This window comes from Mustela nivalis (assembly GCF_964662115.1).
Source record: "Mustela nivalis genome assembly, chromosome: X".
Taxonomy (NCBI): Eukaryota; Metazoa; Chordata; class Mammalia; order Carnivora; family Mustelidae; genus Mustela; species Mustela nivalis.
In genome coordinates, this window is record NC_139040.1 from 45,360,782 (window position 1) to 45,432,870 (window position 72,089).

At 41.7% G+C, this 72,089-nt stretch overlaps 1 protein-coding gene and 1 pseudogene across 17 annotated transcripts; both read right to left on the reverse strand.

The window, feature by feature from the left end:
• Positions 1 to 4,429: 4,429 nt before the first annotated feature.
• Positions 4,430 to 5,137, reverse strand: LOC309855886 (protein ARMCX6 pseudogene; annotated as a pseudogene). Its single transcript has one exon. The product of its transcript is annotated as a protein ARMCX6 pseudogene (transcript).
• An 18,256-nt stretch (positions 5,138 to 23,393) lies between these two features.
• LOC309856838 (armadillo repeat-containing X-linked protein 1) lies at positions 23,394 to 59,450 on the reverse strand. Of its 16 annotated transcripts, none has more exons than XM_082718488.1 (8): positions 59,342 to 59,450; positions 58,773 to 58,845; positions 58,258 to 58,318; positions 57,932 to 58,041; positions 45,986 to 46,166; positions 43,219 to 43,359; positions 25,531 to 25,643; positions 23,394 to 25,286 (listed from the first exon to the last, which is right to left on the reverse strand). In XM_082718488.1, the coding sequence occupies exon 8, from the start codon at positions 25,163 to 25,165 to the stop codon at positions 23,789 to 23,791; it is 1,377 nt and encodes a 458-aa protein (XP_082574614.1). In that variant the 5' UTR covers positions 25,166 to 25,286; positions 25,531 to 25,643; positions 43,219 to 43,359; positions 45,986 to 46,166; positions 57,932 to 58,041; positions 58,258 to 58,318; positions 58,773 to 58,845; positions 59,342 to 59,450; the 3' UTR covers positions 23,394 to 23,788. The 16 variants fall into 16 exon arrangements, with proteins under 16 accessions (XP_082574614.1, XP_082574612.1, XP_082574613.1 ...); XM_082718486.1 differs by lacking the exon at positions 58,258 to 58,318 and adding an exon at positions 57,537 to 57,620 and having other exon boundaries at positions 59,342 to 59,445; XM_082718487.1 differs by lacking the exon at positions 58,258 to 58,318 and having other exon boundaries at positions 59,342 to 59,436.
• Between the last annotated feature and the right edge of the window lie 12,639 nt (positions 59,451 to 72,089).

Below are 72,089 nucleotides of genomic sequence, written 5' to 3' on the forward strand. Positions count from 1 at the left end.
TATAAAATATTGAACAGGAAGAGATAAACCTGTCAAAATTTGTAAACTATGTATATCTACTTAAAAGTCAGAAAGAAAAAAGAAACAAAATAATAAAATTAATAAGCGTTCACAAAAATGACATTAGGATGATGATGCTCCACAGAAACTTTTATATAAATCAACAACAGTTGTTTCTTATTAAATATTTTAGAATGAAAAAATATATATGTAAAGAATTTGAAAGGCACAAAAAACAGAAAAAAAATGAATCTCTTACTTTTCCCCAGGCAAGCTCAATATATCTGTCAACAGGTAGAAACTACTATGCCATTCTTTGTGTAGCATTACAAAGATAATTTATATTTTCATAGAAAATATAAAATCACATATATGATGCAACAACATAATATTTATGAAGATAAACACAACACTCTATTCTACTTGCTTTTCTTTCACACAAATCAAGTAATTTGGGGAAGGGAAGAAACCAGTCTCCACTTTCCCATGTTGCTAAAGTCAGCCAGGCGACAGGGTTCCTACGTCTCCTGTGGGCCAGAATGTGTCCCAAGAAGAAACCTGGGGCAGAGGCCTGCTCACAAGCACCCACACTCACCTCCCTGCTAACACACACAGCACCTACCAACAGGCCCCCCGGTGAGCTGAGGGTCCCCCAGTCAGTTAAGAGGTTCCTGGGAGAAAGGTGTGCCTCGGGGGAGACTCACACCAGGGAGCCACAGAGGGGATGCTCAGCTGGGCTGGGTGCACGAGGGTCCCAGATGTGCCACACGCAGGCAGGCAGCGTGAGCCCGGAGTGATCAATGGTGCTGGGTTAACCTGTTGTTATCCACGGGGCGGGGCGGGGTGGGGCGGGGGGGGGGGGAGAATAAAGTTTGGGTCACCCCTCCCAGCCTGCACAGACGTAAATTCCAAGTTGATCTGTGAGACAGCCCTTTCAGTGGAAGAGTGTGAAGGAATTCGGAAACCACACAGGAGACTCTGTCTGTAATCAGGGCATGAGGGAGGACATCCCAGGCCACACACAAAAACAAGAGGCAGTAAGGGGAAAGGAGCCTGGCCTCAGGGTGCCCCAGAGGCCATGAGCAGAGAGGAGGAGGGAAGTGACAGGGTGTGAGGTGAGGCCCGCAGCATGTGTGGCACACGAGGGACTGGCTCATCCTCCGTGGGACTGCGCTGGACTGCAGTGAGGCACTCGTCTGCATCCTAGACCAGCTGCACTGGGGGCAGAAGGGAGCCTGGGGCCAGCCCTGGCCACAGTTGTCCAGCTGTCCGCTGAATGCTGCTGTGGCAGCTTAAAGATTGGCCTGGTGAGGGCCGTGCCACTCTGTGGGGTGGGCACATCAAAGTGAGGGGCTGGTGGGGGGGAACTGCAGTGAGACTGGAGCTAGCTAGGGTCCCAGTGAGGAGGCAGAGTCTGAGACTGGCTGTATGGGCTGGGAAGCAGGAAGTCTGCAACTTCCTGTGTGTGCTCTTCACAGGGGTAGGGGGGGCTGGGAGGTCAAATCCCAAGACCTCTAGGAGGGGTAGCAAGCCGGGGAGGGCACTGGGAGTCAGTGTGCAGCCAGTACGTGCAGGCACCTGATGTAGACGTCACCGGGAGATGCCTGAGAAGCAAGACCAGGCCTTTGGTGGAGCTGGAAGGCAGTCCGTGGGGATGGGCCCCCCAGATTTTCCCCAGAGGCAGGCCAGGCTGGGGTGGGCCCCATCACGGCAGGGTCCTTCCCCGACACAGTGTGCCAAGCTGTAGCTTTGATGCCCTTGACAACTGTTTACCATGGAGAAGCCCGGAAAGAATCTGTTCCTCGTAGCAGGCAGGTGGGCAAGTTGGCAGGCAGGGGCAGGCAGGCATGGGGCTTGGTGGTCCCATGCCATTCCATTCGGCATTACGTGTTGGGGGTGTACCATGGTCTTCCTGCTGCTGACAGCCTCCAAATGTCTTCATCGGGCCCTGACTGGCAGGCATGCCCCCGAACCCCCTCCACTGCCCCTGGGGCTCCTGCCTGGCACAGCAACCATCCAAGGGATAAAGGGCAGACCAGGGGCCCGAGCTCCCAGGTGCAGGGGGAAGGCTTTGGGAAGGGCAGGGCCAGCAGATGCACAGGAGGCTCTTGCCTTGAGCCAGGACCACAACCTGGAGACCCTTGGAGGCCAACAGTCTTCTCTGTGACAGATAGTCGCTCAGGAGATGAGCAGACAGTCTCCAAGGCCCTCCCTGAGGTAGAAGTCAGCGGTGGCCTGAAAGGGCCAAGGGCCTGCCTTGGAGATGGGGGACAATTGCCTGTGGCAGCACTGGAATGGGGATTTGGCAGAGCGCAGAGTGGGGAGGCGCCTGTTAATTTGGGAGCCCGAGCCGGGAGGAAGAAGACCTGCCTCTGTGTTGAGATTCAAGAGGCTGAGCCAAACAGGTGTGTTGCTGAAGACAGCATTGGCCCAGCAGGCTCCGCTTGGAGTGTCCAGGGCACTCCTACTTGGGAAACATTGCCCAGTCCACCCGAGGCTGGCTTGGGAGAAAGGGCTGGTCGCATTAGCAACTCTTAGGAAACAGGGCAGCCAGCAGAGGAAGCCTGGGGAGGGGTGGCAAGCTGTGTGTGTGTGTGTGTGTGTGTGTGTGAGAGAGAGAGAGAGAGAGAGAGAGAGAGAGCGCCCTGACCGGGGTGTGTTGTCACAGCAACCACAAGTCACGTTCTGGCCATCCAAGGTGCCTGGGGAAAGGTGGTCTCCCCGTTGTAGGTTGGAAGATTCCCCAGAGATGGTCCTGGGACCTGGCAGGTCCCCATACCTTCTAGTCAGCCCAGAGATGGTAGGGAGTTGGGCAGGTCGGTTAAAAGCTGAGGGGTTGTAATTCACCTGCCAGCCAAACTCCAGGAGAAGGGAGGAACTGATACAACCATATGGTCTTTGTGGAGGAGAGCATCAGAAGGCAGAGCAGGCACAGAGTGCTGATGCCCAGGGCACAGTGGCCCAGAGCTGCATCCCAGAGAGACCAGGAGAGGGCACCAGGCACAGAGGCAGCGCTGCCCAAGGGATGTTTCTTGTTGCCTGTGTTGTGGGCCAGGGCTCAGGGAAAGAGGACCACTGCTTGACACGTCAAAGACACTCAGGGAAGCTGGCTTTGGTGATGCAGGGGCCAGGGTTGCTGGGAGAGGTCTGGCAGTGTTGGGAGGGGTGGCAGCAGGAGGCGTCCAGATCCACAGAATGGGTCCATGCACAGGGCTAGGTTCCTCCTTTCCTGCAAGGGGTGCCAGGAGCTTGGGTGGGGGTGACGGAGATGTGTCTCCCAGTGGACCGGCCATAGCCCTGCCAGGCCCCCTCAGCGTCTGCCCCACCACCCTGATGGTGAGTTCATGGAGGGCTCCACTGGCTCCTTTTGGATGGAAGTCACCAAAGGGACAGAGGAGAGGGCAGAAAAGAGGTTCCCTCGAAGGAAGAGGGGGCCGACCCTTCTCCCTCTGCCAGGAACTTGGACTTGGGCTCCCAAGGAAGGGAGTGGGCCTGGAAGTAGGTTTAACAGCTGCTTTGCAGGGGAGGGAGAAGGATGCCAAGTGGGCACGCAGCGAGCGGCAACCATCGCTGCCAGTCTTGTGCGTTAAATGCAGGGGGGTGGGTTGCCAACTGGTCCCCAAGGGTGTGTAGACAGACCCCAAGGATACTGACCCTCTGCCCAGGCTGGCAGTCAAGGAGAGACACCTTCATGGAGGGATTTCTCTGCTCCAGGTGCCCGGCACAATGCCGCCGGCTTCACAAGTGTTGTACCCTGCAACCTCCACGAACCCCATCTCTGCTCCCTGGCTTCCGCCCCTGGCCCCCAGACCCTTCTCCTGAGCACTCCAGCCCACCTCTACCCCTGCCCCCTATGAGCACCTGGTAAGAGTGCCCCTGCCAGGGAGCGAAGGCCCAGGTGGTTCGCCTTGGTCACCTACTTTTGTCTTCCTCTGCGTGTAGACTGTCAACTCAAGGACAAGTTCCACGTCCCGTTTTTGCCAATCAAAGCACACACTTTATTGATGATGCGTACAGATGTAGGCTTGGGTGGAGGAAGTCAAGTCGGTAGAGCACAGAGGAGGGGAGTGTCCTTTGTGGATGACTAGGTTCACCATCCATCAGCTCGCAGCGAAGAAGGAGTCAGTGGGAAAGAAGTCAACCTAAGAGGCAACAGATGCGTTTGCAGCTCCAGCCCCGGCACGCGCCCGGTCTCCTCAAAACAGTCCGGCTGACACAGGGAGACCACTGGAGGCAAGACCTCCCCGGCCATGCTCTCATAGGTTGTTCTGTAGGCACAGCTGGCTGCTGAAAAGATCCCTTTACCGCAGGAGGAAGGCCGCAAGGGAGTATCTGACAATGCACTTTGCCTGCAGACTGCAAAACCAAGAAGTTACTCAGAGCTCCGGGGGGACCCCTGCCTGGCCCAGAAGAGCGTGGTCCTCAGTGGAGCAAGTGTAACTTTCACCCCGTGATGTGGTGGCTAAGGCCGGGTCTTCAACAGCACCCACTGTAGATTCTTTGAATGAGAACACAGGCGGGTGTTCTCCAGCAGGGTTTTGGGTGGATTCGGTTCCGTTCCGCTCCAGATGGCCCTCTACGAGGCCAGGGTGTCAGGGAGAACCTGTGTGTTTCCGTTCCTGATCAAGAGGGACATGGATGAGAGCAGCGTTTGGGCACCCAGCGAGTCCCCTGCCAAGACCGGCTTTCCAGACAAACCCATCGACAGTTTCAAAGCCTGAACCTCAGCACATCCCCTCCCCTCCCCTCTGAAATCAAAGGGAACTTCAAGTCTGAATCGGACTTGGCAAGCATGTTATTAATAACTGTCATGCTTATTAACAAATCTAATCCGGCCTGCTGCAGAAATGAGTTGCAGCAACATGACACAGTCTCCCGACACACTTCACTGATGGACATCTTAATCTGGCCCTGGTTTTCAACTCCTGCATTCAAGTTATCCAGAGTACAGAAAGCCTTCTCCCTAATAGGGTCGGGAGTGGGGATCGTGTTTCCAACAATGGAGAGGCTGGCCAAATGACTGACTATTGATATCATGGCTAAATGGAAAACCAGCATCCTTGGGCTGAGCAAACCACATTTTCCCCTGAATGAAAGGACACTTAGAGAGGTCAAGTACACACCTGGAAGTTGTCATACCCTAAGCATCACAAAAGATATGTTAATTTTCATTGGGGAAAGTGTGATTCTCTTTTATTATTAGGACACTGTTCTCTTTGGGAGTCCCTGTGTTCTTACTGTCCAGGGTTCATTGAGCCTCATACTCTGGACTTTGGTTTACCTAGATCTTTGTTTTTGTTTTTGTTTTTAGATCTCTGATTAAAGCTGAGAGCACTCAACTGTCCTCACCTTGTCTGAAGCTTAATGTGGTTGCAATCTCTTCTGATTAGTGTGGGTAAACACTGTAGTAAATTCTACCTCTGACCTCCTGACCTGTTTTCACTAAATCACCCATTTGAGTACATCCTACACTTACGCAACACACAGAAGGTTCACCCTCTTCTAAAAACTTTGTGGTGATTGCTGGACATTCTTTTCCTCAACACAATTGTACTAACTACCATCCAACATGGGACTAGGTGCAATGCAAATACATATATATTTTATCTGAGTATCCTCAATTAGACATGTCAACACTCAGAACACAAGGGAATCAAGATCTTTCTTTCTTCACTGAAGGTCTCAATTTTCAAATGTTTCTTTTCTGGCTTTAACCTCATTTACACTCATTCCTCTGTTTCCTCTGAGATACAAATTTGACTTTTCCAACACCAAAGAAAGAAGAAAGGAGACCAAAGGCTGGAAGAGGAAGAGTCCGAGTTGCCTTTGGACCCTGTTTTCTGACTCTCACCTCTCTATCCCTACCCTTACCTCCAGGGTATCATACTGCGTAGAGCAATTTTCTGCCTTCTTTGCCTAAATTTATGTCTACAGGTAGGCAAGAGAGAATGGTGATTGGTAGATGTACTGGCACGTAAATACACTCTCTCCAGAATGAGAAATCTAGCTTTCACCCCAAATGTCTCCCATACAGGTCTCAGACACACCCGCCAGCCTATGCTCCAAATACTTTCCTCACCACCCCCTACCACCATCAAATGCTTACTTTTTCCATTTCTTTGTCCTTTCACCACTCTCTTCACCTCACTTTCTTCCCTCAAATGCCCACCTACCCTTCATTTCTGCCCCACTAATTTTGTTGCTGCTTCCCCCAGAGCCAAAAGGGATTGGGGTTAAGTACTGTTTTCTTTCTTTTTTGAAGACGGACAGGATCTGAGCGGACAAATGGGCGCTGATTGCAAGTTTGCTTCTACCACCCCCCTGTGGCCAGTTTAGGCGCCACATTTCCTTGAAGAAACCAGTTTCGACTGAATATCCCATACTTTTTCTCTTCCTTTCCCTTGAGTTGTGCCGCCCCCTACAGACAAGCAAGGAAACCAAAAGATAGTGGTTGGTGGAGATTTAGGTCTGGGTGGTAAACCACAATTCTTGTCTTTCACTGATTCAGGACTCTGTCAAATGATTCTCACCTTTCACTCCTGTACCCTAGCATCAGTTCTTCCTCTGACCCCATTCATCATTTAGAGAACTAAAATGAGCTGGTGGGTGTAGCTGGAGGTGTAGGAAAATCTGACTCTACCCCTTCCGATCTCTGCCCCCAGCCCTACCCTGACCCCAAGTCTCCCCAGGTAATGCTCACTCTCACACCAATCTGTACCCAACCAGAGTTTTTTCCTTCTTCATTCAGCTACAAACACATCTTACTAAGTTCAACAGGAAGCTGATGGAAAACCAAAAAGATCATCTTTTCACAATTCTTAGTCACCTGAGATACACATGACCAATGAGCCATGGTCTCCAAATTCCCCTTCCACCACCAGTGATTTAGGAGTTTGCCCACTTCTCTCCCTTGCCCTAGTACACCAGACCTGTCACCCATTTTTTTTATTTGCCACTCTTAAATCCAAAAGAAAATTCATTTCCATTTTGTCTTTCTCTAATTTCCAGGAAAGGAATGCTTCTCATGCTTCTCATGGAGCAACTATTTCTTTTTATACGTTTTATTTTCTTCTAGAATACAGGGAGCAATAGCCCATATCTTCACTCCCCCTCTGCTCAGCCACTAATATCCATCATCTTTCTTGGACCCAGGAGAAAGCAGATTTCATGAAATAAGGCATGAAAGGGAAACTTTAAGTATTTATTTATTTTCTCTGCTCCTGTATCTTGGAAAACTAGATTTTAAAAAAATTTGTACATGATTTTATATGTTTAGGGAGTTTTCTGCAGTGTCTTTTGCTAAAATGTCACCACAGGTTATTTCTGAGCATAAGCTTTAATACAAAACACATTGTAGCTGCAGTGTTAACTGTTAAGGTCGATGGGACACTGAGATGAATATATCTGTCTCTTGGGCAAGATCAAATGGTTTTCCAGACAGGCCTACACAAGGCAGGATTTATCTTGCTTAGTTTGCTATACTCTAGGCTCCACATCTTAATTTTGTCTTCAGTCCAAAAATATGATAACTGATGACCTTACACACAATAGAAATGCATGCATATGTTCACCAATAGACATATATAAGGATGTCTATAGTAGCATTATTCATAATAGCCCCAAACTGGAAACATTCCAAATATCCATCAATAGCAGAATGGATAAACAAAATATAGTATATTCACAAATGGCAATGCATATCATACATGCAATAATATGGATTAACCTCACAGACTATGTTAGTAAAAAAATATACAAAAGAATATATACTATGTGATTGTATTTACATGAAGTTTAAACAAAATTAACACAAAATTAATTTATGGTGTTAGAAATCTGAATAGGGGTTATCCTTGGGATGTGTTATTGACTAGATAGGGGAATGGAGAAACCTTCCACTACACTGTTAATGTTTTGTTTCTTGCTCATTTTATGAAAATGTATTGAGATGAACACTTAGGATTTGTATACTTTGTTATATCTATGGTATACTTGAACAAAAGTTTACCAAAAGGCCTCAGTGGTGAATTACAAAAATGGGAGGGGAGTGAATGAAACCAATCTTTCTGCTACTCTGGGTAAACAGAACCAAACATACTTTTTCACTTCCCTGAGGGCACTAGAGCACTAACAAGATAGTTAAGACTAACTGGTTCAAAATAGGATTGGGGGGGGGGGACGCCTGGGTGGCTCAGTTGGTTGGGCAGCTGCCTTGGGCTCAGGTCATGATCCCAGCGTCCCACATCGAGTCCCACATCGGGCTCCTTGCTCCGCAGGGAGCCTGCTTCTCCCTCTGACTCTGCCTTCCACTCTGTCTGCCTGTGCTCGCTCTCGCTCGCGCTCTCTCTCTGACAAATAAATAAATAAAATCTTAAAAAAAATAGGATTGGGGGAAGTTGAGCTTAATGTTAGGGCCCCTCTTACCAACGGAGCATATATGGTTATTGAGGGGACTGTTGAGAGGCTATGCAGAATTTTGGACAGCCTCTGGAGGCTAGGGAGACTGATACTGTAATCAAAATATTGTCAAGTGGTATACCTGATGAAGCCCAATGTCTTTCAGATTGTGATGCTGAAAAAGATACATCTCAGAATTAGAATAATTAGGGGTAGACAGGCTGTCACAAAGATACCAGTTTAACTTTTAATAATCTCAGTCACTGAAAAGTAGAATAAGGTAATCCCAGAGTGCTAATCCTCCTAGATGCTTAGTAGCACAAATATAAATTTTCTTTGGAGGGAAATGATGTCATCCTCAAATAATTCCTGAAGTTTTATAAAATACAATATCTGACACACAATAGAAAACAATCAAGTACACAAGAAGACAAGACAAAATTAACAGAAATCACCAGAAATGATAGACAATAGAGAAAGAATCATTGGGGCCTTGGATATTAGAGTTATCAGACATAGATTTTAAGTAAATATGTTTACTATATTTGAGGAGATAGAGACAATATAGAGTATTTCTGCAGATAAATGGAAGCTATAAAAAAGTATAAAACAGAAACTCTAGAAATGAAAAATTTAAAAATCTTATTTAAGAACTGAATAGATGGGGGGCACCTGCGTGGCTCAGTCAGTTAAGCATCCTACTCTTAATCTCAGCTCAGGTCATAATCTCAGGGTCATGAGTTCAAGCACCACATTGGGCTCCATGTTCAACTGGGAAAAAATGAAATAGATGGATTGAACAGCAGAGTACATATAGATGAAGAGAAAATTATTGAACTGGAAAGTGGGTTGAAGGAAATGATCTAGAATAAATCCTAGAGTCAAAAGAAAAATTAGGAATGGATAAGAGAAAGAGAATACAGAGAGTAGGTTCAATATATGTGTATTTGAAATTTAGGAAGAGAGTAAAAAAGAAATTTAGGAAGAGAGGAGAGAACGAATGAGACATAAGTAATATCTGAAGAAATAATGGTTGAGAATTTTCTGGACTTTGCAAAACATGAAGCCACATATAAGAAGTTCTTCAAATCTGAAGCAAGATAAATTTTAGAAAATCACACCTATTCATATTATAGGAAAACTATTGAAGACCAAAAATAAGGAAAATATCAGCAATTGCACTACTAGGTATTTACCCCCAAAATACAGATGTAGCTAAAAGAAGAGGTACATGCATTCCAATGTTCATAGCAGCAATGTCCACAATAACCAAACTGTGGAAGGAACCAAGATGTCCTTCAATAGATGAATGGATAAAGAAGATGTGATTCATACATACAATGGACTATTACTCAGCCATTAGAAAGGATGAATACCCACGATTTGCACTGACATGGATGGAACTGGAGAGAATTACGCTAAGTGAAATAAGTCAGTCAGAGAAATACAATTATCATATGGTTTCACTCATATGTCAAACATAAGGAATAGCACAGAGGACCATAGGGGAAAGGAGGGAAATCTGAAGGGAGATTAATCGAAGAGGAAGACAAACATGAGAGACTCTGGACTCCAAGAACTGAGGGTTACAGAAGGGAGGGGGCCTGGGGATGGGGTAACCAGGTAATGGGTATTAAGGAGGGCACATGATGTGATGAACACTTGGTGTTATATGTAACTAATGAATTGTTGAACACTACATCAAAAACTTATGATGTATTACATGTTGGCTAACTGAACATAGTAAAAATAAAGTAGCTATAAATAAAAACCTTAGATTACCTTCAAAGCAGCAACAATTACACTGATAGCTAACTTCTCAACAGAAAAAATAAAGCCAGACAATGGAAGAATATTATTAAAGTGTTGAAAGGAAATTAATGCTAATTTAGATTTATATTCCCATAGACAATATCCTTTACCTGTATCAGTGAAATAAAGGCATATATATATGTGTATATATATATCTCAGATAATGCCTTTATTAGACATATATATGCCTTTATTAGACATATATATACACATATATATCAGATAATGCCTTTATTAGACATATATATATATCTTTATTAGATATATATATATATATATATGTATATATATATATATCCTAGGTGGCTCAGTTGATTAAGCGGCTTACTTTGGCATGATCCCCGGGTCCTGGGATTGAATCCCATATCAGACTCCTTGCTCAGCAGGGAGCCTGCTTCTCCCTCTGCCTGCCGATCCCCACGTATGTTTCCTCTTTCTCACAAATAAGTAAATAAAATCTTTGGGGAAAAATACCTTTAACATACAGAAAATTTGAAAGTGTAAAAATGGAAAATATATACTGTGAAAACACGAACTAAAAGTAGGCAACTAAAAATGGGCTTTACATCAAAAAGCATTACTACAGATAAAAGGGATACTTCATGAGGAAAAAATGTGTAATTCACCAGGAAGATGTAACAGTTCTAAAGGTACCTCAATAACATAGCTTCAAAATACACACAACAGAAATGGACAGAACTACAAAAAATAATAGAGTGGGAAGTTATAACATATCTCTTTCCATAGTTGACAGAATAAGCAAATAAAAACAGCAGAGATATAAAAAATGTGAGCATGATTAGCAAACCTGATCTAATTAGTTCAAACTTTGGTTGGTATAAAACTATATTCAACAACTATAAAAGATACATTATTTTTAAAAACATATGGAACATGTATAAAAATTGAACATATCTTGGGCCATACATCAAGTTTAAACATTTCAAAAAGATTAAAATCATATAGAGTATGTTCTCTAATCATGGTGCAGTTAACTAGAAATCAATAATAAAAATGCAACTAAAAATCCAAATATTTTGGAGATTAGGAAATACATTTCTAAATAACCCATGGGTCAAAGAAGAACTTAAAATTACAACTAGAAAACATTTTGCATGGGATGGTAATGAAAATATTGCGCTTGAAGCTGTGAAAGATACTCTGCTCCTGGCTATAGTAGCCCTACTAATGGAAGACTAATCTCCCACTTAGGACAAGAAAAGCTGAAAAATATTCATGGTATTTAAACAGATTAAATTATTGAAAGACATGGAAGAGCTTCCAAAGCATCCAGGATTGATACCTTTCCAGGTATCAAAAACCTGGAAAGAAGGGAAACTTAATGAGACAAAACTGACATTTTACACCTATTTTCCCTTTGAGGCATTGACCAGTTCATTATCGACATAGATGAAGAGGCTGAAAAGAAGCTGTGAAGAGGCAGAAACCTGAATAGAGCTTGCAGCAGTTACACAGAGCTAAATCTAGATTCAAAATCTGGAACTCAGAGCCAAGTAGACAGCCAGGGTTTAATAAACTAATCTCCTGGAGACAAGGAAATTACAAAGAAATGAAATGGGCAGTCTAAGTTAATTTTCTTCTTGATACATTCACCAGTTCTTAATAGATGTAAAGCTAGAAGCAAAGAAACAAAGCAGAAATAGGCAATTAAGAGGCTGGGAAGAGGCCTTCGCCAAAGTACAGTGAACATTTAAAAATTGGAGTTTGGGGATTTCCAAAGTTAGAGGAACTGATAAATACCCCAGGCAGTCAGTTAGTAATCCTGAAGGATTATACCCTAGAAGTAAGGGTGACCCGGAAATAGAATAGGTCTGACAAAAATTGAAATCCAAACTCAAAATAGTTCAATACTTGATTTGCCTAAGCTAATTTACTCCTCAACTGCTTTTATAAAATGAAAGAAAATCCTCTACAAATTAAGGAAATGACATCTCAATTTTCTAGAGTTTTTCTCCCATAATGTTCAACATTGGAATAAAAGCACACTGAGAGACATGACAGATGGAAATTATTTTTAAAAGGAGAAAAAGAAACCAAGAGAATAAAAAAAATAGACAAAAGATACAGACCTGTGTGAGATTAAGTTATTGGATGTACCAGGCATAGACTTTAAAATAATTATAATTAATATGTTCAAGAAAATAGATGACAAGATGGACAGTTTCATCCATGAACTGAAATGGAGGAGAGGGAAATCAAACAAATTCTAAAACTAGAAAATATAATAGTGACTTTTACTTTCATTTCCAACATATAAAGAGCTTAGAAGTCCTTCTAATAGATTTTCTTGATAGAAAATCAACAACTTTTCTAAGATTTGTTGGAGAACTAAGGTAACAGGGCAAACCAACACCCCCCAAATCTGGAGCTACAGACAGAATCACAGGTAAGATAAGCTTACTTGAAACAGAAGCCTCTGGAGCCAATAACTGGTTAGAACACTTAAGTGGTAACTTTGATGAATTGCTAGAGGCTGAGTGTATACTAACTTAAAAGTGAAAACCCATGGGGGAGAATTTTAAGGGGGGAGTATCACGCTTTCACTGATTTTAGCTCAAGAAACCCCAACAAGTTCTTGTGATGGAGATTAAAGAAAAATCCCCGTGTGTTTCTGGCAGAAGGAGAAAATAAACATTTTGAATTGTGGCCAGGGGAAAATTGATCATTCTGAAATATGTCCAGAGTGTTTTTCATAACAGGGCTGTCCTGAAAGAAAAGTTACTTTTTCTTATCTGACCCAGGGGACAAACAACTGGCCAGCTCCAGCCCCATTCTAGACTTCCTATTTCATGTAAAGAGGAGAAAAAGTACCATTAATCAAAGGGATCTAAATTAACATTTGTAGAATACTTCATCCAACACCACCAACACAATACACGTACTTCTTAAGCTCACATGAAATATTCACCAAGATAGATCACATTTTAGGCATTAAAACACATCTTAACAAATTTAAAAGAGTAGAAAACATACAAAGTATCCTCTCAGATCATATGGTATTAAACTGAAAATCAAACAGAACGATGCAAAATCTCAAAATATTTTGAGATAAAACAACACACTATCAAATAAAACCTGGGTCAAAGACGAAGTCCCAAGAGAAATTTTAAAATATTTTTTAAAGATTCTGTTTATCTGTTTGATAGAGAGTAAGAGAGAGAGCAGAAGGGGGAGAGGGAGAAGCAGACTTCCCCGCTGAGCAGGGAACCCAGTGTGGAACTGGATCCCAGGACTCTGGGATCATGACCTGAGCTAAAGGCAGATGCTTAACCGACTGAGCCACACAGGCACCCAATTTTAAAATATTTTTAACTAAATAAGAGTGAAAATGCAACTTATCAAAAATTGTGGTATGTAATGAAAACAGTGCTTAGAAGAAATTTATGGAATTTAATGCATGCATATATTTAGAAAACAAGAAAGAAGAAAAAGAAAATGAGAAAGATAAAATCTATAAACTACCACCTGCAGAAACTAAGAAAAAAAGAGCAATAAGAGCATAAAGCAAGCAGAAGAGAATAAATAATCAAAAATTTGAATATAAATTAATAAATTGAAAGTAAAAAACAATAGAGTAATTCATTGAAACCAAAATCTGTTTCTTTGAAAGGATCAATGAAATTGAGTAACCTCTAGCCAGGCTAACTAAGAAAATAAAGAAGATACAAATGATTAATATTGGAAATGAAAGACAGGTCATCACTATTGATCCTGTAGATATTAAATGGAAAATAAAGAAATATTATGAAAAATTCTATACCCACAAATTGGATAACATAAATAAAATGGACCAATTCTTTGAAGGACACAATTCACCAAAAATCAACACAAGGAAAAATAGATAACCTAAACAGGCTTATTTATATATTAAAGAAACAGAATCAGTAATTAATACCTTTCCAAAAAAGAAAGGACTAGGTACTTTCACTGGTGGTTTCACTGGTGAATTATACCAAACATTTAAAAAAGAAGTTATACCAATTCTTTATATTCTCTTCCAGAAAACAGATTCAGAAGAACACTTCCTTTTTTAAAAAATATTTTATTTTTTTTTTAAAGATTTTATTTATTTATTTGACAGAGAGGGAGAGAGCACAAGCAGGGGGCGTGGCAGAGGGAGAGGGAGAAACAGGCATCCCACGGAGCAGGGAGGCTAATGTGAGGCTCCATCCCAGGACCCCAGGATCATGACCTGAGCTGAGGGCAGATGCTTAACTGAATGAAACACCCAGGCATCCCATTATTTATTTATTTACTTACTTGCTTACTTACTTATTTCAGAGAAAGAAAGAGAAAGAGTACGCCATTGGAAGGAGGGGCAGAGGGAGAGGGCGAGAAAGAATCTCAAGCAGATTCTGCACTGAGCTCAGAGCCCAACAGATGGTTCAATCTCACAACTCTGATATCATGACCTGAGCCCAAATCAAGAGTCAACCAACTGAGCCACCCAGGTGCCTTCAGAGGGAACACTTCTTAACTCATTATATGCAGCCAGCATTACCCTAATGTAAAAGCTAAAGGCATTACAAGAAAGAAAAGATATAAACCAATATTTTCCACATTGATGCAGAAAGTTACAAAAAAATATTAGCAAATCAAATGCAGCAACATATAAAAAGAATAAACAAGTGTTATTTATTACAAGTATGAAGACTGATTCAACATTAGAAAATCAATTAATATTATCCATCACATCTATAAGCTAAACAATCATATGACCATATCAATAGATGTAGAAAGAGCATTTGACAAAATCCAACACCCATTAATGGTTTAAAAAATTTTCAGAAAACTAGGAATAGAGAGGATTTCAACTTTATAAAGAACATCTACAGAAAAACTACACCTTGAAATTTATCCTTAATGGTAAGAAACGACATGCTTCCATCCTAAGACTGGGAGCAAAACAAGGATGGCTCTTCCCACGACTCTTATTCAACATTGTGTTTGAAATATAATAATACAAGAAAAAGAAATAAAATACACACAGATTGGAGAAGAACAAACCCCCTGTCTTCGTTTTGCAGATAATATGACTGTCTATATTAAAAAATTCCTAGGAATCAAACCAAACACTGAAACTAACAGGTAATTATTGCAAGGTTGAAGGATACAGAGTTTATATACATAACTCCACTGTTTTCCTATATACTGGCAATAAACAGTAAAAAAGTAATTAAAAATGCAACACTGTTCACATTAACATCAAAAATAAGAAAAATTTAGGCATAAATCTAATGAAATGTGTGCAGGATCTATATGAGGCAAAGTACAAAACTCTGTTGAAGGAAATCAAACAGGATGTAAGTAACTGAAGAGATATTCCATGATCATGAATAGAATGACTCAGAATTGTTAAGGTGTTGATTCTTCCCAATTTGATCTATACATTCAATTTAATCCAAATCAGAATCCTAGCAAGTTATTTTGTGGTTATCAAGAAACTGATTTTAAAGTTTATATGGAAATTCAAAAGAGTAACCAACATAATCCTGAGGAAGAGGAACAAAGTCAGAGGTTGACACTACCTTACCTCAATACTTGCTATGAAGGTACAGTAATCAACATAGCCTGGTATTGTGACAGAATATTCAAATAGATCAATGACAAAAAGAAGAAAGGAATCTAGACACAAAATTAACCCCAAATGGACCTTACACAGAAATGCAAAATGAAAAACTATAAAACTTGTAGAAGATAACGTAGGAGAAAATTCAGGTAACCTTGGGTTCAGTGATGAATTTTTGAGACAACATCAAAAGCATGACTCACAAAAGAAAAATTGGTAAGTTGGACTTATTTACTAAAATAAAAACTTCTGCTCTGCAAAAGAAAGAGAATGAAAGACAGACCACAGACCGACTAGGAGAAAATATTTGTCAAACACATATTGTATAAGGAACTTCTATTCAAAATTTTCTAAGTCATTAGACTTAAACACAAACTTTTCAGTAACTAAACTGGACATCAATGGAGTAAATAAAGTGAGGAATATATATACATATATATATATACACACATATATTTATATAAATATATGTGTGTATATATATATATCTCAATAGTATTTGAGATATCTCTCTCTCTCTCTCTCTATATATATATATATATATATAGATGTATATATGTATATAGAGAGAGATATCTCAAATACTCCAATTGGAAAAATAAGAGTGCCACACTGGATAAAAATTGAAATCTAATTTTATTCTGCTTATAAGAGATGAAACTTAAGTGTAGGAAAACACAAATATCTAAAGTAAACAAATGGAAAGAAATACACTCTACAAATTCTAACCAAAAGAAGACAAGAAGAGTTACTTGGGATGGAGGAGAGAATTTTATAGTGATAAAAGTGTCAATCAACCAAGGAGATACAAGAATTCTAAATTTCGATGTAACTATAACATAGATTCAAATATATAAAGCAAAATGGATAGTGTTAAAGGTGAAATAGACCAATTCACCATCAAAAAGGTTTTAATATACCTAGCTCAGTAACTGATGGAGCAAGCAGATAAATTTATCCAAATGCTTAAAGAAAAAATCTTATTTTATAGAAACTCTTCCAAAGAAAAGAGAAAGAAATAATCAGGATTCTCCACAGAACAAAATCAATAGGAAGTATATATAGATATATAGATATGGATATGGATATAGACATAGATGAAATAGAGGAAGATACACAGAGAAAGAGAGAGAGAGTTTAAGGAATTGGCTCACACAATTGGGGAAGGTGCCAAATCTAAAATCTATAGTGTGGGCCAGAAGGCTAGAGACTCAGGAAAGAGTTGATGTTCCCTGCTTGAGTCTGAAGACAATCTGGAAGCTGAATTCCCTCTTCGAAAGAACCTCAGTCATTTTCTCTCAAGGCCTGCAACTCATTGGATTAGACCTACTTACATGATGGAGAATAATCTGCTTCATTCAAAGTCTACTGATTTAAACAATAATCTTTTTTTTAAAGATTTTATTTATTTGACAAAGAGAGATCACAAGTAGATAGAGAGGCAGGCAGAGGGGCAGAGAGAGGAAGCAGGCCCCCTGCTGAGCAGAGAGTCTGATGCAGGGCTCCATCCCAAGACTCTGAAATCATGACCTGAGCCAAGGGTGGAGGCTTAACCCACTGAGCCACCCACTTGTCCCTCATTTAAAGAATAATCATATCTAAAAAATAACTTCACAGCAACATCTAGACTGGTATTTGGCCAAATATGTAGATACTGTGGCTGAGCCAAGTTGACACATAAAATTATCTTACTACCCACCTTGTTTTATGACATGAACACAAATATATGATACCAAACCTGAAAAGAATATTAAAAAACATATGGACACCTGGGTGACTCAGTGGGTTAAGCATCTGCTTCTGGCTCAGGTCATGATCCCAGGGTCTTGGGATTGAGCCCCATATCCAGCTCCCTGCCCAGCAGGAAGTCTGCTTCTCCCTCTCTCTCTGCCCCTTTCCTCGACCCCCAACTCCTGCTTTCTCTCTCTCTCTCTCTCAAATAAATAAAATCTTTTAAAAAGAAGAATATTACAAAAAATAAAATTACAGGCTAATTCCTCTTAAGAATTTAGATGCAAAAAATTCAAGCCAGAATAAAAGCAAACCAAATTGAGTGATATACAAAACAGAAAATACATAATAAACAAGTTGAGTTTCTTCTAAAAATGCAAACTTAAGTTAATATTAAAAATCAATCAATATAGGGGTGTCCAGGTGGCTCAGTCAGTTTTGCATCCAACTTTTGATTTTGGCTCAGGTCATGATCTTAGGATCTTGAGATGCAGCCCCACATGGGGCTCTGCATGGAGCTTGCTTAAGAGTCTCTTTCCCTCTGTCCCTTCCCTCCCCCTGCTCGCACAATCTCTCTCTTAAAAAGTAATAAATAGGGTTACCTGGGTGGCTCAGTGGGTTAAGCTTCTGCCTTTGGCTCAGGTCATGATCTCAGGGTCCTGGGATTGAGCCCAGCATCGGCCTCTCTGCTCCACAGGGAGCCTGCTTCCTCCTCTCTCTCTGCCTGTTGCTCTGCCTACTTGCGATCTCTCTCTCTCTCTCTGTGTCAAATAAATATAATATTTAAAAAAAAATAAAATAAAAATCCATTTAAAAATGAATCAGTATAATTTGCCACATTATTATAATTAGAGGGAAAAACTTACATAACCATCTCCATTGATGCAGAAGAGGCATTTGATAAAATTCAACCCCCATTCATGATTTAAAACAACATAGTATAAGAGGAAAAACACTTTACTTTGACAGCACCAACATCTAGCTAAGTCAGTTTGCCCTGATTCCCTAAGCACTAAATAAATAATCTTCTGACAATAATTTGGTTTCTGAGATAGAGTGATGTTAGGGAAAGAACATTCTGAGAAGCAAACACTAAGAATTTGATCTACTTGGCAACGATTTTTCTCACAGTAACAGAAATGATCACTTTTTTTATTTTCAAAAAGAAATTCTGCCCCACTTGATATGTCCCTTACTCTGCAAACTTAGAAACGCTCAATAAACGGGGAACTCTGTGCCCAGACAAAGATCCTGCATTATTACTTACCCTTTCAGAGGTCAACAGGGCCAGAGAGTTACACTAAAGCCCAATCTCAATGGTGGACTGAATTATATGTGCATGAACCTGTAAGGATAAAGATACCCCTCCAATAGGGCTTCCTGCACTCCCCACCTCCCTTCTCCCTCCCCGCAGGCCTATCCCCAAACGTGCATTGCCCAAACCCTTTAACACAAGGCCTGAGGGGGACCCAATGGACAGGGTCAAGTGTGGAAGTACAACATTCTGAAAAACAAATATCTGTTATCCTGCTTAGTACCACACCTCAGGGCAAGGCAGACCAGGGGCCATTATCTTGGTTTTCTGCACCCCAAGATGGCAGCAAGATAGTTCTTGTTTAAAGGCACGGAAGAGCTGCCGTTCAAATAGAGAAACCAGAAAAAACCGTCAGCCTGGGATATGATGTAAAATAAATGTACAAAGTTAACATTGAAAATAGTCATAATCATGCTTAGAAAAGCCATTATCAAGGGAAAGTAGCTAATCTCCATTTGTCAAAGTTCAACCATTAGAGCATTAACTACACTGTGTTTCTATGTATGTAGTTTAGCTAGTTTGCAGCAGCAGTTGTCTCTTCTTGTTAGGTGGCACTATGTTAGATCATTCCTCAAGCAGTAGCTTGAACAACAGCGACAATGGCAGTGGCAGAAACAGCATAAAGGTCATTGCTGTATTTCCTCTGGATTTCAAGCAAGGCAGTTGGCAGAGTCATGGAATGTTGAGGGGAAGTGGTTGGAACAAGTGGAACTTTGATGATATGTGTACTGAATGGAGAAATGTGACACTAATAATTGTGTTGAATCCTTTATGAAGGATGCTAAAGCACGATGGGGACAGGATACAATATACTTTGGGCTATGCAAATTCTACAATTTGAAAAGGTGGTCTGGACTAAAAATTCTAAGTCAGTAGGTAAAGTACTCATAATGTCTTCTGTCTCAGGATGTATGACAATGAGTGAGTTAATCAGTGCATTTAAATATTTTCAAATCTGCTGCCTAATTCTGTTGTTATTACATATTGTCATCTTGCCTTGCAACCAAGGACAAAACATACTATTAGATCTTGAACACATGAGCAGTGCTAATCAAGGTATCTTTGCCAACACATGCAAGGGGGAGCGACATCCTGTTTGACAAAGTGGGTAAAGTGCAGATAAAACTTTAAACAAGTTTTCAGTACTAATAGAGATAATATAATATAAGAATAAAATATAATATAAGAATATAATATAATATAATATAATATAAGAATAAAATAAAGTAAGTTTAAGAGGGACACTGGGAATGAGACAATTGTTTGAGTTCTTACTGTAGCAATTGATTGATTTGTCGTGGTGTGGCATTTCTTCTTTTTAAAAGATTTTATTTATTTATTTATTTATTTATTTATTTATTTATTTATTTTGTCAGAGAGAGAGAGAGAGCACAAGCAGTAAGAGTGGCAGGCAGAGAGAAGCAGGCTCCCTGTTGAGCAAGAAGCCTGATGCGATGTGGGACTGGGACTTGATCCCAGGACCCTGGGATCATGACCTGAGCAGAAGGCAGATGCCTAACTGACTGAGCCACCCAGGCACCCCATGAATATTTTTTCAGACGTTCAAGCTATGCATCTGAGTTAGAAATGAGTTTTATTGTCTCTATGTTCTCGAGTTATCTCCAATGAATATTTTTTAGGAGAAAATTCAAAAAATTTTAAATCAGCTCCCCAAAATTTACTTACAGTATTGTCTAATTTTATAAAAGTAACTCAGCACCCCAACTTGAACATATCAATACAATGGTCATTATTATTTGCTCCATATCCAAACTGCTCATCCTACCTGGCATATAGGAGCACCAAGATAAATACTATTTTCTCTGTTTCTCAACTGAACCTCACCTATTGGCAACTCCTAAGATTTCACTCTTTCTTCTACACCTTACTATGTGGGTATCTATAAAGTTATGGACTCAACATAAAGATTAACATCTTCATCTGTGTCTTCATCAGGAAGAGTTTTGTGTCAAGTATCTAATAGAGGCATTATCCAGTCATTTGGTTCCATACAGGATGATTTTAAGCAACCAGTTGCTCAAGTTTGGAAGGCTGCTGGCTCTACCTCTTACTAATGAAGTGATATTGGGAAACTCACCTGGCTTCTCCAAGTCTCATTTCTTCTGCAGTAAAAATATATTTACTTGACAGGATCATTGAGGATATTAAGTGGAGGGGGTAGGAACTATAAAAGATGCCAATCAGTGTCTGACAAATATTAGGTATCACCCATGTTTTTCTTCTATAATACACATTATATATATATATATATATATATATATATATATATATATATAATATACTTGAATGTGTTACTTATCAAATTTGATTAAAAATTTTGATCTTTTATCTTTAACAAGATCTGTTTGTACAGAATTCTCTCAGCCTCAGCTCCCCATCTCTGGTGGTAAGAATGTGTCTTTCCTTCTGGTGTAGGGAAGACAGTTTTCACATGGGATTTTTATCTCCTGCCTTTAGGAAGAAAAGGGCAGGTCAGAGTACCTTTCTTGTACCTATTTTCCAAATGCTATTACTTCTTTTAAGATTTTATTTATCTATTTGTGTGTGTGGAGGGGGGGACAGCAAGTGGGAGCAGGGGGGAGGGGTAAAGGGAGAAGCAGATTCCCCGTTAAGCAGAGAGCCCAAAGGGGGAAAGGAATTGATCCCAGGACCCTGGGATCATGACCTGAACTGAAGGCAGATGCCTAACCTATTGAGCCACCTAGGCACCCTTCCAAACGCTTTTAACTCAAAATAATCCTTATGCCAAAGGGGCATATTTTGGGGCAGCATATTCTATCAACTTTCACTCTCATATAAAGTTTAAAATAAAAAAGACACGAATTAAAAATAGACCCAGCCATAAAACTAAAAAAAATTAAATTAACATTAATGAGATTGATTAAATGTTGTTTTGTTGTCTCGGAATCACCATCTGCAATATGAATGGAGTAGGGATGCTTCAGCACAGATTCCTTTGATTTAAACGTTCCTTCAGTAGAGGGAGCTTGATGACTCCTCCTCCACCCTCTGCCAGTTTCCTTAAACTACTGCAGAACCTCTATCAGAACAAAATGATATACTTATTATGAAGCAAACACACTCTTTAGGTATTAAATACAGTTTTACATTCTTCTCATTGACTAGAAACATAATTTCACTGATTTAAGATGACTTTGATTATTAGATGCATCATTATTTTACACACTACAAAAGGAAAACAATATTTCCAATTAAAGTGTGGGACAATGTTAAAGTGCCAACAACTGTTAAGATGCATCATAACTTCAGAGATACCAAACTACAGGGAAAAGAAGTCTATCACTACTAGTGAATACAGTAGTGCTACTTTGTGCCATGACACTATTTTTTAGAAGTCTTTTTCTAAATTAACATATAATGTATTATTTGTTTCTGGGGTACAGGTCTGTGATCCATCAGTCTTACACAATTCACAGCACTCACCATAGCACATACCCTCCCCAATGTCCATCACCCAGCGACTCCATCCTTACCACCTACATCCCCTCCAGCAACCCTCACTTCATTTCTTGAGATTAAGAGTTTCTTCTGGTTTGTCTCCCTCTCTGCTTTCATCTTGCTTAATTTTTCCCTCCCTTCCTCTATGATCCTCTCTCATTTCTCAAATTCCTTGTATCAGTCAGATCATATGATTGTCTTTCTCTAGCTGACTTATTTCATTTCCCATAATACCCTCTAGTTCCAAGCATGTTGCTGCAAATGGAAAGATTTTTTTAATGGCTGCATAATATTCCATATTATTATTATTTTTTAAGATTTTATTTATTTGACAGACAGAGGTCACAAGTAGGTAGAGAGGCAGGAAGGGAGAGAGAGAGAGGAGGAATCAGGCTCCCCGCTGAGCAGAGAGAGCCCAATGCGGAGCTCAATCCCAGGACCCTGGGATCATGACCTGAGCTGAAAGCAGAGGCTTTAACCCACTGAGCCACCCAGGCACCCCAATATTCCATATTATATACATACCACTTCTTCTTTATCCATTCATCTGTTGATGGACATCTAGGCTCTTTCCATAGTTTGGCTATTGTGGACATTGCTGCTATCGGGTGCACATGCCCCTTCGGATCACTACATTTGTATCTCTGGGGTAAGTGCCCAGTAGTACAATTGCTGGGTCAGACGGTAGCCCTATTTTTAACTTTTTGAGGAACCTCCATACTCTTTTCCAGAGTGGCTGCACCAGCTTGCATTCCCACCAACAGTGTAGGAGGGTTCCCCTTTCTCTGCATCCTTGTCAAGACATAAAAATATTTAACATAACACAAAATTTGTCCCCTCAGTCACCAGTTGGTATCCAAACATCCCCATTTTTACCCTATCCTCCAAGTCCAACTTACTTAAGTGTCCTCCTCTGTACAACTTTTGCCTGAGCGCTGTTGCCTGCAGAAGTTTCTGCACAGATGAGAAGGGTTTGGCCATGATCAGAGGCTTGTGGTTTTGTTAGTGTATTTTTGTTTCCATACATCTTGCCTTTCCAAATAGATCATAAACTCAAGGACAGAATAATTTTTTTTGCTGGTTAAAACACACAACTTTATTGATGAAACACAAGTCGGAGATTAACAAATGTAAACCAATACAAAAGTGTAGCTTATTTATGATTAGTCTGCTGTCAGTTTAGGTAAAGAGTAAAAAATATCTCAATCTCGGTAGCAAGATGGAATCAATAAATGCTTTCTTTACACAAGCTCTAGTATTCAATAAATCATTAAAATGCTCCATACTGAAACCAGCCACCACAAGTAACATCACTGATGACTCTTGATATTCATTTTTCCAGAGTAGGAGCCAAAAGGATCTCATTGCATGTAAGCACAGTGGAAAACAAAGAATTTACAAAATGCATTGTTCCCAGTGCACACTGAAAAATTATCTCAATATTGTTTGGACCATACTCCAAATTAGAGTTTGGTCAGTACTTTTAGGACTTTTACTTTCACCACCAGGTCATTGTGATTTGCTAATGCCTTGATTTTCTTAACACACACTCCAGATTCTTTGAATAAGAAAAAAAGTGAACTTCTGCTGAATTCCTTCTTAGATGATGCAAGCCCTTCATTTTTTATGTTGTCATTTATATTCTCAAATAGAGTAAGGATATTAAGAAGAATCTCTCTGTCCCATTCTTTATTAAAGAGGGAAATCAATTCTGAGGGAACTTTACAACTGACCAGCTCTCTCGTCATAGCTGGATTTTCAGTAAAGTTTATAATTAGTTTCATAATCTGAATCTTGGTGAAGTAATTTCCCAGGAATAACAAAGCAAAAAAGTCTGGAAAAGAATAGGAAAGCAAATGTTGGTAATGATTAGTCACAGTCATGTTGGTTAACAGTCTTAGTCCAGCCATCTGCACAGCTGAGTCCAAGCGACAGATCATGGTATCATCACACACTTGACTGATATATGTCTTAATCTTTCCCTGATTTTCAGCATTCACACTCAAGTTATTAAGGGCATTGTAAGCTTTTTCCCTAATAATAGGATCTTTTGTTTTTATCAGTTTTGCAATAATTGGAAGACCACCCAATTCACGAATGGCGTTCTGGTTAAAAGAATATGCTGCATTGTTACCCAGAGTGACCAAGGCTATTTCTTGAATAAAAGGATCATTTGATCGTTCCAGGATGTTAAGAACCTTTTGAAGGTCAGAAGCACCCAGAATATCATCAATTTTATAGGGAAAGTTAAACTTGCCCCTGCGAACAGGCCATGATGTAGCTGGAGTCCTGGTGCTCTTACCTCGGGTCCTTCCCTTGGTTTTTCCGCTTGCCCTACTTCCAGACCTAGCCCCACTCCTGGTGGGGTGGCAGCCTCCACCCCGGCCTCCTGGGCAGGGTAAACTGGGTGCAAGGGTCCTGTTCCCAGAGATAGTGCCCAACCTGGCTCCTCTGCTGGCCTTTGCACTTGCCTGTTCCTTCAGAGTGCTGAAAAGGGCTTTGGCCTTGGCCTCTAGGCCACCTCCACTCTGCGCCCCCAAGTGGGCCTCTGCCTTTACATCTGAACCATTCTGGAGTTCCATGCCCACCTCAGCCTTGACCTTTGATTCATCCTGAAGTCTAGCCCCAGCCCCCACCCCAGCATTAGCCTTAGCTCCTTTTCCAGTCTGGACACCAGTCTCTACAATATCACTAGATTCTTCTTCATCATCTTCCTCATTGTCGTCCCAGATTTTCTCATTCTCATCTCTTCCCCAGGTCAGCCTGTACACGCAGTAGCAGGCGCCAGCCCCGATCACCACACCAGCGGCCACGCAGCCAGCTTCCCGAGTACGGCCCATGCTGGGGTGAACGTCTGAACCAAATTTTCAACCAGGGTAGAGTGGGGTTTCTTCTATGTTGGGAGCGGAGTCTTCAGCTACAGCTGGCAGGCCCGGTTGCAGCTTGCATATACAGTGGAACCTAGGAATGAAGGAAAGATTTAAGGCATTAGTCTCTTCATTTTGTGCCTTTGCCTGCAGACAGACTGAACTACAGACCAGCAAACGGACAGGGACGTGACAGGGACTCAGGGCTGGATCACTGATTCCTTTCCTCCATGGGGAAGATAATTTTGAAAATTTTCCCCACCTCCAGATCCTCCAACCTCATGTTCAACCATCCCACCCCAGTATGTTACATTTAAGGTATCTAATCAATTCCCTACCTCCCCTACCCCTCCAGATGTCTTGGGGTAGTGGCACCCCCACATATACCAGCACAGGTCCAGGCAGTTTCTTCCTTCTTTTCCTTGCCTGGAAGTCCACTGTGTCCTGCAACCTGCATACAAAGGGGTGGGGATGAGGATCCTGAAGGCTCAAGGGACAGGACTTCACCCTGGATGGGATACACTTCCCTCTCCGGAATCTCTGACCCCAGTTCTGAGTAGCCCAACCCTCAACTCCTCAGCGCAGACTCCTCAGTTGGGGAGCTATGGCTTCGAAATTCAGTATCTCCCTTCCCCACCTCCTTTATCCCTTTCAATCCTTGTTTCTGATTGAAACAAGAATTCAATCAGAATCCCCCCTGGTCAAGTCATTTCCTTCAAAAGTGACTCCGCAACCCTTTCCCTGTAATAAAATGGAATGTGGTGGAGAGAGTGCTGAAGACAGACTGTAGAATGCACAAAACTCGCCCTTGCCCTTGCCTCTCCCACCTTCACCACCAGAGATACCGGGACACTCCTTCCTCCAGCCATTATACCAACTTCCACCGATCCGGAGCAATTTCCTTCCCCCCTCATCTCAGTTTCTGCCTTCTCCACGAAACCCAAGGACTGCTAACTCTGGGACTGAGTGCTTGACCAACAGAGCAAACCTTAGACACTGTACTCCACGGAGTAATTTGGAGCAAGATCCTCCCCACCCCCACTTCAGGGGACACTCCGCCCCCCAGCCACTTCCTTCCTTTCAGTGTCGTCTAACTGCAAAGCACTTTGTTCCGAAAGCTCCAAAACGGAATCAAGTGGAGGAAAGGAGGGGGATGCGGAGGCGGTGCCCGGGTCCACTCGGGTTTGCAGTCTTCACAATTCTCCACCCCAGGGGTCCCCAAATAGTGCCACCACCCTAATTCTGACCTGCTTTTTCTGGACAATCTTCCTGCTTTCTAGGGTTGAACTGGCCCTAAAGTGCAAGATGCACAGACAGCAAGCGACAGGGCAGACAGCTGGGCGGACAGAAAAGCACTTCACAGAGTCCCAAAAGCAGCTTTTCCGAATTCAGGATCCTGGTTGTCCAATATTGGCCTCTCACCCCTACCCCTATTCTCAGGACTCCGCTGACATCAGCCCTCTTCTTGCCCGCGCGCGTTCACCCACTCCGCAGCCCCCACCTTCAGTGGTCCGCCATTTTCCCAGCAAAAACCACACCCCTTTCGAACAACTGGACAGGGAGGAGGCGGGGCGACGGAGTAGGGAAAACCAGAGGAGCAAAAGAGCCCCCTCCCCGATGCATTTCCACCCCCAACGACAGCCATTTTCCCTGCAGGCACTGTCACATCCTTTTTCCTACATAAAATAACAGGAAGGCAGCTGGAGTCAGAAATGGGCCCAAGTTAAATCAAGGACCTCAGCCACTCCCACCCCCTGCGGGGACTGCGGGGCAATCCCACCTTTGCACAGACCTGCGGGATTCCGGGCAGATACGTTATTCTTTTGCTCTGAGTGGTACAGCGCCCTACTGAAAGACACGGGGAATGACAGACGCACAGCCTCACGATTCTGGCTTGGTAAATAGACCAGCACACAGGGCAAGAATCTTTATAGCTGTCCTTCCCAATTCAAGGCCCTGAATGCCAAAGTTTTCAGATCCCCTCCCTCCTGGTCTGGGGTGTCCCCTGGAATCCGGACCCAAGCGTCCACCATTTTTGTTCTTGTAAAGGCCAGGGATAGTGCAAGCCTGTGGAGAAAGCAGGCCTTGTCCCTCTTTGGTCTCCACCCTCGGCTCCCCATACCGCACGGATCCCCCAGGCAGCGCCCACCCACACACAGACCTGCTGGGATGCGGGCAGTTACCTCCTCCTCCTTCCCTGGCCACAGGCCCGCCCGCCCTCTGGGTAATATGGAGCTGGTAACCGGACCAAACCAGGACCAGAATTAGAAGGACGCCTGCAAACGTCAGCTCCTGCTCACGTAAGGGCCACGTCACCCGTGAGTTCAAGACCCCAATTACCACTCCCACCAGCAGTGCGGCAAGAGTCGGCCCACCCCTTTCCTTCCTGGCTACATCAGGTTCTGCCACTCATTTTCTTTTGCCAATCCCAGAGGCTGAGGAGAGCTTCTCCTTGTGGCTGGAATTTGCCTTTCTCTGGTTAACAGGGAGAAAGTGCATCTGTTCCCTTGTCCATTGGTCTTTTCTTCCTCTTTGAGGAATAGTTTTTTTTTTTTTTCCCTTCTCTGTTCCCTGTCCAATTGCTTCTCCCCTTCTCTCACTTTCCCCCAGCCCCAGCCTTGAAGAGCCAGCATTTTCCCTGCACTCCTATGTGCAATGGGTGGAAAGATCTCAGAAAAGAATATACGTAGTGGGAGTGTCTTACTTTCTTAAACTTCCCTGTTCATTTTTTAAAAACAGGAATATGTTACCTTTATATTGAGAAAATTAAATGATGCTATTTTCATTTGAGTGGAGAATTTAAGTGGGAGCGAAAACCCAAAAGACCTCATTAATTACATTATATTTATTTATAATACAAGAAAAAGGTTTTACTGGTTATAACCAAATGGCAGCTTTCAAAACATACTAATCCATTTTAAAATTGAAAACAGGGGTGCCTGTGTAGCTCAGTGGGTTAGGCCAATGCCTTCGGCTCAGGTCATGATCTCAGGGTCCTGGGGTCGAGTCCCACATCGGGCTCTCTGCTCAGGAAGGCGCCTGCTTCCTCCTCTCTCTCTCTGTCTGCCTCTCTGCCTACTTGTGATCGCTCTCTGTCAAATAAATAAATAAAATCTTTTAAAAAAAATTGAAAACAATTTTTTTCATACAATCTATGAATTAGTCCACAAAGAGATCTAATCTTTAGTCATCTAATTTTGGCCAGTTAATGTAAATGATCCACTACTTTTTCTACTTTAGGATCAACTTAGACTTTGATAAAAAAAAGCAATACAATTCTGTCTTGTTTGATTAAAGAAAGACATGTATTTAATGCCCCAAAGTCTTGGCAGAATGCTACAGGAACCTGTTGTGATTTGATGGCTGTATTGAACACCTGCTCCTGGATTAGATTCCAGTCCACTAAGGAGGAGGCAGCCGAGGGTGTGGGGAATGTATAAATGGTCTGATCTCTCAGCTCTGTCAAAAAGGGAGGAAGGAGGTTGCTGACCCTCTACCTCCTTTCATATTCCTGAGCCTTCATTCCCTGCATTCAGCCACTTGACTCTATCTCTGGCTCTAAAAGTACACAGGGACTGGTGACCAAGGTGGTAAATACCACCTTTACTCAGGGGACCAACTTGAGTAACTGTCTTTGGCTTCTTCCCTTTCTCCCTCCCTCCCCCAAATTACCACAGTGTAACTCAGGGATGCCTAGGAGGGACTGCTGCTCCCACAGAGCCCTGCAGCTGTGGGTTCCCATGAAGAAGAAGTGATTGCTGGCTGGCAGACACACCCAGATCGGCCTACTCTGCCCTCTCTCCTGGTGCCTTAGTTAACAGGGCTCCTTAATACTGCTGCTACCACCTGGCTGGAAGGGTGCAGCCAGCTGGGCCTCTTAACCTCTGGCCTCCTTGCCACAGGACACCCAGGGAGAACCTGGTCTTGCTGCAGGGTCACTGTCTGCAGCTCACACCCACTTTGCTGCCCCCTCAGCCAAATGTGTGCCGGGACCGCAGGGAGTCTCCCCACTGACCATACCGATTAACCTAGAGTGGGGTTTCTCAACTGACCACTTCTGTGCTGTACCTGAAATTGAACACAAGGTTATGCACATACACATGTTCATTTCATGGAAAGAGGGCTCAAAGCTTTAATCAGATTCTTGTGGGCATCTATGACTTTAAAAATATAATAAACTACTTGCCTAGGAAAAAAGATATATCCCCTGTGTAGAAATCAATCTCTTCCTTTCTTTCTCTCTCTCTCTCTCATTATGCACATTTCTTATTTTTTTTTAATGTGCAAACAATGCAGAAATGTATAAGGTAGAATGTGAACGTGCCCTACAATTCCTATTCCACCAACAACTTTTAACAATTTCCACCTTTCCTCATGCAAATATAATAAGTATATGGATGCACGTGTCAAGTTCCAAGTTGAACAACAGTACACAGAATGAAATGGTTGACATTCAGTGACATTAAGTGCAATGAATCTGCACTTTGAGAACTGACATCTTTAAAAATTGTGTCTATGTTGACTTTTATGATCTTCAACAAATTTTATGTTTTTTCAAGTAGGTTATACTCATTACTTGCTAAGTTTATTCCCAAGTTTTTTTATTGTTTTGTTGTTTTGAAGGATGAAATTTCCTTTATGATTATATTTTCTACCAGGTTATTGCCTATCTAAGGAAAAATAATCATGATATATTTATTTTTAGTGCCCTTTCTTAGTATTTCTGATAGTTTTTCAGTTGAAACATTTGGTTTTTCTAGGTATGCATACATAATCCCCTTCAAATGATTTTTTAAAAATTTCCTCTTTTCCAATATTTATATCTCTTGTTCTTTCATTTTCTGGATGTACTGCATTGACTAGAACTTCCAGAAAGATGTTGAATAATGGGAACTGAAGGTCTCCCAAACTTGTTCCTGAAGTAAATGGGAATAACCCCTACTATTTCACCATTTAGTGTGAGTTTGCTGTTTGTTTCTGATGTGTTCTCCTTCTGTTTTTGTGTGAATGGGGTGATGTCTAAAGACTGCACTTTTAGGGTACTTGGTTGGCTCAGTCAGTTAAGCATCTGACCTCAGCTGAGGTCATGATCTCAGGGCCCTGGAATCCAGACCTCCCACATTGGGCTCCCTGCTCAGTGGGAAGTCTTCTTATCCCTCTGCCTCTCCCCCTGCTCATGCCCTCTTCCTCCCCCCTCAAATAAATAAAATCTTTAAAAATAAATAAAAGCTGCATTTTCATAACCCCTTATATAAGACAGAAAAATTCAGTTGTCCACATCATAATACTGGGAGGGAGAGGAGACTAGGGAGAATTGCCATAAATCCTGTGCTCATTGTGAATATGTTGGTGAACAAAAACAGACACTGATTCTGGAAAAAAGACCTTAAGGAAATAATCACACATGCATATAAGCCGAAAAATATTGTGAATGAATGGAACATACTAATATAATAAAAGAAGTGGCAGAGTCTGGGAATCAAAAAAGACTTCCTTATGGGGGGAAAGGGAGTGAAAGTTTGAACCAAACTGAAGGAAAGCAAGTATTAACTAGGAAAGGAGGGGAGCTGGAGATAAGAATGTTCAAATTTTCCACCTTTCTGATAACCACTGTGATAACCCATATACCTCAATCCTAGGATAAATCCTGTGAAAATCACTGTTAACTTTTCAATTGACTCTTCAGGTTTTGTTGGTTTTTTTAATATATATCATCATCAACTATATATATATATACATACACACACATATATAAATGTAGGTAGGTACATTGTATGGGTGTATATACACATATAGCTTTTAAAAATAATCTGGGGTCATAGAATGCGAACTATTTGTTCACCTAATATATTGTGTACATTATTTTATCAGATACAATTATAGTCTGCAGTGTGGATTTACCAAAATTTTACCAGTCTATTAATGATTGATATTAAGCCTCTTCCCAACCTTGGTCTATTACAAAAATGCTAAAATGGGAACCTTCATACATATATATTTTGACAATTGTGGCATTATTTTCTTATGATAAATTCCTAGAAGTGGATTGACCAGGTCAAAGTAGATGTTCATTTTTAATTATACCCATGTTGCCAACTTTAAACTCTTAAATTTTGATGTGTATATATTCCATGTTCTGCTCTAAAATTTTTCAATTTCTTCAATTATATGTGAGATTAAGCATCTTCTCATAGGTTTGTTAACCATTTATCTTTCTTTCTATGAATTGCCTTTTTTCCATTAAGATTTTCATCTTTTTCTTATTAATATATAAGAACTTTCTGTAAATCAAGGAAATGAGCTCTTTGACTATTATAAGTGTTACAAATATATTCACAGCTTATAATTTATGGACTTCTGCAATATGGAATTTTTAAATCTTTATGATACAAAACTTATCAATTATGTCTTTACATTTTGGGGGTTGTCTGTTCTGCTTAGGAAGGCTTAGATTTTCTTCATATGTGATAATCATTTTGCAATATATATGTGTATCAAATCATCACACTGTACACCTTAAACTTACACAACATTATATTCATTTATATCTCAGTAAAACTGAGGAAAAAATGATATCTTTCTATATAAGAACGAATTTTTTCTAGTTGTCTTCATTCTTTTTCCTCAGTACCATTTCTTTTTTTTTCAAAGTTTTCTTTTTTTTTTTTAATTTATTTGACAGACAGAGATCACAAGTAGGCAGAGAGGCAGGCAGAGAGAGAGGAAGGAAAGCAGGCTCCCTGCTGAGCAGAGAGCCCGATGTGGGGCTTGATCCCACATGGGATCATGACCTGAGCCGAAAGCACAGGCTTTAACCCACTGAGCCACCCAGGTGCCCCCCCAGCACCGTTTCTAAATTTAAAAAAAAGAATGACTCCTAGAGCATTGCCTGGCACACTATAAGTTATCAATAAATACTTGTGGAATTAATGAGTATATCCTGCAGATTTTTTTGTTAAGAGCATTCTTAAGTAGCTTACTTTTCTCCATGGCTATTGTAAGTTGAATCTTTTCTTTATCTTACTTTTTCTGTTTATTGGTTTTTTATATGAAAGTGGTTGGTTTTTACAGTTGATTTTATAGCCTGCCTCTTTATGGAATTCCTAAAGCTTCAAATAGTTTTTAGTTGATTCTCTTAGATTTGATTCATTTGCATTAATGATCCTCTTATCTCCTTCTTTCCAATACTAATATCCATTCCCTTCTCAGATAATTACATTAAGTAGTACCTCCAGAACAGTGTTAAATAATGCGAAAAAACTGGCATCCTTGTCTTTTTCATGATATATATAAGAATGTTTCTGGTGTTTGTCCCTCAAGCCCGAGGGACTTCTTGGTGAAAACCAGGGCCAAGGAAGAGAGACCTTCTGCAGGAGCTGAAGTTTTGGCCTGTCATTGCCAGTATTCTTATTGGCAGTCACTGCCAATAAAATACAGCCCAAACCAGTGAAGGAACAGGGAAGAAAAAAATTGTCTTCTCTTTTCCTCCAAAGTCCTGTAAGTATATTCCATTGGCCAAATCCAAATCCAACTAGGAAAGGTGCCTAGGGAATACTATTCATAAGAGTAAGACTCCCAGGGCATAGAACAGAACCAAGAGGAGGAAATTGATCAGGAGGTGAAGTAAAATAAAGGATAACCAACACAGTCTACCCCTTTAGCTACTCAGCATCCATTCTTGCCCTTTACTCCAATTAAAAAAAAAAAAACTCATCTCCAACAGGGAGGAAGGGACAAAAAGACCCATCAGCCTCTGTACTGTCACTGAGTAATGTTAATTCATACTCTCCACATGAAACCCGATTTATAACAACCATCTCCAGTATTTTTCATATATAAGAGAAAGGAAGGAAAAAAATATATCAACAAATATACATCTAGCTGCCACAGCTCCCCTCTGTAGCTGGTCATGAGGCCAAAGTCAATAATCCACTTCATATTCCCCTTAGCTTTTCATAGTTCTTTTCTTGGTGTAGTGACCCTAACCTTCAATCCCATCTTTATGGGATTTCAGCATTTTCCCCTTGACCAGGACTATTGGGCAAATGAGTACTAAGAGGTACTCTAATGGGTTCCAAGCAAACTTCTTTTGTTCTCATTGTGTAGTAGCAACTGTACTCCCCCTTGGTAATGGGATTCAAACACTCCAGCCAGTAGAGCAACCCCTTTCTCTGTCAGTTCAATTGCATAAGGAGACCAAAATTCCCAGGTTGCAGTTTCAGTTTTTAGTTTAGTGGAACCATGGCCTTATTCCCTGTGGGGAACACTCATCCCTTGGAAAAATAGAACCTCCAAACCTGCTAGGCCCAAGGTTGTGGAGACAAATATATATATATATATATATATATATATATATATATATATATATTTTTTTTTTTTTTTTCCTACTGGGTTAATTGGTGTGATAGTGAGAGGGGCCACTCCCCCCCCTCCACCCCTTCATTCCAGACTTGTGTATCCTCACTATGAGGGAAATACTACCATATATTTGTCACTGGTTTTATTATTTTTTTAAAGATTTTATCTATTTACTTGACAGACAGTTCACAAACAGGCAGAGAGGCAGGCAGAGAGAGAGAGAGAGAAGGAAGCAGGCTCCCTGCTGAGGCTTCAGGACCTGAGCTGAAGGCAGAGGCTTTAACCCACTGAGCCACCCAGGCACCCCTTGTCACTGGTTTTAAAGCAGCCATTGTATTCTTGTAGTATAGCACTCTCAACGTGGAACATCTGATCCTATAACTAAGCTTTCAGTAATTCATTTATTTTTCTGTCAGGCAAGTTGCCTCTGCATGATGGAGTAAATAATACAGACTAGTGAATCTTTGGATGACTCCATTACTGTACTTCTACCATTAAATGAGTTCCTTGGTCAGAGACAATAGGATAACCCGATGATGATTAAGGCATTCTGCAAGTCAATGAATGCTGGCACTGAAGAATCATTATGAGCAAAGAAGATAAATGTGTGTCTAGAATATTTATTTCTATAAGGAAAAATTTCTGTTCTAGCCATGATGAACTGTGTCCATAAAACAATCCTACCACCATGGGGCTGACTAGTACCCCCAGGAAATGCAGTCTTATTGTATTGAATGGTTCTTCATAATCTTATTTTGTTGTCAGTTTGGGCACTTAGCAGTGTTAGTACAAGATCAACCTTGGTGAGTGGAAGTCATGTTATTCAGCCCATGCATAGCCTCCATAGCAAATCTAATAGAACAAACATAAAAAAATAGGGATCATTATTGCTATTCTATTTTCTATAATGCTACATTAATTTGATAATATTTGGTTTTAGACTTTTGCATTTGTGCTTATAATTTAGATTGACCTCTGGTTTACTTTTTTAGTTCTAGTCCTCTTTGATTTGATAGAAGTCTTATGAAGTCTTATAGAATTAATTGGGTAGATTTCCACATTTTCCTGTGCTCTAGAGCACATTAAATTATTTTAAAAATTAGTGGATCCTTGATGATGTTGTGGTAGGAAAAAGAATGTCTCTTCAAAGATATCTACATATTGGAACCTATGACTGAGTTACCTTATTTGGCAAAAGGGACTTTGCAGATATGACTCAATTAAGGATATTGAGTTAGGAGATTATACAACATTGACAGGGTGGGTCTAATGTAATCACAAGGATTCTTTTTAAAAAAGTTTTACAAGAGTCCATAAAGGGGGGCAGAAGTGTCATATACGATGTGATGACAGAATTACACATCAGAGTGACATGGGGTGATGGGCAAAGGAATGCAAGCAACCAACAGACAGTGGGAAAAGCAAGGAAATAAATTCTCCACTAGAGCATCCAGAAGGAACATAGGTCTGTTATTTTAGACTTCTGACCTCCAGAACTGTAAGATAATGTGTCCTGTTTTAAGCCATTGAACTTTCAATAATTTGTTACAACAGCAGTCGGAAACTAATACAATGTCATTACTGTTTTCAAAAAACAGCAGTTTTTTAATATTTACCCTGATGTTAACCATTTCTATTGGTTCTCCTTCATTCCTGAATTCCACATTTCCCCCTGGTATCATTTCCCTTTCGGCTAGGGACCTTCCATTAGCATTTTTTTACATGTCTGTTGGCAACAAATTCTCTTGGTTTTCCTTAATCTGAGAATATCTTTATTACATCTCTGTTCTTGAAGCATTACTATGGTTTGGCAATTCTTTCCTTTAAACACTCCAAAAATGTTGTTATTCCCGTATTTTCTGACCTTCATTGTTTGCAATAAGAAAACCACAGTCTTTCAAATTGCTGTTCCTCTACAAGTAATGTGTTATTTTCCTCTAGCTTCCTTCACATTTTTTTTTTCTTTACATTTGGTTTTTAGTGGTTTGATAAGATGTGTCTAGTCATGGTTTTTTGTTTTTTGGGTTTTTTTTTTTTTTGTTCATCCTGCTTGGGATTTATTGACCTTCTTGAATCTAAATTTATGACATTCAAAACATCCGGGAAATGTTTAACAATTATATCCTCAAATAATTTTCCTATTCTAGGAAGGGCAAGCCAAAAAGATCAGGAACTTCTATCCCTTTCCAGGACCATCTCACAGAGCAGGAGTGTCACTCAGGTAAAAGCAGGTGCCTGCTTTCAGCTCTCATGCAGTGGTACAAGAGTTCTTCCCAAGAAGAAAGGCAAGACACAAGGATGAGGAATGCTGCAGCTCTTAATCTGAGAATATCTAAATATTCTAAAGGACTGAAATCATTTGGAAAAGGTAGTAGAAAATTCCATGCATTTTAACAGTTATTGTTAAAAAAAAAAAAACAGTGGAGATTTTGGTGGGGAGGCTAGTACCTCTAGTATAAGAAAAAGGTCAGAATAGTCACAAATTTCCTAGAGAGAACCAGGGAAAGAGGCAACCAATAAAAGCCCTCTTAAGATCACATAAAAATTGTGGGGATCAGGAAGACTGTGTGTATATGTTAGGCTTCGTCCTCATAGGATAATTAGAGAAAGATATGAAACAGGCTTGAAGGGATTCCCCACACCACACAGAGACCCATAAACACAGGGGAAAAGTCTCACTGGCACAAAGAGCTTAAACATAACCTCTGACCAAGAACCGACTAAATCATAAGCTACTCTGACCCAGGGACAAATCCTAGAAAGCCAAGATTAAAAATAAAGCCACAGTCATCCTTTCCAGTCTGAAAGAATGTATGAATGTCCAAGGCTATATCCTTTCAGGAACAATCAGAGAAGAGGCTTCCAAGCTCCTAGTCCCTGGCTAAAGGGGAGAGGAGCAAAATATGTAAAGTCACTGAAATGTGAGCAGCTACACACATATCTAAACTCACTGAAATGTGAGCAGCTACACACATATCTAATGATAAAGGGTAAATATCTAATTGAAGGAACTTAAGCACAACCTTTGACCAGTAAGTGACATGCTAACCCACAGGCAAAACCTAAGTAGCCAGGCTAAAACATAAAAACAAGGGGAAAAGATCTGGGCTGGAACATCAGAGATGCACACAGTGAGTGTGTGTTGGGGGAACAAACTTCACAGAATTAGTCCCACCAAGTAAACAAACAAAAAAACAAATGACCACTGAGAGGAGCATCAGTTTACAGGGTTGCTATGTTACCTAATAACCAGCTCTCAACAAAGGATTAAAATACATACAACAACTATATAGAAAACATAAAAGACAGTATAAGTGTATTTTGTTGTAACTCTATTTTTTTCTATTTGATTTAAAAGACAACTTCATAAAGCAATATGAATAAATCTATGTTGATATACATACATTGTATAAAGATGTGATATGTATGATAATAATGCAAGGGAGTGGGTAGGAATGAAGCCATTAAGAGCAAAGATTTGAAATTAAATTGGTATTGATCTGAAACCGATTTTTTAAGTTAAGTTGTTCATTGTAATTCCCAGAACAACTACTAAGAGAATATATTTTAAAATATAGTAAAAGAAATGACAAGGAATGAAAATGGTACACTATAAAATGTCTACTTGACATAAAAGAAAACAACAGTGGAGGAATAGAGGAACAAAAGAACATAAGTCATATAGAAAACAAATAGCAAAGCGAAATAAGTCAGAGAAAGAAAGTTATCATCTGATCTCACTCATATGTGGAATTTAAGAAACAAAACAGATGATCATGGGAGAAGAGAGGGAAAAATAAAACAATACAAAATCAGAGAGGGAGACAAACTGTAAGAGACTCTTACTTATAGGAAGCAAACAGGGTTGCTGGAGGGGAGGAGGGTGGGAAGATGGGATACCTAGGTGATGGACATTAAGGAGGGCATGTGATGTAATGACCACTGGGTATTATATAAGACTGATGATTCACCGAACTCTACCTCTGGAACTAATAATACACTATATGTTAATTCATTTGATTTAAATTAATTAATTAAATTTTAAAAATAAAATGTTAATGTAAAAGAAAAGAAAACAAAGAGCAAAATAGCAGATATAAATTATCCTTATCAGTGATTGCATTAAATATAAATGTATTAAACACTCCATTTATTTATTTAGATTATATTTTTGTGTACACTCTACACTTACTGTGGGGCTCCAACTTATAACCCCACAATGAAGAGTCACATGCTCCACTGACTGAGCCAGCCAAGCACCCCCTAAACACTCCAATTTAAAAGCAGAAATTGCAGAATGGATTTTTAAAATATGATCTATGCTACCTACAAAAGACATACAGAATCAAAGACACAAACAGGTTGACAAAGGATTAAAAAAGTTATACCCTGCAACAGTAAGCAAAAGGGACTTGGAGTGGTTATATTAATACCAGAAAAATTAGGCCCTAAGACACACATTGTTATTAAAGACTAAGAAGGGTCATTTATAATGATGAAAATGTCAAACTACAAAGAAGATATGAAAATTATAAATGTATACAGACCTAATGACAAAGCCCCAAAATACATGAAGCAAAGAAGGGAAATAAAAATATATACAAGGAATAACAATAATATATAATATATGCCAATTTCTAAGTTCTGCTGAGTGCTTAATCACTTAATTATCACAGCAATCCTATAAAATAGATATTGTTGGGGCGCCTGGGTGGCTCAGTCTGCTGGGTGTCTGCCTTTGGCTCAGGTCATGAACCCAGGGTCCTGGAATCGAGTTCACATTGGGTTCCCTGCTCAGTGGGGAATCTGCTTCTCCCTCTGCCTGCCACTCCCCCTGCTTGTCCTCTCTCTCACTCTCTGGCAAAAAGAAATAAATAAAAAAATCTTTAAAAAAATAGATATTTTTATTTTCATTCTAAATATAGGGAAAGTGAGGCAGAGAGAGATTAAGAGATTTGCTTAAGACCACACAGCTATTAAAGTGACAAAACCAGGATTTGAAGCAAAACTGTCTGGTGGCTTCTATGTTCTCAATTACTCCTTCTTATAATTCAGCTTTGAATAATATTTACCTAGACATAATATAAACACTTAATATTGATTTAATAAAATACCACAATATAACAACAATATATTGGGAGAATGTTAGACAAGTGTGGTTATATATGGAGTGGGATGAATAAGATAACTGAATACTTAACTGAAGTCATAACTGATGTATAAAAATTAAAAATCAAGAAAAAAAGTGTAAATAGGTTATTTAGCAATATGAAGGTGATGCTAGAGCAAGAGTTAAAAGATTTCAGTGATTGTCTCTGAGTAACAGAAATCTGGCCTGGGAAAGGATGAAGCAAACTTCCAGTGGATTTTTCTTGTTGCTGCTCTAAGCTTTACAGTATGCAATAACTATGAAAATTACCTTTAAAAAAAAACAGGTTCTGGAACTAAACATAGAATAGGACTCCAATTCTGTGTAAATAATGTAACACAGAAAACTTGAGGACTATTATGCACAGAATGTGTGTGTCTTGCCAAAATTCATCCGCTGAATTTTGTATAGTCTGTGTATGGAGGTGGGGCCTCTAAGGAAGTAACTAAGGTTAAATGAGGTCATAAGAGTGGGTCCCTGTGGGACGTCTGGGTTGCTCAATCAGTTAGGAATCTGTCTTTGGCTCAGGTCATGATCCCAGGGTCCTGGGCTCCTTGCTCAGCAGGGAGTCTGCTTCTCCCTCTCCCTCTGCTGCTCTCCCTTCTTGTGCTTTCTCTCTCTGTCAGATAAATAAGTAAAATCTTTAAAAAAAAAAAAGAGTGGGTCCCAGATCTGATAGGATTAGTGTCCTTATAAGAAGAAGTACCAGAGTGTTCACTCACTCTCTCTAGGTGCACACACCAAGGAAAGGCCATGTGAGGTCATAGCAAGAAGGTGGCTATCTACAAGCCAGGAAGAGAACTGTCACAGAAACCAAATTTCAGCACCTAATCTTGGACTTCTCAGCCTTCAGGACTGTTAGAAAGGAAGTTTCTGTTGTTTAAACCACCCAGTCTGTGGTATTTTGCTCTAGCAGCTTAAGCAGACTAATACAAGGACATTACACTACATAAAATAAGCCTGTCACAAAAGGATAAGCATTGTGTGATTCCACTTATATGAGGTAGTCAAATGCATGAGTAGTCAAATTCATAGAGACAGAAGATAGAATGGCGGTTGCCCAGGGCTGAAGGAGGGGATCATTAGGGAGTTAGTATTTAATGGGTACAGAATTTCAGTTTGAAAAGATGGAAAGAGTTCTGGAAATGGATCGTGGTTGACGGTTACACAACACTGTGAATGTGCTTAATGTCAATGGACTGTACACTTAAAAATGGTGAAGATGGTAAAACTTTTGTGTACTTTGCCACAATTTTTTTAAAGGGAAGAAAAAGAATATATAGAGATATGTAAAATATTGATGAGAGACCACATCTTCCACTGCAGCCCTGCACTCCTTTCTGCCAAAGTCCCACAGGTATTGAGCTTTCTCAGCTGTCTGTCCTCAGTTTTTCAATCTGTACCCTTTGCTGGGGCCACCTGACTCACTTCCTGGCTTCAGTTATCATCTAAAATACATATTTTTAGTCAGACCTTGATTCTGAGCTCTAGATCCACACTTTATTTTTTTTTATTCATTTGACAGAGAGAGATCACAAGTAGGCAGAGAGGCAGGCAGAGAGAGAGAGGAGGAAGCAGGCTCCCTGCTGAGCAGAGAGCCCGATGCGGGACTCGATCCCAGAACCCTGAGATCATGACCTGAGCCAAAGGCAGTGGCTTAACCCACTGAGCCACCCAGGCGCCCCATAGATCCACACTTTTCAAATAAACACTGAACATCCCACTTGAAAGTCCCATAGGCACCTCAAAATCAAATAGTTTAAACCAGATTCATTACCTTTCCCTCTCAAATCTGCTCCTTCATGTTTGAAAAATAAAATGGAAAGAGAAATGGGAATACCCTTGCTGCCTCATCCTCTACTCCAGATTGCACTCTCTCCCCTATACTACACTGCCTTAAGGTTCAATCGGTTTATGTGTTTCCCAGAAATGGGCCTTTGGCCTGAGAAGAAGAACTGCATTTTCATTTTCAAAAAGTGGTATTAAACTCCTGCATGACCCAGCAAGGCCACTATACCCAAAACCTTAATCCAACCCCTGACTCTGAGTCAGCTACAGCACTAGATTAAGAATTGGGACCTGGAGCCACAGTGGAACCCAGAACTAGCTTATAAGGCCGCTTAACTCTCCAAATTATCTAGAAATGTCATCCACTGCTATCCTAGCCTCAGTCCTACCCTTAGAATTGGGCATGTGGGGTCCTCTTTAAATCCCATGTTTTAAAGGGTCCTGCATATCACACACATACACACACACATTAAATAACATGTGGGTGCCTGTGTCACACAGGATCTGGTGCTCATTGTTGGCACAGTACAACTTATAAACCCAAACATCTGCACTTTGACTAGTACTGTTCAAGCTCCAGGAAGGTGCTTCTCCACATCTGTTTCCATCTGTCTTCTAAATAAAAGGCAACTGTGTCCAGATGCCATGACCATTTGTGGATTATGCCACTGCTCACCAAAGAGACAGACATTATTTCAGAAGGCAGGGAAGATTCAAGCAGTAGAAGCACTTATGGAAGAGAAAAAACAAGCTTGCCAAAGCCTTCTCAGATACATGAATGCAATAGGTTTTTGTTTAACAAACTATCATTTCCCAGTAGTGCCCATTTTCTTGCCTGTCCTTATTTCCCATTCTGCGGCTCCAGAGGTAAAAAAAAAAAAAAAAAAAAAAAAAAAAAAAAATTAGTGCAGTATTTGCAACAGTTGCACAGAGAGACTAAAGAACATTTCATAATATTAAACAACTATATTACTCTTAATTTTAGGGTGGATAGATTAGATAGATAGACAGACAGACATATGATAGTCAGACAGATAGATATAGCATGTCTAAGGCATGGATGTCACAGATTTGGATGTTCCAGGAAGCAGATTCTGAGACAAATATTAAAGTATAGAACATTTATTGAGAAGTGCTCCTGGGATCGACACTTGTGGATGGAAAGGGAGGAAAGCAGCAGAAATGAAAAACAGGAGAAATCAAATTTTAGCGCACTATCGACAGAATGCCTAAGCATACTTTAGAGTGAATTATGAAGACAGAATTAAACTCCAAAACTATCTCAGTTAGAGGCAAGATGGCCAGGCCTTTGTACACAGCATAAATGAGTCACTGGATGTGGGTCATCCTGAGAATGGGATGTGATCTGAAACAAGATAAGTCTCAGCTAATGCAATCCTGTAAGAAAGCTGGCAGCCAAGGACCCTCTAATGGCAGTATTCCTAACAACTGAAGTAATAAGGCCTTAATTGTTAAAGGAAGCTCTGGGAAAGGTATTGCAGTATCCACCACAGTCCACCCCTTGAGCCTCCTACATCCATTTCACTATGTTCTGGGATCAGCTCTTCCAGGAGTCTGATGGGTCCCTCTCTTCCTAAGAGAAACTTAGGACAAACTACAACCCTTAGTACTGCAGCTGGTCTCAAAGCTACAGATAATCATTTTCCCCTTCCACTGACAATTACAGATCTCTATCAGTCTTAAGGTCTTGGTCGTTTCCTTGGTGGTATGACCCAGACCCTCATTCCCGGTCACCATGTCTTTCTCATGCTGGTGTTGCTATACTTGCTGGGTGGCTCAGTTGGTTAAGCATCTGCCTTCAACTCAGATCATGATCCTGGAGCCCAACATCAGGCTCTCCGCTCAGCGGGGAGTCTGCTTCTCCCTCTGCCCCTCACCCCGCTTGTGTGCTTGCTCTCTCTCTCTCTCAAATGAGTAAATAAAATCTTAAAAAAAAAATAGAGATCTCCCAAGGGGCCACAGGTGTATAGTGAATGAATGATGCTAGTGCATTAGTGGAGGATCTGCTATCATGGAGGATCTGCTCTTGTTGATTGTGTAGGTGCTTGTATTCTCCAGTCCTGCTTGTGCTTGATCCTGTGTGTAAAACTTCCATCTTGTTGCTGGGCCTGCCCACCCTTACACCTTGGCGGATCTGACAGCATTCAGTTCATGATGGACAAGTTTTAGCTTGATGTCCTATGGCCAGGCATTCCTTCTCTATCAGGATGTAGTAGCATGTGAGGAGCTGTTTTTAAGATATATGATTTTCCACTATACATGGCGTGGTTTGCTCCAGAACCTAAATTCTGGACTAAGTTCTGACCTCCCCACTGGGGCTTATCAAAAACTTCCTGTGGCATCTTTTGCCCACACAGATAACTCTAATGCCATAGGGCCTCTCCATTGTACAAAGCAAGTGACAGGACTACTTGAAACCACAGGCTGGACCTGCTATGGGACCTCCTCTTGCTCTAGGCTCCACTCAAAGCTGGAAGCTTTTTGTGTCACCCAGTATACGGGTAGAAACAGTAATTCCAGGTGTGAAATGTGCTTTTTCCAGAATATGAAGAAGCTTAACAGATGTTGAGTTTCCTACTTTGTGGGAAATAATGTGTGCAATAATTTGTCCTTTAACTTAGGAGGTGATCTCCTGGCATGACCCTTGGGTTATTCAACCTCAAAAACCTGCACTTAATGTAGCCAGCCCATGCATCTTTGTAGGGCTTACCTCCTATAATGGGGTGTACATATGGTTCACCAAGGCCTCCAACATGCTAACCACTTCTTATTCATTTTGGTCCGATTAGCATGATGTCATCAACATAGTGGACTATTCGTATTGTATTCAAATGGTCCAGATATCTCCAGACTATAATAGGACAGAGGACAAGAGAATTAGTACACCTTTGAGGAAAAAATATAAATGTATACTGTTATCTATTCTATCTGAATATGAACTTCTGATGTTTTATTCTGACAGGGATAAACTACATTTTCCAAATCAATAGTTAATTACTAGGTATCTAAGGTCATGTTATTCTGCTTTAGCAAAGATATTATATCTGACACAGTGGCTGCACTTGTATCACTACTTGGTTGAGTTTGCAGTGTCTGTCATCTACCAGGCTCTGCCTACATTTTATGGGCCCAAACTGGTGCATTAAATGTAGATATGATGGGGACCACTTCCCAGCATCCCTTAGGTCTTCAAAGGTGGCACTCACTTCTGCCCTCCTCCTCAAGATGCTATATGTTTTCATTTATTATCCTGGCCAGGGAGGGTGAGGGCAGTTTCAGAAACTTCTGCTTTCATCTACAAAGGGCTCTGACTCCACAGGTCAGGAAACCAATGTAGGAAATACCAAAATATCTATTCAATTAGACATTCAGAGATCAGGAATATAGCCACCAGGTAGATTTGTGGACCCAGTGGATCCACTGTGAACCCAACACAGGCCAGGAGTCCATTAAATACCAGGCTCCTGTCTGCCCTTAATCTAAGAAGGGGGACAAAATGACATTTTAGATCTCTGGGTACACTCGGTATATCAACTCATAACCAGTGTCCATTGGTCCTCAAAATGTTTGGGTATTCTTCTTTCCCCTGCATACAGTTACATGCATAAATAGAAGGACCAGAGGAATCATGACTATATGTATGTTATAGGGTTCTTCTTCCAAGTCACCCCAGCCTCTCCTTCAAGCAGTGCACCCTGGTTCAAAAACCAACTTAGGATCAGAAGCTGAGCAAGGAATTGTGACTTTTTACTGAGACACCATCCTTCAGGTTCCTGACCATCTTTTATTTCTTTTGGTGGTTCATGTTGAGTACAGACCCTTGGCTTATTTTCCCCAAGGCACTGTGTTATATTGACCATGTAGTCTACTAACTACCTCTTAACCATCTATTCACCAGGAGCACTGTATTCTATTAACCATCCCCACAGCTCCCTGAGGATCTGCCCCCTTGCCCCCACCTATAGTGCATTATGGTATTTGCATCCACCAGACTTGTGATGGTTATGTGCAATCATCCTGCCTCTATTGTTTCAGGCCATCACCATTTCTATCAGTGATCCCCATTCTCTAACATCCTCTCCTACTGGGAACTTCTTAGCAATTCTGCCATTCCTCTCACCAGTGCCTTCCTTTTTTTTTTTTTTTTAAGATTTTATTTATTTATTTGACAGAGAGAGATCACAAGTAGGCAGAGAGGCAGGCAGAGAGAGAGGGGGAAGCAGGCTCCCTGCTGAGCAGAGAGCCCGATGCGGGGCTCGATCCCAGGACCCTGAGATCATGACCTGAGCTGAAGGCAGCGGCTTAATCCACTGAGCCACCCAGGCGCTCCTCACCAGTGCCTTCCTTATAGCCTTAGTAAATAGTGTGCCTTTGGGGTCCTCCTGCAGAATACAGTCTTCCAGAGGGTTTTCTGGAAATACATAATATATTTATTCTATCACTCCCACTTTCCTGAGCCTTTAATCCTCTCTCTTCCCTCTGTTATGACAACTTGGGCATTTATACTTCTCTTAATTCTTTTTTTTTTTTTTTCCTGTACTCTGAGAAGCTGTTCTAGTGTTGAGTTCACGTAATCTCCTGGTGTCCTTCCCAGGGTGTTAAATACTGTATTTTGGGAGAGAACTCACAAAAGAATTAATTTTCCCTTATTCAGTTTTATATTCCAGCTCCCCTGATCAAGGCCCTCAGAGTTCAGTCCCATCCTTCCCCCTCAGAACCTGCTAGTACACGCTGGCTAGGTCCTATAGCTTCTTCCTGGGGTAGCCCCTTTCCTTCCTTCTTAGGCCCAGGACAACCCCAGAGAAGTTACGCTGTGACTTAACTTTATATATAGGCTCAGGGGCCAAGATGAGAAGTGGGGCAGATTCTGAGGGAAACGCATATTATCTTACAGGAGAAAGGGCTCTGCAGGATCAAACAAAGTGAAGCACTAGCCCTTAATAGGAAGGAGTGGGACACTTCTGAACACTCAAGGTCTCCAGGAAAATCTGAGGATATAAGATTTTTAGGGATGTCAATCCAGAAGTCCCCATCCCATGTATCGTGGTCCCATTCCTTCCTAACCAGGGCCCTGATCTTGGCATAGCACTTTTCTTATTTGGGATTTTAACTTTCTTCAAAGCTTGCTTTGAGTAAGTACTGGGCCTGGTCCTCAGTTTTCTCTACCCTTTACCTGGGAAAGATGAGGCCCTCTTTATATGCTATGAATGAAATCCTCTGGCTTTCACATATAGCATTTAATTGTTGACTAATTTAATTTGGCTTTTCATTATTTTTTTCTAGAAGTCAGGCATAGAAATAGCTATCCAGTTTTCTGGACTTCCTTATAGTTAATATTTCCCACATATTTCTCAAAATTCTGGTATATAGAACCAGCTAATACATCCCCTTCCACCAGTGCCATCCCAGTTTGCCGTCAGTGAAAGCTCTAATAATTCCTCTGTCACTTGTTCCAGATGCTTCTCTATTCCACCTACCATCAGCAATGGGGTCCTCATTGCCAGCTGGGTAGCAGGTGATTCATCTTCAAAATTTCACCACAGTGTATGCTTTCCTGAACTACTCCTCATACCAACTGTTGTAGGTTGGCTTCCTGGAGAGCAGACTCAGAATTCAGCATGAAGGGCTTTTATTAGGGAGTGCTCTTGAGATCAGAATCTGTGGAAGGGAAGAGAAGGAAGCAGGATTGGACAGAGGGAGAAGTTAAGCTGTCCCTTTTGTGGCAAGAAGGCCATGGTAATCAGCCATTGGATGGAAGTACCCCAGGAAGGAGTCATGACCTTTGGGGAGGTGACTTTCCAGTTGAGGCAATTCCTGAAAAGGGATGACAGCTGAGGGCTGTCTGTTGGCAGCACTCCTAGCAACTAAATAATAACCTTTTTGTTCCTGAAGGAGGATTAGGGCAGCAGATTGCAGAATCTGCCACAAGCATGACATCATTTTTTCCACTAGAAATTTAGTGGCCATTGAATAATAGAATTGACACCAGTTTTACTTTTAAAATGGTGAATAGGATTTAAATTGTCAAACATTTACATGCATATTTAGAATTTTATTTAAATATTTATTTATTTACTAAAATTTTAATTCATGCCTTCCAAATAGCTAGACACCAGTATGTGAGCCTCTATTTATTTATACTTCTGCTCTGGTTCCCTGAAGTGCTACTGACAGGTCTGCTTAGCCCAAATCCATCCACTTCCTCTTGGTAAATTATGCAAAAACTCCTGTTGTGTACTGTATGAAAATCAGAAAATACAAGTGAGTAAAAAACAGGTAAAATTACCCATTAACCTAACACCCATAGTCTCAGAGTATACACCAAAGCTTGTATATGAGATAGTTGAATATATATACTTTTTCTTTATAAAAAGTACAGCATGTGCTCTTGTAGCCTATTTTCCCCCACTTAAGATTATATGCTAATTTGTTTCCTAGTAAATAAATGTAGATGTCTATCACCATTTTCAATTGCTGCAAAATGTTTCAATGTGTAGACACACCCTAATTTGTCTAGCCAAGTGCCTATTTTGAGGCCCTTGGGTCATTCGCATGTTTTCACTCTTTAAACACTACAAAGATGCACAGCTTTGTAGGAACCAATTATTTGATCGTTTTCTATAGATAAATTTCTACAAGTGGGATTACTGGTTCAAAGAGCACACACATCTTAAAGACTTCTGAAACATGTACCCAAACGGACCTTGTATGGATGTATGCTCCTACCAGCCCAGTTTGAGAGTGCCCCTCCCACCACACCCTCACCACACTCTAGGGTGGGAGAGAGGTGGGTCTTCTACAGTATTGATGCCAATATTACTCTCAATGATCCCATAAAGGCCCTGCCTTAGTCAACCTTCTAAAAGAAACCTGATAGAAGCACTAAATACTGTTCTTTCTTCTATTATACTTTCTTATTATTTCAAAAAATAACTAATGTATTTACCGACATAGACACCAGATTTGGCCAAGAAAGAGAGTGTTTTCAATGAAGTGCTACCAGGACCCTAAAATAAAATTGTCCTTCTCTGTATGCCCTCAAGATATGTTCCATCACTTCTTTGTTCAAAGAGTCTCTCACTTCCTTTCTCCCCTTGCCATTCCTGTGGCCAGTAGTGAAGTCTCACACTTCTATCATCTCATGCCTGGACCATGGCAGTGACTTCCTAACTGGTGTTCCAATCTCCAGTGGTCACTCCTTTCCCCATCCCAAATCTGACCCAACCTGAACACAAATCAGCTACATCCTTTTCCTTTCATTTTCATTCCTCTGGGCACAGAAGGCTTTGGGGCCTCCCAAGGGTGGAAGGAGTAACATTCAAATAACCAGGTTTAGCAATCAGGGATCCTGTATGAAGGGGCTCTCCCAGACTGATGGATTACATTTCCCGTTATTCCTCTCCCCACACTTGGAACTTTGGGCAGGCCAGCCTCCTCTCTGGATTGGGATTTCCACCTCCATGCCTTTCTTCCCACCACTCCACCCTCCTCCAATGCTCTCCCGCCCCATTTTTATCCTATCCTTCAAGCCCAGCTTATTTAAACATACCTCTCCTCTGCACAACTTTGCCTCAGAACTGCTGCCTGAAGACATTTCTGCACTGACAGGAAGGATTTGGATGGCTTGCGGTTTTGTTAGTATGTTTTTGTTTCCATACATCTTGCCTTTCCAAATAGATCATAAACTCAAGGACAAAAATGTGTCTCTTTTTTTCTGCTTAAAACACACAACTTTATTGATAACATAAAAAATAGTCTCAAATGTAGAAACACAAGTCCACACAAAGGACCAAAAATTACCTTACTCATGAAGAATCAGGTCAGTTTCTGCTCATGAAGCATACTAAAAATATCTCAGTCCAGACAAGGTAATAGTCAACACATGTATTTTCAGTACATTTCATGTTCATAAAGTGATCCAGCTACAGACCATCACAAGTAACATCAGTTTCAAAGTTGTAATGCAATTTACAATGTGCATTACTTCCAGACTGCAAAACCAAAATATTACTCAGATTTGTTTGGGAACATACAGTTAATCAGAGTTTACTTAATAATAGCTCAACTTTTTCTTTCACCTCAGGGTCACTGTACTCTGCTGCTAAGACCCGGAGCTTCTTGGCACAAGCTTTAGGTCGTTGGAATATGAAGTAAAGGGAATTTTTACTGAACTTGTCCTGGGTAAATACTTTTGCCCTTCTTTTAAAATGATAATTTATATTTTCAAATAGTGAAAGAGCATTAAGAATATTCTCTTTTGTCTCTTTCTTGCTAAAGATATTAATCAGTGATGTTGGTGCATTGGCAATAAGTAAGTCTTTTGTCATAGATGGATTTTTAGAGAAATTCAAAAGCATTCCCAAAATATGGTCTTTCGTTTCTCCACTTCCCACAGTTAACAAACGAAGAAATTCTGAAATATAATTTGTAACCATATGCTGATATTCACTAATAATAGTCAAATGCTTTATCAGTCTTAGTCCAGCCAGCTGTACATTTGAATTCAAGGGATAGGTGACTGTGTCTTCACAAACTTGGTTTAAGTATGTTTTCACCTTCCTATGATTTTCAGCAGCCACTGAGATGTTATTCAGTGCATTTAAAGCCTTCTGCCTAACACTGGGATAGGGATTATTGAGCAAACTTTCAATAATTGAGATTCTACCTGCATTACGAATGACTTCATGGGAAAAGGGATATTCAGGGCTGTTATAAAGAGCATTATTAGCTATTTCATGAATAGAAGGATCTTCAGTCATCTCAATCATGCAAATGAGTTTTTCAAGCTCTCGTGGATCCATATTTGCTTCGCGTTTACAGCGACAGGTCCAGGGCTGAGTTTTCTCCTCATACCTGATCTGCTTTCTGAGCTCATCCTCAGGTGGGAAGCAGGACTTATTTTGGTATGGAAATTTCATTTCTGTCCAGATCATGGCTCCTGCCCATGACCCCATTCCTGCACCAGGGACCATGGATGGATATGTGCCTCTTGACTCAGCTGACTTTTTGGCTTTAGTCTTAGGTGCAGATTTGTCCTCACTTATGTTTTCATTACCATCCCAGAACCAAGACCTTTCATCAACTCCACCAGCAGTTGGTGCCTCAAGCTTACCCTTGGCACTGGCCTTATCTCCAGCTCCACACTCAAAATTGACATTTCTCTCCCTCTTGGGTCTGAACTCATTACTCCTCTCACTGTCAGCCCAAAACAAGGACCTTAAACTGATTTCTTCAATATCAGGGCTAGACGCTCTACTTAGCTCATCCTCATCTACATCCTCAGCCAAAGTCCACGACTCCATGCAAGCCTCTTCCTCAGCCCCAAGTCTAGAGCCCGTAGTGGCTGCATCTCCATCCCAGAGCCAAGACTCCTTCCTGACCTCTGCCTCAGCCCCAGCCTCAGCCCCCACAAGGGAATCCATACAGGCTGCCTCTTCAGAGCTGATCCAGGACCCAATACTGGCCTTATCCTCAGCCCCAAATCTGGAACTAAGGATGGCCTCTTCTTTAGCCCCTGGTCGGGATTCAATATTGGCTTCATTTTTATCTCCAGGTTTGGATACAATACCAGCCTCTTCCCCTCTCCTGAGGCAAGACCCTGTACTAGTCTCACCCCCAGTCCTAAACCAGGATCTTTCTTTGGCCTCCATCTCAGCACTGATCTGGGGTCTTCCACTGGCCTGGTCACCAGCCCTAGCCCAGGGCCCTCCACTTGCTTGGTCCTCAAGCCCCAGCTTCGATCTTTTACAGGCTTCATTATGAGGCCTAGACCCAGCCCACAATTTTCCACTAGCCTGGTCCCTAATGCCAGCCTGGGAGCCTTCTCTACCTGCTGGGTCCTCAAATCCAGGTTTGGAACAGCTATCAGCCTGAATCCCAGCCCCAGCCCAAGACCTTCCACTGACCTGACTCCCAGTGCCAGTCCAGGACCCACCACTAGACTGGTTTGCAGGCCCTGGATTAGACCCTCCAACAGCCTGGTCTTCAACACCAGACCAGAACCTTCCTTTACTGGCTTGATCCTCAAATCCAGGTTTGGGACAGCTACTAGCTTGATCTCCAGTCCCTCCCCAAGACCTTCCACTGACCCAACTTCCAGTATCAACCCAGGACCCACCACTGGATGGGACCATGGGCCCTAGTCTAGATCCTCCAATAGCATGGCCACCAGACTCACCCCAGGTCCCACTTGCATTAGACTGACCCCCACTGCAAGCACAGAACCATCCACTGGACTGATCCTCAGGCCCTGATCTACATTCTTCACTGGCCTGGTCCCCAGTGCCAGCCCAGGAATCTGCAATGGACTGGTCCCTGGGACTCAGCCTAAACCCTCCACCAGCCTGACCCCCATTGTCAGCCAAAGACCCTCTTCCACTTGCCTGCTCTTCAAATCTAGGTTTTGTCACATCACCAGCCTGATCCCCAGGTACAGCCCAGGTCCCTCCATTGGCCTGGTCCATGGCCCCAACCAAGAACCCTCCATTGGCTTGGTCCCCAGAGTCACCCCAGGACCTCCCACTGGACTGGTCCTCAGACCCCAACCTAGGCCTTCCATCAGGCTGGCCACAAACCCTAGCCAAAGATGCTTCTTCATTTGCCAGATCCTCAGATCTTGGCTTGGACTCACCACCAGACTGATCACTAGTCCCAGCCCAGGACCCGTCACTGGCCTGCTCCATAGTCCCAACCAAGAATCCTCCACTGGCCTGATTCCCAATGGTAGTCCAGGACCCAACACTAGACTGGTCCACAAACCCTGGTTTAGAACCTTTGCTGGCCTGTTCCCCACCCCTAGCCCAGGACTCACCACCCGATTGGTCCATAGGTCTCAGCCTGGAGCCTCCACTAGCTTGGTCTGCAGTGTCAGCCCAGGTCACATTTTCACTGGCCTGATCCTCAAATCTAGGCTTGGATCCACCAGACAGAGCACCAGTCCCAACCCAGTACCCTCCACTAGCCTGGTCCATATCCCCAGGCCAATACCCAATACTAGCCACATTCCCAGCTTTAGCTTCAACCCAAGACCCTCCATTAGCTTGAATTCCAGCACCATCCTGGGACCTTCCACTGGCCTGTTCCTCAGCTCCAGTCCAGGACACTCCAATGGCATCTTCCCCAGCCCAGGACACCCTACTGGCCTGACCTCCAGCCCAGGGCTCCCCAATAGCCTGGTTCCCAGTGCTAGCCCAAGAACCCTCACTGACCTGGTTCTCAGTCCCAATCCAGGATGCTCCAATGGCCATGTCCCCAGCCTCTGACAAAGAACCCCTACTGGCCTGACTCCCACCCCAGAGCCCACCACAGGCCTGGTCCCCAGCTGCAGCCCAGGATGGAAAACCAGCTTCATTCTCAGCCTTAGCTCCAGCCCAGGACCTAATATCAGACTTATTACTAGCTCCACTCCAGGACTCAATACTGGCTTCATTCTCATCATCAGCCCAAGACATGCTATTCTCCCAGTATCCATCCCTGGCCTGAAACCTAAATTTGATCCATCGCTCAGAAGCAATCCAATCCTCAATACCAATCCCATTCCAGTAATAGTCATGGACCCTAGGCTGAGTCTTACTGCAGGCCTGAGTACCTGTCCCACTCCCACTCTCAGAAGTGAGCATGGCCTCAGCCTTGGGCTTTGCATAACTCTCATCTCCTGTGGCTTCTGCCTCAGACTTGGGTATAGCCTTGTCCTTTGTCTCAGGCAAGATCTTACTCTGGAAATGGGCTGCAGACTGAGGCTGGCCAGAGCCCATCATATGTGCCCCAGCCTCTACCCTAGACTCAGCATTGGTATTTCCCCTGACCTTACTTCTGGCGCCAAGGAGGGCCTCACCCTGAGAAATGGCCATGGCCTGGGGTGAAAGAGAGCCTACTGTATCTTGCCTATCCCTTGCCTTAAATACCACATTGAGATTGTCCCTGACCTTATTTCTGGCACCAAGCAAGTTTTCACCTTGGGAATTAGACATGGCCTGGGGTTGGGCAGTGCCTGTTATATCTCTTTGAGGCTGATCTGAACACATTATATCTGGCCTGGTGCCTGCCTTAGACCTAGCACTGGGATTGCCCTGGACCTTACTCCTGGCACCAGACAAGGTTTCACCTTGGGAATTAGACACAGCCTGAGGCTGGGCAAAACTTGTTGTACCTGCTCTGGCCTCTACCTTAGACACAGCATTGGGATTGCTTCTGACCTTATTCTTGACACTAGGCAAGGCTTCACTCTGGGAACTGGCCACAGCCTGGGGCTGGGCAAAACCCACTGTATCTGGCCCAATCCCTGCTTTAGATGCAGCACTGAGAGTGCCCCAGACCTTATTCTTAGTACCAGTTAAGACTTCACCCTGGGAATTGGCCACAGCCAGGGGTTGGGGGGAGCCTGTTGTATCTGTTTGAGGCTGGGCAGGGCCCACTGTATCTGCCCCAACCTCTGCCTTCGACACAGCATTGGGATTGATGCTGACATTCTTAGTACCAGAAAAAACTTCACCCTGGGAAATGGCCACAGCCTGAGGCCAAGCAGAGCCCTTCACATCTGCCCTGGCCTCTGTCTTAGACAGAACCTTGGAATTGCCCCTGACCTTATTCTTATTACCAGACAAGGCTTCACCCTGGGAACCGGTCACAACTTGGAGCTCGGCAGAGCCCACTGCATCTCCCCTGGTCTCTCCCTTACACACAGCATTGGGATTGACCTTGACCTTATTCTTAGTGCCAGAGGAGTCTTCACCCTGAGAACTGGTCACAGCTTGTGGTTGAGCAGAGCCCACCATATCTGGCCCAGTATCTGCTTTAGACAAAGCACTAAGATTACACCAAACCTTACTCCTGGCACCAGGCAAGGCTTCATCCTTAGACTCATCCTGAAGCTGGGCAAAGCTTGTTGTATCTGCTCTGACCTCTATCCTAGACACAGCATTAGGATTGCTGCTGACCTGATTCTTCACACCAGGCAAGGCTTCACACTGGGAAGTGGCCACAGCCTGGAGCTGGGCAGAGCCCACTGTACTTGGCCCAGCCCCTGTCTTAGATGCAACATTGGAATTTCCCCTGACCTTGTTCTTAGTCCCAGGCAAGACTTCACCCTGGGAATTGGCCACAACCTGAGGTTGGGCAGAACCTGCTAAATCTGGCCCAGTTCCTGCTTTAGACAAAGCACTGGGGTTGCCCTTGACCTTTTTCTTGACACCAAGCAAGGCCTCACCCTGGGCATTTGCCACAGCCTGGAGCTGGGCAGATCCCACTGTAGCTGGCCCAGCCCCTGTCTTAGACACAGCACTGGAATTTCCCTTGACCTTGTTCTTAGTCCCAGGCAGAACTTCACCTTGAGAACTGGCCACAGCCTGAGGCTGGACAGAGGTCACTGTATCTAGTCCAGCCCCTGTCTTAGACACAGCACTGGATTTACCCTTAACTTTATTCTTGATGCTAGGCAAGGATTCCCCTTGGGAAGTGGCCATATCCAGGGTCTGGGCAGACCCTGTTGTATCTGTTTGAGGCTCTTCAGTGCCCATTGCATCTTCCCTGGCCTCTGCCTTAGACACAGCACTGGGATTGCCCCTGACCTTATTCTTAGTACCAGACAAGACTTCACCCTGGGCATTGGTCACAGCCTGGAGTTGGGCAGAGCCAACTGTATCTGGCCCAGCCCCTGCCTTAGACAAAGAATTGGATTTGTCTCTGATCTTATTCTTGGTACCAGGCAAGGCTTCACCCTGGGCATTGGCCATAGCCTGGAGCTGGGTAGAGCACAATGTATCTGGCCCAGCTCCTGACTTAGAGATGGCATTGGACTTGCCTCTGACCTTGTTCTTAGTACCAGGCAAGGCTTCACCATGGGAACTGGCCACAACCTGGGGCTGAGCAGAGCCTGTTGTATCTGTTTCATCCTGGGCAGAACACATCGTATCTGACTCAGTCCCTGCCTTAGATACACCATTGCGATTGCCCCTGACTTTGCTCTTATTACCAGACAAGGCTTCACCCTGAGGACTGGCCACAGCCTGGAGCTGTCCAGAGGCCAATGTATCTGGCCCAGTCCCTGCCTTAGACACAGCATTGGGATTGCCCCTGACCTGATTCTTAGGTCCAGACAAAGCCTCACCCTGGGAACTGGCCTTAATCTGGGGCTGAGCAGAGCCTGCTGTATCTGTTTCAGGCTGGACAGAACATATTGAATCTGGCCCAGTCCCTACCTCAGACATAGCGTTGGGCTTGCCCTTGACTTTATTCTTAGTTTTAGGTGACATTTCATCCTGGAAAGTGGCCACAGCATGATGCTGGGCAGAGTCCATTGTATCTGGTCCAGCCTCTGACTTAGACATAGTATTGGAATTGCCCCTGACCTTATTCTTGGCACCAGGCAAGGCCTCACCCTGGGAACTGGCCATAGTCTGAGGCTGCCCACAGGCCCTCAGTTCAGCCTTAGCCCCTGACTTAGAAATTGTATTAGGATCACCTCTGCCATCAACCCTGGAATCGGGTAAAGCATCAGCTTGGGTCTTGGGCCCAACCTGAGGCTGCACGCTGGTTTTCATTTCCATCCCGACTCCTGCTTTATGCTTGCTTTTGCCTTTCCCCCTTGTCTTACCTCTAGTACCAGGCAAGGTCTCAACCTGGCTCTTGATGGAAGCCTGAGACTGTACCTTTGTGTCTGTCCCAGCCGCTTCCTTAGACATGGTGTTGGCATTGCCTTTAGCCTTAATCCTGCCATCAGGCAAGGCATCAGCCTGGACATTGGCCCCAGGCTGAGGCTGTGTATAGAGCTCCATGTCTGTCCCAGCCCCCATCTTAGACATGGCATTGGGATTGTCTCTGGTCTTAACCCTGGCATCAGGCAAGGCCTCAGCCTGGGAACTGGTCCTCAGGTTTGCCCTGGCCCCTGTTTTAGACAGAGCATTGGAGTTGCCTCTACCTTTAAGCCTGGTCTCCAGTGTAGCCTCAGCCTGAGCACTGGCTGTAGCTTGAGGGTGAGCAGCAGCCCTCATGTCACCTCCTGCCATTGCCTTAGATGTGACATCAGTATTTCCCCTGTCATCAACCCTGGCACCAAACACTGTCTCGACCTGTTTCTTGGCCGCAGTCTGAGGTTGCATAGGAACTCTCATATCTGCCCCTGCCCCTGCCTTACACAGGGCATTGGTATTAGCCCCAGCATCAACCTTTGCCCCAAGCATAGCCTCAGCCTGGGTCTTGGCTATAATCTGAGGCTGGACAGAAGCCCTCATGTCTGCCCTAGACTCTGCCCGAGACACGGTTTTGTGTTTCCCCTTGACCTCAACCCCAGCACCAGGCACGTTGTTGACCTGGCTCTTGGTTACAGCCTGAGATGGTGTACAGAACCTCATGTCTGCTCCAACTTCTGCCCTGGATGAGGCATTAGGATTTCCCTTAGCATCAACTGTGTTACCAGGCCTGGCCTCAGACTGACTCTTGGCCACACTCACAGTCTCTTCCGGGGCTCTTGCCTTGGTCTCAGCCACAATGCCAGTCTTATTTATGGCACCCATCTTGGCCACCTCTCTGGTCACTCCTAAGGCCTCACTCTGGGTCACTGTTACTCTGTTCGTCTCTTTTTCAGCCAGTATACAAGCTTCCACTTTGGTCTGGGTCATTACTTCTTTCTTGGTCTCTGCCCTGGCAGCCAGTGGCCAAACTTTAGCCTTGGTCTGGGTCACAGCCTCTCTCCTGACTACTCTCCCAGCCTCAGAATCAGTTTGGGTCACGGCTTCTTTCATAGCTACTTCCCCGGCTTTGACCTGGGCTTCAGTCAAAGTCACTACCTCTGTCATGCTCACTTTTCTGGCCACTGTTTTGGCCTCAGATTGTATCTCTGCCTCTGCCTCAGCCATTGTCATGGCCTGAGAGCTGGCTTTGGGTCTAGCTTTAGCAGTGGTGGTAATCTCTACTTCAGCCCCAGCCCTCCCTCCTGCTTCAGCTTCTGCTCCAGACGTGGCCTTGGGTGTAGTCTCAGTCTCTGTCCCACCCATGGCTTCACCTGTGGCCAGGGTCTGGTTCTGTACCCCAACAACAGTCCCCATCTTGACCTTGGACCCATTTTTGGCAAGTGTCCTCACACTCTGGACTCTTCCTTTGGTTAATCTGTAAAGGTAGTAGCAGGTACCAGCCCAAACCACCAGTCCTGCAGTCACCCAGCACACTTCCTGAACGCGGCCCATGTAATCACCCCTAGTAAAGTCACGAACAAGGCACAGGGGGCTCAATCAGGATGGGGAAAGAGGGTAGTAGGTCTGGGTGTAGGCCTGTGAGGGCGCTGGTCTTCAGCCACTTAAAGGCCACTACAGCTGCCACTGGAGGTGGACCTAGAAGTGGAGGAAGGAAATGGACTAAAACTTCTCTTCTACTTTTGTGCCTCATACAGACAGATACACAGAAGGACAGGAAAGTGTAGGAATGATGTTCATGGTGTGAGAAGAGGATGATGAGCCAACTCTCTCTCCATCCTTTTTATTTTCTCCCCTCCCATTCTCCCTAGTGCCCAACAACTTTCCCCTAAGGTACATCCACACATTTCCTTACACCAAATGAAAAATGAAAAAGATGGTGGGGGAGGAACTATGAATGGGAGAGACTGAGAAGCCCTCAGACCTTGATTTTTACTGGACCTATTCTCGTCACCATTCCCGAAGGTCCCCATCCTCATACCAACCTGTAATGATCAAGGCAGTTCCCTCCTCTTTCCTTCTCTTGATTGGTGATATACCCTAAAGTAGATCTATTAACTCATGAGATCAGTGGACCTAGAGACAGACAGACAGACAGACAGACGGAGCGACAGATGGTACTGGAGATTTTGTTCTTGATGTGACAGGCATATTATCAAACTACCTTTCTATCTCTCTCAGTTCACCCCACTCTCTGTACCAAAATACAGGCAAGAGTATGACAGGGATGGTGGGAAAGGGAGAGGCAAAGGATCCTCCAGACTGGACACTGACCACACTAGATGCACGCTGATCTCCACCAACCCACCGTAGAGGTCTACCCAGGCAGTTCCCATCCTCTTACCAGTCTATACTGATCAGGGGCAATTTCCTCCTTGTTTCTTTGCCTCCAGTAATCTCAAGCCCTACAGCAGACCTGCAGGAAGATCTATGGACAAGCAAACAAACAGGGGATAATAGACACCAAGTCCTCACAGAACACACAAGCACCCTGATCCCTGATCCCAGTACCTGCCTTGGCAGATCCCATGTCCAGTTTGCTATTGTGTCCCATCTTGAAAGCCCTCCTCTAGTCCTCTCTCAGTCACACTCCAGCCCACCCCTACCCCAATATGCCTCCTATTTCCTGCCCTGAAATCAGCAGGGATGTAGCGACACTGTGGACATGGGGCAGAGTGTAGAAGAGGCAGAAGTACCATACTGAGACCCTCTCAAGTCTCAGCCACCTTCTGTGCTCACCTTCTTGTTATCCCCAGGTGCTGCCCACCTTCACACAAACCTTCATGGTTCCATGTGAGTCTCCCCCTTTCCCTGGCTTCCAGCCTTACTGTAGGTCTATGGGAGAAGACCTAGGAACAAACAGAGAAAAGGGGGAGGGTAACTGTTGAGTGCTTGTGACATCCCAGCATCTAAAACAGGGGTTCCGGCACCTGCCTTACTAGATCTAGAGACACATTCTCTGGCAAGCAGAACTTGGGGCTTTCCCAGCACTGAAAGGGGCAGCATGTAAAAGGGGGGCAGGAGAAATAAAAGGGAAGGGACAGGGCAAATTATTTTAAAACCACCTGTAGGATTCTAAGGTTTCCATCAGTTCCTTCAGCAAGGTGCTCATACAGGCGGGAGAATCTAGAAAATGGAGAAAGAGATGGAGCCCCCCATCCACTACTCTAGAATCAAACAGAGCCTACTGCCATCTACTTCCCCTTAAACCCATCTCTAGGAGTCTCCAGCAGAAGAAACAAGGGGTGAGAAGGCTTTTTATTCTGCAAAATCGCTGTCCCTCCTGGCAAAGGCTATCTCAAAGAACAAGTAATGTTCTTTAATACAACAGTTTGTATTTTCTTAATAGTATCTGAAGTGCAAATGAAAGCATCCATGTAAAAGTTTGTTGTCTTTACTGGTCTTCAACATACAATTTAAGTTAAAAACCCTAAGCTTAGCAAGTAAACGTGATTTAGGGAAAGTCCCCCCTAGTTAGCCCCAGCCCCTGTCCCAACCAGACAGCGGCGCCTAAGTTCCTGTGCTAGAGAATTTCTAAAGAACTTCAAATGTTCACAGGCGGGGCCGTGCTCACACTAACCTCCACAGATCCCGTGCAGTTTTCTTCTCTCCTTCTTCCCTTGCCTCGCCACAAACAGTGCCACACGGAACTACTGTCCATCAGATAGGAGAAAGTAAAGGCACTGAGTGCTTGGACCAGCACGCCGGACACAGATCCCAATACCCACCTTTCGGGATTCAGAATCCCGGTTATCAAACGTCCCTCCCGGCATTCCCAGACGCCACCCCCACCAACTCCACAGTCCAGTCACCAAGGCCCACCATTTTCTCTGTAAATGCCACGGTGGCATGTCTCTTCCACTGAAATGAGCAGGAAGCTGGGCGGACGTGTGCGGTCAGCGATTAGAGTCAGAGAGGATGGGACATTTCCCTCTAGAGACACTTCCCCGCCCCCCACTCCCCAGCCATCCGCCTGGTCAGAGCCCAAGGTTCCCCGGCACGGACGGAGGCAGGGGGAGGGGACTAGGGACAATCACAGAGAAGGTTCCTGGAACTTAAACCCGCTTTGTCCCCCATCACCGAACTGGCTACCGGGGTAGGCCGACCACTGCTGCCCTGGTCTCGGCGCGCAGGCCAGGGAGCCCTTACCTGCTCCGCTTTCCTCGGGCCCAATGCCAGCCCGCCAGGCGCAGAACAGCGGGGAACCGGTACCCAGACGCGAGTGACGACTGCACCGAAGGCTGCGTCGCTCTGCAGCTCCAGGTCACGTGAGGGCCCCGCGTCACCAGCGAGCTTTCTGCCCACCCATTCCCACCCCTTCGGCCTGTGGGGAGCTCTACCGGACCCTGTCCCCCACCTCCGTTCTTCCCAACTCCCCCTACACCAGTCTGTGAGCTGAGCCCCAGAGCGCCCAGTCACTCAGCTCTGTCCTCTCCAATCTGAAGCGCGACTAGTGAGTGGTCTCACCTCTTGCGCTTGGGTTTTGCCCTTCTCTGATTACTGGAGAGGGTCTGCATATCACCCTCCCCAGGCCTTGGTTCTGGCCTTTTCTCTGCTTAGAGGAATCCTCTCTTTCTCTCTTAGGCTGTAAGACTAACACTCCCCATCGGGTACGTCGCTGCACCAAAATGGGCTAGGGAAGGGGTGTTGGGAAAGGAAGCAGAGAGTGCAAGTAGATGCTTAACTTTCTTTTTTTTAAATGTTCTTTCCGCCCCCCACCCCCCCCCAACTCCCCACCCCGCTTTTAAAATCGCATTCATTGTTTTTGTAATTGGGAAATGCAGGCAAGTTATTTTCATTCGACATTTAAAAATTAGGTCGTGGGCACCTGGGTGGCTCAGTGGGTTAAGCCGCTGCCTTCGGCTCAGGTCATGATCTCAGGGTCCTGGAATCGAGTCCCGCGTCGGGCTCTCTGCTCAGCAGGGAGCCTGCTTCCCTCTCTCTCTCTCTCTCTCTCTGCCTGCCTCTCTGCCTACTTGTGATCTCTCTCTCTGTCAAATAAATAAATAAAATTTTAAAAAAATTAGGTCGTGGGCAGCTGGGTGGCTCAGTGGGTTAAGCCACTGCCTTTGGCTCAGGTCATGATCTCAGGGTCCTGGAATCGAGTCCCCCGTCGGGCTCTCTGCTCAGCAGGGAGCCTGCTTCCCTTCCTCTCTCTCTGCCTGCCTCTCTGCCTACTTGTGATCTCTCTCTGTCAAATAAATAAATAAAATCTTCAAAAAATAATTAAAAAATAATTTTTAAAAATTAGGTCGTAAAAATAACAAAAGTCTCATTTCTTCACATTATTTTGTGCCTTGTTAATTGCTATAAACGATTTCAGTTTTCAACACATACTAGTAATTATTGACATTTTATGTACAAAATTTTCCTAAACAAAACCAGCACGTTTTCAATGTGATCTATTAATTGATCTGCGGAAAGACATTCCGTTTTCTAAAACTGGCAATTCCCCACAAGAAATTTACAAACTTTTGAAGTTCTGGCTGAACTTACTATGATCTTCTGTCAGATGTCTGAGAACTTCCTCACAGATGACTCTTGGATGATTGAGTGAAGACCCAACTCCTGATGAACCCAGTGCCTAAAAACTGATGACTTCCCAGATTAACCTGCTTTCCATTCAAGGGACTTTATTTGGATGTTACACAAGCGTCGGATCAAATCGGTCTCATCACACGCTGGACAGGACCAACTGCTCTCCCACTGATGGAAATGAGGCTTAGCAGGTGCAATTTTCATTTAATCATGACACTGGTGAGATAGCTCCGGAATCTGTTGTTCAGGTACTGTATGTCTGTCACCCTAACAGCCACTAGTGCTCAGCGTCTTCCAGTGAAGACAGTGCTGAGAGTCTGTGGGTGACTGTGAATCACTTCGACACCCCTGAAATCTGTGCCATTTTTCCCTCACGAAAAGCATAGTTGACAGGATGCCAAGCAGTCACCACTGGCTGAGAGAGGCCTTTTCACTCCCTGCCTTCTGATACAAGTTCACGGCACCACCCATACAAGCCCCTCAGAATAATCCCAGAACTCAGGGACAAAGTATGCAGAAGTTAGTCCCCAGACATTCAGCTGTCCCTGCTAGGGAGTCATACTCTAAATATAGACCCTTTAGGCAGCCTCTTTCTTTGAATGCTGAAATCTGACACCCCAGCAGGAAGCTCTCCCTGTGAGGGGCCCCTGTGTGGGGGAGGCCCCACTAGGAAGGGAGCCAGGGAGCCCAGAGTGCCAAAGGACCTTGCTAATGACTTTACTGAGCTCAGTCGCCCATAACCAACTTAAATTCTCCATCGAAGGGAAAGATTCAGAAATCGGTTACATAAACTTTTAAAACCTTAGGCAAGTAAAATACAAAACCCATAAGCATAGGCTGACAAGTGGCTAATTTGTAATAATCTAAAAACTTACAAATCACTAGTAAAATGATAACCCAGTAGAAAAATGTGCCAAAGACCTCAATGGATTTGTTCACAGAAATGAAACACAAATGACTTATAAACATGAAAAGATGCTAACTTCAAAGAAAGGCAAATCCAAACAATTATATCTTATATTGTTTCAGCTAGGCATTTGTCAGAATACAGAAATGTGAGGGATGCCTGGGTGGCTCAGCTGTTTAAGCATCTGACTCTTGGTTCAGGCTCAGGTCATGATGTCAGGGTATTTGCTTGAGATTCTCTCCCTCTCCTGCTGACCCTCCTTTCTCTCTCTCTCTCTCTCTCTCTCTACCTCTCATAGATAATTAAATCCTTAAAAATATAGATGGATAGAATTTTGATAATACTGTTGATTGGTTTGTGAAGAAATGGGCACTCCCACACTCTGTTGGAGGCCGTTTACTCAACTGCAACCTTTTGGGGGTTGGCAAAAATCTATTAAATGATAAATATAATATCACACAAATGCTTTGACCCAGCAATGCTATTACTAAGGATTTAACCAGTGTATCTGTCTGCACAGTTTCTCAAAGATATGTGCGCATTTCATAAAGGATATCTATTGCAGTACCCATAAAGGTTTAAAAAAAAACTGAAGAAACATAAAGGGAAAGTTTAAATACATTATGTTAAATATACGATATGGTTGATAAAAAGAAAGATTTAGTTCTTTGTATCCTGATGGAAATATACTTAGGGTATTTTATTATTTGCTGTTTATTTTCTGTAATTACATGCAAATTTCAGAAGAATATATTCTAGTATAAGAGTCAAACCCAGAAAAACACTAGTACCACTTTAACTCCACTATCCTCAACCAAAGTACAGTTACCTTCCCATTGCTATAAATTTGTTATGTTTAATTATTTTCTATACATTATATATACATGCATATCTTACTAAATATATATGGGATTATATTTAACATACTGTTTTGCAACTCATTTTTTCCATTTAAAATTATATCTCAGAGAGCTCTACATACCAATACTTTTATTTTTTTAAATATTTTTATTTATTTACCTATTTACTTGAGAGAGAGAGAGCATGCATGAGCATGCATGAGGTGGAGGTGCAAAGGAAGAGGAAGCGAGAATATAGCAGGATATAGCAGACTATACCCTAGGTATAACAGAATATACCTTGAGTGCAGAGCCCAGCACAGGGCTCAATCTCACAATCCTGAGATCAGGGCCTGAGCCAAAACTAAGAGTCGGTCACTTAACTGCCTGTGCCACCCAGACACACCCACATACCAGTACATTTAAATATGTTTTATTATTTTTAACTGCTATGTACTATTCCATAGCTTAGCTATGCTATTGGTTATCTAATTTCATTTCCCAACACCCCATTGATGAACATAAAATTATTCTGGGTCTGGGTCTAACAAAATCAAGGCTACAGTGAGAAATCTGATATCCACAGATGGAAGGATTTCTTTAGGCTATTCTGATATAAATAAAATTTACTTACATTTAAGGGTATGAGATTTTATACATTCAGTACTGCCCAAGAAAGGAAGAGAGTTGTTATATATTTAATGGGTATACCACCAAACTGCCCTCCAAAGACACCAGGCAATTTACACTCCTGTCAAGCACATGACAAGCACTCCATCCCCATGCTCTCATGCACACTGTAAATTAATAATTAGTGTCAATTTAAGAGACAAAGAAAATGTATGAGGTTGTCCTTTTAATTAACATTTTCCTAAATATCTATAATCTTTAGCATTGTTGCATATGCTTATTGGTCATTTGCATTTCTTCATTGAGCATTAGTTGTTTATATCCTTTGAGTGTTTTTTTCATTCAGCAATATTTTTCTCACTATTTGTAGTTCCTTGTGCATACACCTATACAATAGCTATTTTTCTCTTATATAAGTTGCACATATAATTCTCCCAACCTGTCACTGACATTTTAATTTTATGGTATTTTTTGATATCAGAATTTTTATATTTTGATGTAGTCAAATATATCAACTTTTTCCTGTATAGCTTCTGGGTTATATAAGCTATGTATATTTGAATATAAACACATATGTATAGATATGATATATATGTGGGGATATATATATACACATATATATATATGTGTATATATATATATTCAACTATATGGCCAAATTCCAATACAATTCATGTAACAGTCCATTATTCCTCAACTAATTTAAAATGACTTATGCTAGGGGTGCCTAGAGGGCTCAGTCAGTTGAGCACCTGACTCTTGATTTTGGCTTAGGTCATGATCTCAGGATCCTGGGCAACTTTGAGCCCCACACTCTGCTCAGAGGGGTGGGAGGTGGGGCAGTCTGCTTGAGGAGTCTCCTTGTGCCCCTCCCCCCAATCGCTATATTTCTCTCAAATAAATAAATCTTTAAAAAAATAAAAGAAACTACTTATGATGAATTCTTATTTATACTCAGACATGTTTCATGGATTGACTTTTCTGTTCTGCTGATATATATGTGTGTGTGTACATATACATGTGTGTCCGTATGTGTTTGTATATATGTATATTTATGTATGTATATATGTGTATATTACTGCCTCAATAGCACACTTGGAATCAGTATAGCTTTGTAACAAGTTTAGGTGTCTGGGAGGAAAAATCTTTCATTGCTCTGCTTTTTCAAACTGTTTTTGGATATGTTTGGGCATTTCAAACAAAGTTCCAAGTTTCATTTTTTTAAAGATTTTATTTATTTATTTGAAAGACAGAGATCACAAGTAGGCAGAGACACAGGCAGAGAGAAAGGGAGGAAGCAGGCTCCCTGCTGAGCAGAGAGCCCGATGCAGGGCTCTATCCCAGGACCCTGAGACCATGACCTGAGCCGAAGGCAGAGGCTTTAACCCACTGAGCTACCCAGGCACCCCCCCCAAGTTTCATTTTTAAAAAATCCCGTTGGGCTTCTATTACAATTGCATTGAGTTCATAGGTTAACCTAGAGAATAATTAAAATCATAATAATAAATTATTATTTTCATCCAGAGTCATGGTTTTTTTTTGTTTTTTTGGGGTTTTTTTAGAGAGTATGTGTGAGAGATGTGCAGAGTGGACTGGGAGAGAGAGACTCTCAAGTAGGCTCCACATTCAGCAAGGAGCCCAACACAGGGCTAAATCTCAAGACCCTGAGTTCATGACCTGACCTGAAATCAAGAGTCAGACACTTAATGGACTGAGCCACCCAGGTGCCCCAATATTTTTTAAATTTATTTACACCTTTTGTGCCCTTCAGTACAATTATACAGTTTCCTTCATGTAGATTTTTATTATTTCTTATTTGCTGTATTCCCAAATATTTAAGTTTTGGTTAACATTGTGAATGGTGGCTTTCTGCACATGATATTCTTTTTTGTTTTTTAGGAAAACAGTTTTAGCTTTTTATAAAAATCATGCATGCTGGACTCCTGGGTGGCTCAGTTGGTTAAGCATCTGCCTTCAGCTCAGGTCGTGATACCAGAGTCCTGGAATCCAGTCCCGAATCGGGCTCCTTGCCTGTTTCTCCCTCTTCCTCTGCCTGCTGCTCCCCTTGCTTGTGCATGCGTGCGCGTGCGCGCACACACACACACACACACTCTCTCTCCCTAATAAATAAAATCTTTGAAAAATAAAAAAAATTAAAAATCTTGCATGCTAATTATAACTAAGTGATTCAATGCAGTAAAGTACAAAGAAGAAAAGGTAAACTATCACTCAGATTCCAACACCATGAAATAACCATAAAATTTTCAAAGAACAGTCAAACTCCCTGGAAAGTATATGTTTAGATCTGAGCATTTCATTCTTTAAGAATATACTCTTGGGGGGAGTGCCTGGGTGGCTCTGTTAGTTAAGCGTCTGCCTTCAGCTTAGGTCCGGATCCCAGAGTCCTCAGATTGAGCCCCTCAACCCCCGTGGGGTTCCCTGCTCGGCATGGAGTCTGCTTTTCCCTCTTCCTCTGCCTGCCACTTGCCCTGCTTGTGCTCTCTCTCTCTCTCTCTATCCCTGTCAAATAAATTTTTTAAAAAAATCTTTAACAACAACAAAAGAATATATTCTTGGGGTGCCTGGATGGCTCAATCAGTTAAGCATCTGACTCTTGATTTTCTGCTGCGGTCATGATCTCAGAGTCCTAGGATGGAGCCCTGACTCGGGTTCTGCACGCAGCATGGAGTATGCTTGAGATTCTCTCCCTCTGCCCCTCCCGCTCATTCTCACTCTCTCTCTTTCTCTCTCAAATAAAATAAATAAATAAAAATAAAAGGAATATATCCTTAATATCTGTGAACATATACTATATCTCATTTCCTTTAATTTTTTTTGTCTTTCTTATCTCTAGTCAATGTAATCATCTCAAGCTCTTCTGTCTGTAATTCAATTCCTAGCCATGTTTTTCCAGTTCAGTTATTTATAATTTATTACTTCTATGACAATGTTCTTTGCGCCTAATTAGTTCCTTAGTTTGCAATCTTCCTTTTTATCTAATTCTGCTGTCTTATCATCTCATCTTTGAGCTTTGGGGTTTTTTTTTTTTAAGATTTTTATTTATTTATTTGACAGACAGAGATCACAAGTAGCAGAGAGGCAGGCAGAGAGAGAGGGAGGGAAGCAGGCTCCCTGCCGAGGAGACAGCCTGATGCAGGGCTCGATCCCAGGACCCTGAGATCATGACCGGAGCCCGAAGGCAGAGGCTTTAACCCACTGAGCCACCCAGGCACCCCTGGGGTTTCTTTTTAAGTCTATATTTTTATTAAGTTGTTCTATAGCTTAAAGTACTTATTGGAAATTTCCTTCTGTACTTTGGGGTATGTTTTTTCTCTTTTAGTTTCTTGGCTTTTCACATGCCATATCTTATATGGATCCTGAGGGGCAAGGGCAAGGTTAAGGATCTGACTGCCTAGCCCCACTGTTCTCAGCTCTGGGATCTTCTATTTCTTTACTTGCCTGTGACTTTTTGAAGTTTGCGTAATTAAGATGTGCCCGGTTGTGTCTTCGGTTGTTGATGATGACTCCCACTCCACCTCTGCTGGGTTTTTACTCCTTTTGTTTTGCATTTTTTCAGGTATTTCAGTCCTGAGATGGAGCCCCACATCTGGCTCTCTGCTCAGGGGGAAGCCTGCATCTCCCTCTCCCACTCCCCCCTGCTTGTGGTCCCTCTCTCACTGTGTCTTTCTCTGTCAAATAATAAATAAAATATTTTTTAAAAAAGGAATCGGTGCTTAATTCAACAAATGATCTTATGGTACTTACTGGGATAATCATACTTTATTATTTTAATATCACACTACTATTTAATATTATTTTACATAATTTTTAAATGATTTACTACAGTGGATTATAATAAAACTGTTCTAATAATAAAGTGCACTTGAATTCTTGGGATAAATCTCACATGGTAGTGACATTTTTTATACACTGCTGGATTTCAATTTGCTAATATTTAATTTCCTATTTTTTGTACATGTTTGCTGATGAGTTTAGTTTATAGTTTCCTTTTTTGTGCATCATCCTTTTCTAGTTTTTGCTGCTAAGATTATACTAACCTTGTAAAATGAATTAGAAAGTTGTCTATGTTCTGGAAATTGTTTATATAATCAGAAAATTTTCTGCTCCTTGAAGGTTGAGAGAACTTTGCAAGAAAACAGTCTGAGAATGATAATTGTACTTTTTTCCTTTTTGTTTGTTTTTAAAGTAGTAGGTCTTTAATTATTTGTAGACATCTTCATTGGTTTTTGATCTATTCAAATTTTCTACTTCTTGAAACATTGATAATATATTTATATTTATATATTATATTTATATTTTATAATATTTCGTAAAATATCCATTTTGCCTGAAATTTTAAATTTAGTGGTACAAAGATATGACATTTTCTTGTATTTTTTTTCCAAATGTCTTCTATATTTGCAACTATGGTTCCTAATGTTTCTTTTCTTTTCTTTTTTTAAAAATTTTATTCATTTATTTGACAGAGAGAGACAGCAAGAGAGGGAGCACAAGCAGGGGGAGTGGGAGAGGTAGAAGCAGGCTTCCTGCCTAGCAGGGAGCTCCATGTGGGGGCATCCATGCTGGGCTTGATCCCAGGACTCTGGGATCATGACATGAGTGGAAGGCAGAAGCTTAACTGACTGAGCCACCCAGGCACTTCGTCTTTTCTTTTCTTAATCAGATTTGCCAAATTTGTTTCTCTAAGAACAAGGTCAGTTTTTATCAATCAATTGTACTGTGCTTTTTGTTTTGTTTCTTATCGTGTTTTCAATTTTTATTTTTTTCCTTCTATTTCCTTTGGATTCAGTTTATTGTCCCTTTTCCATACTCTTGAGTTGAGCACTTAGTTCATTTATCCTAAATCTTTCTTGTTTTCAAATATGTATTTGAGTCTATAAATTACCTTCTTGATATTGCTCTAACCACATCCCACAAGTATTACAAATGATGTTCTCATTTTCATTCTTCCCCACATAATAAGAAGTGTTGATTTTTATTTCCTCTTGAACCCAAGAGTCATTTAGAGAAGTTGTTTTTCATTTTGGGTTGGGTGAGAAATTTTTGTATTAATGTCCAATTTTATTGATCATATCATGTCACCTCCTCTTTGGGCTTTCCCTAAACATGCAATTTAAAATATCCCCCCACCCCGCTTCTATAACATCATCCAGTTGGATTTCCAGTAAAGGATTTATCACTTGCTTATATGTTTAGGTATTATTTGATTCCTTTCTTTAAGATATAAACTCTCTGGGAACAGGAACATCGTCTTTTATTCAACACCACATTTTCAGTAGCTAAAACAGGGCCTGGAACACAATAGGCACTCAATAAATATTTGCTGAATAAATAAATTATGGCCAATAATTATGAGACCTATGATTATTATTTCTGTTTCTTTTTAATGAAATTGGTGGATTTTAACTGTTGAATGAGCATGTTCTAACACATGAACAAGTTTTGTGAATCATGTGCACTTGAAAAGAATGTTATTTTCTGTTATGGGCAAAGTTGTTTATATTCAGGAGATTAGTTAAAGCTTATTGATTGTGTAATCCAAATCCCCTCTATACTTGCTAATCTGTGGATTACTGAAAGAGGTATGGTAAGCTTTTCATTATGGCTGTAGATGTAACAACTTTTCCTGCTATTTAAATTATATTTTGCATTAAGTATTTTGAACCTATATGGCTAATTACACAAAAGATTGTAAGTGCTGTTTTCTAGGTAATATAACCATGCTTGTTAATATTAAATATCTCTCTTTGATACTTTTAGTCCTTGCTTTCTGAAGTTTTACTCTACCTGAGATTATGTTACACTTGCTTTCTTTTTTATTTGTTTTTTCCTCATTTGTATTTTTATTTAATACAATATAGAGTGGATTTTTACTTTCAGGTTCAACACTATCTGAGAGTCTCTTTTGCTTTTTAAAAAGTGACTTTAATTGATTAATTATGATATATTTAGATTTATTTCTGTCACCTGTTTTTACATTCTCTATTTACCATGCTTTTGTTGCTTTTCCCACCCTGCTTTATGTTGAACCAGTTTATTTCACCTATAGTGGTCTGGAGGCTATCACATTCGATTTTTATTCCACCCTTTTCATCAGCCATGAATTTTTTTTCTTTTCCAGATAATTTTATTAGACATACTTTTAAAATCTTATTTTCAATTATTTATTTATTTTATTTATAATTTTCAATGTTATAGTAATAGGAAGTCTAGCATATATCAGTTTTGGATCAGCGTTTCTTTTTTCTGTTACATAAAATTAGCTTTATTATTTTTTTGGAAAATAAATGTATTTATTGTGGAAAATGAGAACATACAGATACACAGAGGGAAAGAATAAAAGTCACCCTTGAGGCCATCATTGTTGACATTTTTATATAAGCCTCTCAAAGTTTTCTTTTTTTTTTATTTAGTTTTGTTTATTTTTTTTAATGATAGGAAATCCAGCACATATAAGTTTTTAGATCAATGTTTCTTAAATTAGGACAATTTTATCCACCATGAGACATTTGGCAGTGTCAGGAGACATGGCCAAAGCCATAAGGTTTCTAGTCTAGAATCAAACATAGGGAAATATCTTCATGACGTTGGGATAGGCAAAGATGTCTTGGACAGGATATAAAAACATTAGTCACAAAAGAGAAAATCAGATGTTATTAAAATTTAATTTTTCTGTTCATCTATAAACATTATTAACAAAATGAATAGACATGCCATAGACTTAGAAAAAATATATATGCAGAACTTATACCTGACAAAGGACTTGTATCCTGCTTATATATAATGACATACAAATCAACAATCAAAAGAAAATCCAATGTAAAATGAGACACAAACTTGAATGTACATTTCACAAAGAAAGATATCCAGTCCTCAACACCTTTAGTAATCAGAGAAATGTACACTGAAACCACACTGAAATCACCACACACTCACTAGAATGGCTAACACCAAAGATTAACACCACCAAGTTGGTGAGAATGGAGAAACCAGAAATTTAATGCATTGCCATTAAGGATGTAAAACGGTACAACCACTTTGGAAAACTTTTTCACAGCCTTTTATGAAGTCTAACATTCACTTACCAGATGACCTAGAGAAATACCTGGTTTATTTCTGAGTAGTTTTCATCAAGAAAAAAAAATGAAAACTTATATATATGTCAACACAAAGACTTGCACACAAATATTTGTATCAGCTTAAGTCATAATCATCCAAAACAGGAAAACAATAGGAGAAAGGATAAACAAATTGTTACACATATGTACAATAAAATACTACTCAGCAACAACATGAATAAATCTCAAAAGCAGTATGTTGAATGAAAGAAGTCAGACACAAATGAGTATTACAGGATTCTATTTAAATGAAACATAAGAGCAAAAACAATCCATGGTGATAAAAATCGGCAAGTGGTTGTCTGGGGAATAGAGAAGAATTAACTGGAAAGACGTATAAGAGACCTTTCTGGAATGATGGAAATGTTCTATGGCTTATTTTGTTTGGTGTTTGCATGGTTGTATGCAATTGTTAAAACTCTTCAAACTGAAGAAAAAAAAAACTCTTCAAACTGAACATTTAAGGTATGTGTGATATACTGCATGTAAATTATATTTCAATACACCCCAATTTCCTCCCCAGAAAGAGTCGTTTTATTAGTTTGGATATTACATACCACACCTTTTTCTGTGAATTTCATACACATATATGGACCTATGGAAATGTTGTTGGGGGCATCATATTGTACATACATTTCACAACTTGTTAGTTTTCACTCATCAACATATCTTGGAGCTCTTTCCATGTCAATAAATGTGGATCTTCTTTTTTTTTTTAAGATTATTTATTTATTTATTTATTTATTTATTTATTTATTTATTTTTATCCTCCTAGGGCAGGAGCACAGAGAGCTGCAGGCAGAATAGGCAGAGCGAGAAGCAGGCTCCCTGCTGAGCAAGGAGCCTGATGTGAGACTCGATCCCAGGACTCTGGGATCATAACCTGAGCCGAAGGCAGATGTTTAACCAACTGAACCACCCAGGTGTCCCAAATGTGGATCTTCTTAACTCTTACATTGTATTCCATAGTGTGGCTATAGTGTGGTTTATCTAGCCATTCCTTTACTGATAGACATTTAGCTTTTCTTTAATTTTTAACAATAACAATGTTGCAAAAATTTTCAAAGAAAACTCAGAAAACTGAGAAGTGGTATACCAATGTTGTAGATTACATTTTTCTATTAAGAAAATTTTTCTATAAAGAAAACTCAGAAAACTGAGAAGTGGTATACCAATGTTGTAGATTACATTTTTCTATTAAGTGGTGAAATCACACATCCATTCACATGTTTATTGGTCATTTGTAGCTTCAAAAATTGCCTGTTCATATCTTTTTCATATTTTCCTGTTGTATTATCTTTATCTTATTATTTTTACATTTAGTGTGGATAGCGCTTGCTTCTCTGTTTTGTACATTGCAAATATTTTCTTCCAGTCTGTGGCTTGTTTTGATATTATCCTGTCTTTCCATAGACTGAAATTTCTCAACTTTAAGGTAATCAAATGCATCTTTTCATTTAAGGATTTCTTTCTTCCCCAACTAAAGCTTATGAAAAATACTCTCATATATTGTTATGATATGAATATAAATTTTTAAAAATCAATTTAGAATTTAATAAGTGACATGAGATAGTCTCTGGTGTCACTTTTTTCCAAATAGATACCCAGCTTCCCAAATGCATGTGCTGAAGAGTTTTCCCTTCTCCCACTGATATTTTTATTAACATGTAGTCTACACACAATGTTACATTAGTTTCAGATGTAAAACATAGTGATTCAAGAAGTCTGTATATTATGCTATGCTCAACACAGGTGTAGCTACCATCTGTTGCCATACAACATTATTACAATATCAGTGACTATATTCTTTATGCTGTACCATTCACCCCTGTAACTTATTCATT

Coding starts and splice junctions, on each gene's coding strand:
- LOC309856838 (XM_082718485.1), bottom strand. CDS start 56,686: ATGGGCCGCGTTCAGGAAGTGTGCTGGGTGACTGCAGGACTGGTGGTT.